At 45.7% G+C, this 67,147-nt stretch overlaps 3 protein-coding genes across 7 annotated transcripts; all 3 read right to left on the bottom strand.

Moving 5' to 3' along the window:
- Nucleotides 1–9,288: 9,288 nt before the first annotated feature.
- On the bottom strand, nucleotides 9,289–16,591 carry LOC148130629 (vasotocin-neurophysin VT-like). The gene is made up of 3 exons (XM_087962657.1): nucleotides 16,052–16,591; nucleotides 12,245–12,446; nucleotides 9,289–9,576 (listed from the first exon to the last, which is right to left on the bottom strand). The coding sequence occupies exons 1-3, from the start codon at nucleotides 16,169–16,171 to the stop codon at nucleotides 9,413–9,415; spliced, it is 486 nt and encodes a 161-aa protein (XP_087818783.1). The 5' UTR covers nucleotides 16,172–16,591; the 3' UTR covers nucleotides 9,289–9,412.
- Nucleotides 16,592–30,634: 14,043 nt separating this feature from the next.
- UBOX5 (U-box domain containing 5) lies at nucleotides 30,635–54,855 on the bottom strand. Of its 3 annotated transcripts, none has more exons than XM_087962671.1 (6): nucleotides 54,764–54,855; nucleotides 40,870–40,955; nucleotides 36,659–36,759; nucleotides 33,726–34,902; nucleotides 32,592–32,762; nucleotides 30,635–31,131 (listed from the first exon to the last, which is right to left on the bottom strand). In XM_087962671.1, exons 3-6 carry the CDS (start codon nucleotides 36,710–36,712, stop codon nucleotides 30,923–30,925), a joined length of 1,611 nt encoding a protein of 536 aa, XP_087818797.1. In that variant the 5' UTR covers nucleotides 36,713–36,759; nucleotides 40,870–40,955; nucleotides 54,764–54,855; the 3' UTR covers nucleotides 30,635–30,922. The 3 variants fall into 3 exon arrangements, with proteins under 3 accessions (XP_087818797.1, XP_087818798.1, XP_087818799.1); XM_087962672.1 differs by having other exon boundaries at nucleotides 32,592–32,759; XM_087962673.1 differs by lacking the exon at nucleotides 32,592–32,762.
- Nucleotides 46,064–54,855, bottom strand: FASTKD5 (FASTK mitochondrial RNA regulator 5). Of its 3 annotated transcripts, XM_087962663.1 has the most exons (3): nucleotides 54,764–54,855; nucleotides 51,679–52,306; nucleotides 46,064–48,765 (listed from the first exon to the last, which is right to left on the bottom strand). In XM_087962663.1, the coding sequence occupies exon 3, from the start codon at nucleotides 48,740–48,742 to the stop codon at nucleotides 46,334–46,336; it is 2,409 nt and encodes an 802-aa protein (XP_087818789.1). In that variant the 5' UTR covers nucleotides 48,743–48,765; nucleotides 51,679–52,306; nucleotides 54,764–54,855; the 3' UTR covers nucleotides 46,064–46,333. The 3 variants fall into 3 exon arrangements, with proteins under 3 accessions (XP_087818789.1, XP_026547578.2, XP_087818790.1); XM_026691793.2 differs by lacking the exon at nucleotides 51,679–52,306; XM_087962664.1 differs by lacking the exons at nucleotides 51,679–52,306; nucleotides 54,764–54,855 and adding an exon at nucleotides 49,857–50,261.
- Nucleotides 54,856–67,147: the final 12,292 nt, after the last annotated feature.

Raw genomic sequence — 67,147 nt, 5'->3', positions numbered from 1 at the left:
TGTGATGGAAGATAGAGAAAGGAAAGTGAGGGAGGATGAAGAAAGGATTGTGAGGAAAGATAGAGAAAAGGAGTGAGTGATGGTGAAGAAAGGAGTGTGAGAGGAAGTGGAGAAAGGAGTGTGAGGGAAGGTGGAGAAATGAGTGTGAGAGAAAGTGGAGAAAGGAGTGTGAGAGAAGGTGAAGAAATGAGTGTGAGAGAAAGTGGAGAAAGGAGTGTGATGGAAGGTAGAGAAAAGGAGTGTGAGGGAAGGTGGAGAAATGAGTGTGAGAGAAAGTGGAGAAAGGAGTGTGAGAGAAGGTGAAGAAAGGAGCGTGAGAGAGAAAGGAGTGTGAGAGAAGGTAGAGAAAGGAGTGTGAGGGAAGGTGGAGAAATGAGTGTGGGAGAAGGTGGAGAAATGAGTGTGAGGGAAGGTGGAGAAATGAGTGTGGGAGAAGGTGGAGAAAGGAGTGTGAGAGAAAGTGGAGAAAGGAGTGTGATGGAAGGTAGAGAAAGGAGTGTGAGGAAGGTGGAGAAAGGAAGGTGAGAGAGGATGGAGAAAGGAGTGTGAGGAAAGATAGAGAAAAGGAGTGTGAGTGATGGTGAAGAAAGGAGTGTGAGAGAAAGTGGAGAAAGGAGTGTGAGGGAAGGTGGAGAAATGAGTGTGAGAGAAGGTGGAGAAAGGAGTGTGAGAGAAGGTGGAGAAAGGAGTGTGAGAGAAAGTGGAGAAAGGAGTGTGAGAGAAGGTGAAGAAAGGAGTGTGAGAGAAGGTGGAAAAAGTGTGATGGAAGGTAGAGAAAATGAGTGTGAGAGAAAGTGGAGAAAGGAGTGTGAGAGAAAGTGGAGAAAGGAGTGTGATGGAAGGTAGAGAAAAGGAGTGTGAGGGAAGGTGGAGAAATGAGTGTGGGAGAAGGTAGAGAAATGAGTGTGAGAGAAAGTGGAGAAAAAGTGTGAGGGAAGATAGAGAAAGGAAGGTGAGGGAGGATGAAGAAAGGATTGTGAGGAAAGATAGAGAAAAGGAGTGTGAGTGATGGTGAAGAAAGGAGTGTGAGAGAAAGTGGAGAAAGGAGTGTGAGGGAAGGTAGAGAAAGGAGTGTAAGTGATGGAGAAAGGAGTGTGAGAGAAAGTGGAGAAAGGAGTGTGAGGGAAGGTAGAGAAAGGAGTGTGAGAGATGGTGGAGAAAGGAGTGTGAGAGAAAGTGGAGAAAGGAGTGTGAGGGAAGGTAGAGAAAAGGAGTGTGAGTGATGGTGAAGAAAGGAGTGTGAGAGAAAGTGGAGAAAGGAGTGTGAGGGAAGGTAGAGAAAAGGAGTGTGAGTGATGGTGGAGAAAGGGTGTGAGAGAAAGTGGAGCAAAGGAGTGTACTTAAATCTTTGATGAGTTAAACTACAAATGATTGTAACTTTTGAGTTTCATCTTCGTTGAATTGTTAACTACGGCATACAAAACCTTTGCCAGACCAATTCTTGAATATAGCTCATCCGCCTGGAACCCGTCATGAGAGTCCAGGCGAGGAGATGCGTGCCTCGATGTGAGTGATATTGAGTTGGCCACACTCAGCCAATAACATGACCACCAAGCCACGTCCACCACCTAAGCCATGCCCATAGAACCGGTTGTTAAAAAATTGAATCCCACCCCTGGTCGTAATATGTTTTCATCTCCAGGCCTTTAATCGTCTTAGCTGCCTTCTTTGCACTTTTCCCCCAAAGTCTCGTCTTTTTTACGTTATGGCAAAGAAAACTGGATGCAGTACTCCAGGTGTGGCCTTACTAAGGTTGTATAAAGCAGTACTAATACTTCACATGATTTTAAGTCGATGACTCTTATTTATACAACCAAGGGTTGTATTAGCTATTTTTTGGTTGCTGCTGCACACTTCTGGCTCATATTTAAATGATGGATCCTCCATCACTGGAGGTTTTTAAAGAAGAGTTTGGACATTGGTCTAGAATCGTATAAGATCTTCTGCTACACAGGGGGTTGGACTAGAAGACCTCCCAAGTCCCTTCCAATTGTATTATCCTCTCTATAGTCTATGGTTCCCTCCAATGGGACAATTCTGGATGTAGCAGGCAGAAGAAAAAGCAAGCAGTGAAAATAAACAGAAGGTCAACATGAAGTACGACATCTTGGCACCACCATTGGTTGCCTTGTTTATAGAATTGCCCACAAAAACCTTCTCTGGATTTCTTCTTGGCAGCTACCAGCGTTTATACTGCAGAGAGCAGTGTTGTGGCCCCGATTCCCGAGCCTATGCTGTCAGAGGAAGAGGACCTGGAAGATGAGGAGGAGGAACTGGGAATGCCTTCCTCCCCAGGACCTTCCTCCCTGGTAATGCCTCAGGTTCCATCAGACAACCGAGAGGAACAGCCTGAGATTAATTAGGAGGAGGAAGGCATATCAGAGCAGCCCCTGACAAAGAGTAAAGAGGAAGAGTGTTGGCTCGATCCTAAGCAGCATCGTAGGGATAAACGTGAGCAGCAACGTAGGAGGCGTGGGAGGGTCAGAGAGTGAGCTGAGTCATTGAGCCACAGCCCACAGGGGATAAAAGTGGGTGTGTTGTCGGCTGGAACTTTGTATGGGACAAAGTTTTACCTTACTTCAGATTTTCTTCGCGAATGACTATTTTTGTGATTTTCTGTGAGTAAAACTTTATCAGTTCGGACTTGGCAGGCAGGACATGTGGGAATGCCAAGAATATTATCAGTTCCAAGGAATTAACTCTGTGAAGTCCGAGCCAGCTTGCCTGCCTGTGTTGGTGTGAGTTTGTACTCTTTCATCTTTTGGGAAAGAGGAAAGGCGAGACAGAACAGAGCAGTACAGGGAGGGCAGCAGCCACGTTGTCCGTGCCTCTTAAAAAGCACAAGAGATTGCTGTCCATGCCGGAGGTCTCCTCTAATATGCTGAGGTCTCAGGCATGAGGTCAGTCAAATATGGACAATTTGTGGTTGTGCGTTTTCCCTCCAAAGAGAGAAAAGGCCGAGACCCCATTAGTCATGGACGTCATTGGAGGACGACAAGCAACTGGATATTTTTCTTCGTAACTTTCAAGAGTCCTCGATGAAGGAAACCAGTTGCTGGTAATCCTCGACTTACTACTACAATTGAGCCCCAAATTTCTGTGGCTAAGCTAAACGGCTGTTAAGTGAGTTTGGTTCCGTGTTACGGCCTTTCTTGTCACCGTCGTTAAATGAATGATTGCAGTTGTCAGGTTAGTCACATGGTTGTTAAGTGAATCTGACTGGACTTCTCAGAAGGTCGTGAAAGGGGATCATGTGACCTTGGGATACTGCAACCGTCGTAAATACGAGTCGGTGGCCAAGCCTCTGAATTTTGATCAAGTGACTACAAGATGCTGCGATGGTCGTAAGTGCGAAAAATGGTCACGTTCCATTTTTCATTGTTTTCTCATTTGCCATTGTTACTTTGAATGGACAGTAGAATTACAATTAGAAATAGAATTATATATTATCTGATCTGATCTGATATATGATATTATATGATATTATATATTATCTGATCTGATCTGATCTGATATTTATGATCTGATCTGATTTGATATATTTATGATCTGATCTGATATATGGTATGATATAATATATAATATATTATATATATTATATTATATATTGGTTTTCTGAGATTTTATATTATATATATATGTGTATATATAAAACTTAAGAATCATATATATATATATATGTGTGTGTGTGTGTGTTTTCTGTTTCCAACAATTTTCCAGCATGTTTATAGGCATGAAATGAAATTAGCCCTCCCAAATTAAGGCCTATATTAAAACATGTGGGGAATGGTGGGGCTTGCGTTAGAATACTTTGTTGCACACGGATATGGTGCTGCCTGCATTGACCCGATGAGTGCACAACCGAGTCAACATCCGCTGTCGCGCCGCCTCCCGAGATGCAAGGGGGTAATTAAGTCCCCAAAAGACCAGCCATTTTGCTCAAAAATAAGACCAGGCCTTATTATATGAGAACACGATGATGGCATTCAGTTTGGATTCACGTCATATAGTTGTGCTTTTAAAGTTGTAGACGTTTGCAGAATCTCATCTGCCATCATCAGGCTTCTGTATTGATATACAGAATACAGAATACAGAATCAATACAGAAGCCTGATGATGGAAGATGAGATTCTGCCGAAACGTTGCTACAACTTTAACAGCACAACTATAATGACGTGGAAAGCTGAATACCTGAATATTATAGCTATATTATATTATAATATATAATATAATATTATATATATATATATACAATATTATATTATATATATTATATTATATATATTATATTTATGATATGATATATTCTATTCTATTCTATTCTATTCTATTCTATTCTATTCTATTGGACCGCAGAGAGAACTCTGTTCTACAATAAGGTAAAGGTTCCCCTCGCACATACGTGCTAGTTGTTTCCGGCTCTAGGGGTTGGTGCTCATCTCCGTCACAAAGCCAAAGAAAAGCCAGCGATGTCCAAAGATGTCTCCGTGGTCATGTGGCCGGCAGGACAAAATGCCTTCAAAGGCGCATGAAACACCGTTTCCTTCCCACCAAAGGGGTCCCCATTTTTCTACTTGCATTTTTTTTACAAGTTTTCTAACTACTAGATTGACAGAAGCTGGGACAAGGAACGGGAGCTCACTCTGTGACGCGGCGCTAGGGATTCGAACCGCCGAACCGCCGACCTTTCGGATCGACAAGCTCGACGTCTTAGTCCCTGAGCCACCGCGTCCCTTTTGTTCTACAGTAGACCTGTGCAAACAGAATAAGAAAGTTCCTGTTTACAACTTCGTTGCAAACAGGAGTTTCAACCGTTCCAAGAAGGCTCCACCTCCCTTTGCACTATTCAGGTGACTGTGAGGGCACAGCTAAACCTCCAAGTGGCCTCAACGGCTTTCTAAAAGGATGCAAATAACCAGCTGTCTTCAAGGAATATAAATCCTTTCCTTCCTCCACCTTTTAGTCAGAACTGAAGAAGCTTCTTGGATGAGAAGCAAAACCCCTTCAAGGCAAACCAAAGAAAGTCCAATTGCCTCTTGAAAAATCACAAGCGAGAGATCGGCTCTGTGAACAAGAAGAGATCAGCTCTGGGCTTGCTGTGAGGAAGAATGCACAATAGCTGCTCGTGTTCGAATGCTTGCAATTTGCCTGTCGGCATCTTGTATGTGCTGGGTTGGAACAGAGCATCTCCAAGCTCCACCCACCCCTTGGCCCCGCCTTTCCCTTGGCCCCGCCTCCTCTCTTAGAATGCATATAAGTTGCTCGGTCCAACCTGCTTCCCTTCTTCAGCCAAAGAGCATCATTTAACCAAGCAGGTAGGTGAGCCAGCCAGCCCCTTTTCTCCTGGTTCATAATTCCGTCTTTTTTCTTTTAATTTTGTCAAGTCTTGTTGTATTTTCTAAAGGGCAAAAGAGCTTATTTATCTGGGCTTGTTGGGCGAGGGGGTTTATTCAGCATTTATGTTTTCTATTTTTTTCTTCTATTTTGAAATAGCAGAGTTTGGTTTTCGAACGGATTTCTCCAGGTTTGGTGTCCTGGAGTTGAGGTTTTTTTTTAAAAAAATTATTTTTATAACAAAAACAACAAAACCATCTTTCAATTATACAGTGTGTTGGCTGGGTACATATATCTTGTGCATATAATAATATTTGTATACGTTTCTTGTTGAATTTACATTCATATTATATTCTAATCAACATTATACATCATATTATTTCATTATTACAATGTCATCAGGTTTTTTTATTTCAGTTTCCGGCTATCCTTGAAAGCAAATCCCAACTCTTACTAGATTATATTCATGTTATAACTTATTCAGAATGATCTATTGCAGTATATCATTATTACAGTATCCTTTAATTTTTTACTCTACTTTCTAACCATCCATAAAATAAATCCCAAATGTTATAATACTCCGTTTCTTCTTGCTATCTAATTGCTAATGTGAACCTACTCATTTCTGCACATTCCATTATTTTCTTAATCACCTTGCAGTTGAGTTTTGAAGGTGCTCAGAAGAAACGGAAGTTGCTGCAAATGCGGGCCAAATGGAAGATTTTTCTCATCAGCTTTGCAAACATGAAAGGGTGCGTTTTTGTTTACAGAACACATAAGAAAGATATAATTTCTGAAGGTAAAAACTGCCATTTTTTGTGGTCTTTATGGGTTGTGTAAGTTGCTTTTGGGTGTAGTCAAAATGAGGGATGGATAACAAATTTTCACTTTAACCTGGTTTAAAGAAATGTTAAATCTTGTGTTTCTCAACCTTGTCGACTTTTAGCTTATGAAGCTATTTCAGGGATCTGCAAACTTGACCAACTTTGAAACTTGTGGACTTCAACTCCCAGAATTCCCTAGCCATCATGGCTGGCTGAGGGATTGTGGGAGTTGAAGTCCACAAGCCTTAAAGTGGCCAAGTTTGGAGACCCTCTGAGCTATTTTGTAATTTTGCAAATGTACAAAATAAGCATGGATGTTGTTATTTTGGCCCATCTTTGTAGGTGGGGGTTCCAGAATGGAGCAGTGGTGACCTAGAGGTGGAGCTGCCGCCTCACAATCAGGAGGCTGTGAGTTCAATCCTGGGCAGAGGCAGATATTTCTCTCTCCGGGCACAATGAGAATATTATCTGCCGAAGAAAACTTCGTCCTGGCAACAGGAAGAGCATCCGGCCAGTAAATACTCTGCTAGCTCCGTTCCGTTGCCCAGACTCCACCCCAATGCAAGAGATTATGGGGTTCTTAAAAGAAGATGATTTTTCCATCAGTAATAGTTATCCAAGTCTGCTTCAATAACACCCATCAAGGCTTTCCAAGGTAGGGCCAGTTTTCTGACCCATTAGGGTTTTTTTTTAGCAGTTGACAGTGTGACAGTTTTCCCTATGGGTAATCTGGATGCCCATGTGATGACTCAAAGGGGCGTGGCACAAAAGCAACAAAGTCACAAAAGTAGATAAAGTCCCTTTAATTCCTCCAACTTGGCCCCCAACGTCCAGTTATCATCGGCTGGAGAAAAAACTCTCCCAAGAACAGTCTTTAAAGGTAAGAAATTCAGTCTGAACCCAAACTACATCTAAATTATAAATAAAAACCAACACAAACCACAAGCTGCAGCAATTAACAAGACAGGGCAGGATAAGGAATTGCAGACTTCAAAAGATAATGAAACATACACAGTTGGGAGGATGCCAGAACCCAGATAAGACAAACAAAGATAATGCACGCTTTGCTTCCAGCAAGGTGCTGTGCGCAAACGCCCTTTTTAAATCCTGTTTTCCCAGGTGCAGCTAATGAAGGGAATCGGGACCCTTTCCTCCCCTGTAAGCCAGCAACCCCCATCACTCCCTTCTCCATTCCTCCCTGCATGCCCTAAGATGAAGAGGGCGTGGCCCTGGGTCTTCCTCCAAATTCCATCTCCCTTGTTCTACCTCTTCCTTGATCTGCCCAGCCAGACTGTGCCCTTCCCCAGCCAAGATACTCTTAATCTTACATGGGAAAAGACCCAAACTCACCTGCCATCTTCAGGCTTTTGTACATAGTGTTCGTCTATACAAAAGCCTGAAGATGGCAGATGAGATTCTGCTAAATGTTGCTACAACTTTAAAAGCACACACATCACATGGGAAAATACAACAAAGCTGAATGCCATACACACACACACACACACACACATATGTATGTATGTATGTATGTATATGTATATGTATATGTATATGTATATGTATATGTATATGTATATGTATATGTATATGTATATGTATATGTATATGTATGTTTTCTTAAGTTTTCTGGTTTTTTTGGGTACTTACATGTATGGTATTCAGCTTTGTTGGTATTTTCCCACGTCATTATAGTTGTGCTTTTAAAGTTGTAGCAACATTTCAGCAGAATCTCATCTGCCATCATCAGGCTTCTGTATTGTGTATTGTGACTCACAGATGATGACAATACAGATGATGATGGCATATATATATATATATATATATATATATATATATATATATATATATATATATATATATATATATATATATATATATATATATATATATATGGCATAGAATCACGTGAAGTGTTAGTACTGCTTTATAAAACCTTAGTAAGGCCACACCTGGAGTACTGCACCCAGTTTTGGTCAGCACATTACCAAAAAAGATGATGAGACTTTGGAAAAAGTGCAGAGAGGAGCAACTAAGATGATTCAAGGCCTGGAGACAAAAACCCACGAGGAACGGTTGCAGAATTTGGGTTTGGCCAGTCTAGAGAAAAAAAGGACTTTTAGGGGAAGACATGATATTAGTATCCCAGTATTGGAGGGGCTGCCCCAAAGAAGAAAGGGTCGATTTATTTTCCAAAGCACCTGAAGGCAGCACAAGAAGCAGCAGATGGAAACTCATCAAAGAGAGAAACAACCTGGAATTTCAGGAGAAACTTCCTGACAGGACAATTAATCAGTGGAACAGCTTGCCACTAGAGGTTGTGGTTGCTCCATTACTGGAGGTTTTTAAAAAGAGCCTGGGCAATCACTTGTCTGGAATGATATAGGGTCTCCCGCTTGAGCAGCAAGGGGCTGGACTAGAAGACCTCCAAGGTTCCTGATCTCATAAATTGTGGTCACATGACTACAGGAACGTCCAAAATGTGTGTCAGGATTCCGGCAGTGACCCCCCCCCCAATTAAATCATGAGTCTTGAGCCAAACTTCCAAAGGATTTATTGAGAGTTAAACATGTCAGCACTGCCTGGGTGTAGCCAACTCTGAGACACATCATTCATGGCCCTGGTTTCCCCCCCCCTACCCCCAGGGTGTATCCTGATTCATATTCTCCAATGGGACACCTCCATAGCCCAGAGTCATCAATCAGGCTCTCCAGTTAGATCTTTGCACGGCAGAAACTTCAGTCACCTAGTTACTATCTTTGAAAACTATTTATGGAATGCGCTTTCGGTTTTGCAAGCTGCCCCACTGCTCCCCCTTCTCTTTCTGTTGGCAACTCTAAAAAAAACCAGAGAAATATTTTATGAGTTTGACAATGTGATCATGTCATGTCAATGTGATTGGAACAGGGTCGTCAGTGCTGAGCGATCCGTTGTAACTTCCCATGGTCACTTAGTCACTGCTTGTAAATCGAGGACCAGCCGTATATTTATACAAGAACTTCCTTTCCCTACTTTACAGAAAGGTTAGGAGTTTGAGGCCTTCAAGGGTTTTGTGATAATGCTTCCCATCGCAAGGGCTTCACTTCTCTTTTCATAAACCACGCTTAAACAAATTTGTCACACAATGCAAGGAGACTTTTATTCATTCACAATTGTGGGTAGAGTATTTACATTTTATTCTTAAACGGTTACAGGCTTGGGATCAGTCGGGGCGGCTCCTTCAGGTTCTAAGCCCGTGACGCCCACGAAATGACACCTTAATAAAATTGGGGTTTTCCTTGTTGTTGCTTATTGGCCAGGTGCATCAGGCGGAGGAGAAGATCTCCAGTTGAGCCATCCAGCCCGGTCAAATTCCTTTCTGGAGACGTCCGTCCTCTCTCGCCGTTCTCATTTCCGCAGGCAGCATCGGAGATGCAGCTCTCTGTAAAAGGATAGGATTTATTTAAAAAAAAAAGAATATTACCTGGTTCTGTGGGCGTGGCTTGGTGAGCGTGGTGTGGCTTGGTGGGCCTGGCAGGGGGGGGGATACTGCAAAATCCTCCTTCCCTCCCCACCCCACTAGCCTGCTTTCCAGCTCTGTTCTCCTATGCAGGGCAACCAAAGGAAACCCAGCCGATCAGCTGGGACTCAATGGGAGGCAGAGAAGGGATGGGGTTGGCGGGGCCAGTCAGGGGTGGGATTGGTTGGTTCTCCAAACTACTCAAAATTTCCGCTACCGGTTCTCTAGAACCGGTCCAAACCAGCTGAATACCACCTTTGGTTGGGTCAGTCTCAGACAGGTAAGAAAGTTGGCCAAAGCTTTTCCTAGCTCTTGTTTGTGGGGTTTTAGCAGCAACTCACTCTGGGTGGGGTTAGGATGGTCCCCAGCACATGGAGTTGCCACAAAGAGGAGGGGGTCAAATTATTCTCCAAAGCAGCTGAACACAAGAAGCAATGGGTGAAAACTGATCAAGGAGAGAAGCAACTTGGAATTAAGGAGAAACTTCCTAACTGTGAGGACAATTAACCAGTGGAACCGCTTGCCACCAGAAGTTGTGGGTGCTTCATCACCGGAGGCTTTTAAGAAGAGATTAGACAACTGTTTGTCTGAAATGGTATGGGATCTCCTGCTTGAGCAGGGGGCTGGACTAGAACAGGGGTCCCCAACCGCCGGTCTGCGGACCGGTACCGGGCCGCGGAACAAGCCTTACCGGGTCGCTGGTTGCTGGGCGCCGCCATCTTTTTTGGTAAAAAGCGCTTCTGGTGAGCTTTTCCGGTAGAAAGCTCACCGGGCGCTGTTTCGTCATAAAAGATGGCGGCGCCAGCGCTCCAGTGAGCTTTTCGGGTAGAAAGCCATTTCTACCCGAAAAGCTCACCAGAAAGCTGGCGCCGCCATCTTTTATGACGAACAGCGCCCGTGACGCCACCGGAAGCGCCTTTTCGTCATAAAAGATGGCGGCGCCCAGTTGACGCCGCACCGCGCAGCGCCCAGCTGATGTCGGAACCGGGCGGCGGCGAAAAGGTTGGGGATCCCTGGACTAGAAGACCTCTAAGGTCCCTTCCAAGTCTATTCTGATTGACTGGAAAATATTCCCCTCTGGATTTCTGTAAATTAAAAACCTGGGAATAGGTCAGTATCTCTCAACCTTGACCACTTTAAGATGTTGAGGGACTTCAACATCCCCAGCCAGGAATTCTGGGAGTTGAAGTCCATACATCTTAAAGTGACCATATTTGGGGACTTCTGTTCTAAGACATCCTTAGTTCCAAGTTGCTTCTCTCCTTGGTTAGTTTCCAGCCGTTGCTTCTTGTCCTGCCTTCTGGGGCTTTGGATAAATAGTTGACACCCCCCCACACACACACACACTTATTTGGGGCACCCCTTTAGATATTGGAAGACTGCCAATCATGTCACTCCTAGTCCTCTTCTTTGTAAGTCTAGACATATCTAGTTCCCTTAACTGGACATTGTACATTTTAGCTTCCAAGACCCCTAATCCTCTTTGTTGCTCTTCTCTGCACACTTTCCAAGGCTGCTGACAGCTTTAAGACTTGTGGACTTCAACTCCCAGAATTCTTCCTCCAATCATATTAGCTCCAGGAATTCTGGGAGTTGAAGTCCACAAGTCTTAAACTTGCCAAGTTTGAAGACCCTTGTGATAGATGATGGATGGATGGATGGATAGAGATGGATGGATGGATGAGGAGATGATAGATAGACAGGCAGACAGACAGATAGATAGATGATAGATCAGGGGCCTTCAAACTTGACAGCTTTAAGCCTTGTGGACTTCAACTCCCAGAATTCCTCCTCCAGTTATGTTAGCTCAGGAATTCTGGCAGATGAAGTCCACAAGTCTTCAACTGGCCAAGTTTGGGGACCCTGGTGATAGATGATGGATGGATGGATGGATGGATGGATGGGGAGATGATAGACAGACAGATAGATGATAGATCAGGGGCCTTCAAACTTGACAGTTTTAAGACTTGTGGACTTCAACTCCCAGAATTCCTCCTCCAGTTATGTTAGTTCAGGAATTCTGGGAGTTGAAGTCCACAAGTCTTAGCTGTCAAGTTTGGGGACCCCTGCAAGATCTCTTATCAGAGCGCCCAACCTTGGCAACTTTGCAACTTGTGGTTTGACTCCAGAATTCCTCCTCCAGTCATGTTAGTTCAGGAATTCTGAGTTGAAGTTCACAAGTCTGAAACTTGGAGTTTGAAGACCCTTGTGATAGATGATGGATGGATGGAGATGGATGGATGAGAGATGATAGATAGACAGGCAGACAGACAGACAGATAGATAGATGATAGATCAGGGGCCTTCAAACTTGACAGCTTTAAGACTTGTGGACTTCAACTCCCAGAATTCCTCCTCCAGTCATGTTAGCTCAGGAATTCTGGGAGTTGAAGTCCACAAGTCTTAAAGCTGTCAAGTTGGGGGATCCCTGCTTTAGGGCTTCAGGAAAAAAAAATCCACATCACTGCTCAACATAACATTTGGTTGAGGATGAATGCAATTACACGTTTTAACTTCTCGTCTGATCTTTCTTTTTCTCTCCACTTTTTCCCTTCCCCACCACTGGTCCCCACCCCTCCTCCGGTAAATACCATCGTTGCAGCAAATGCCGGGGGCTGCGCATCGCCCGTCTGCCCCGCACAGCTTCCCCCCAGCCTCGCAGGGCGAAGGCAGAAAGTTCTCCTCGAGGCAACGCACGGTCTCCGGAGTCCCCAAATAGCAGCCCATCTCTTCTCCGCAACAAATGTTGGGCCCGAAGCAGCTCCCTCTGTTGCCGGGGCCGCAGCGGATACACTAAAGCCAAAGAAAGGAAAAGAAGATGGTCAACATCTGGAGGTATCACAGCAGGGTGGAAAAACCGTCTCCCTCCTGGGTACAGCTGACAAAGCAAGGAAACCCCTTTAGGTAAGCAGCCCCATTCGAATACAGTTAGCTGATGAGAGCTAAATAGCTTGAAATAGATCTATAGAATAGGAATAGGAATAGAATAGAACTAGGAATAGAATAGAAAATAGAATAGAATAGAGAATAGAATAGAATAGAATAGAATAGAATAGAATAGAATAGAATAGAATAGAATAGAATAGAATAGAATAGAATAGAATAGAATAGAATAGAATAGAATAGAATAGAATAGAATAGAATAGAATAGAAAATAGAAAATAGAAAATAGAAAATAGAAAATAGAAATAGAAAATAGAAAATAGAATAGGAATAGAATAGGAATAGGAATAAAATAGAACTAGGAATAGAATAGAAAATAGAATAGAATAGAATAGAGAATAGAATAGAATAGAATAGAATAGAATAGAATAGAATAGAATAGAATAGAATAGAATAGAATAGAATAGAATAGAATAGAATAGAATGAAAATAGAAAATAGAAAATAGAAAATAGAAAATAGAAAATAGAAAATAGAAAATAGAATAGAATAGGAAGAAAATAGAATAGGAATGGAAAATGGAATAGGAATAGAGAATAGAATAGAATAGAATAGAATAGAATGAATAGAATAGAATAGAATAGAATAGAATAGAATAGAATAGAATAATAGAATTCTTTATTGGTCAAGTGTGATTGGACACACAAGGAATTTGTCTTGGTGCAAATGCTCTCAGTGTACATAAAAGAAAAGATACATTCGTCAAGAGTCAAGAATCATCAGATGCAACACTTAATAATAGGCATAGGGTACAAATAAGCCATCAAATCATACTAGGAAACAGTGAATAGAATAGAGTAGAGTAGAGTAGAGTAGAGTAGAAATAGTAGAATAGAATAGAGTAGAGTAGAGTAGAATAGAGTAGAATAGAATAGAATAGAAATAGGAATAGAATGGAATAGAATAGAATAGAATGGAATGGAATGGAATGGAATGGAATGGAATGGAATAACAGAGTTGGAAGGGACCTTGAAGGTCTTCTAGTCCAACCCCCTGCCTAGGTAGAAAACCCTACACCACTTCAGACAAAATGGTTATCCAACATCTTCTTAAAAACTTCCAGTGTTGAAGCACTCACAATTTCTGGAGGCAAGTTGTTCCACTGATTAATTGTTCTGACTCTCAGGAAATGTCTCTTTATTTCTAAGTTGCTTCTCTCCTGGATTAGTTTCCATCCGTTGCTTCTTGTCCTGCCCTCAGGGGCTTTGGAGAATAGTTTGATTCCCTCTTCTTTGAGGCAGCCCCTCAAATTCTGGCATACTGCTATCATGTCTCCCCTGGTCCTTCTTTTCATTAGACTAGACCTACCCAGTTCCTGCAACCGTTCTTCCTGTGTTTTAGCCTCCTGTCCCCTAATCCTCTTTGTGGCTCTTCTCTGCACTGGAGTCTCAACCTCTAGCTCAACCGCCTTGACTTATTTGAAAAAGAGGGGATACAAATAAAATAAATCTTGAAAGTTATGCAGGTCCCAGGAAAATCACGTTGGCAGAGGTTGGATCTCATTTCTCTTAACTTGATGCTGAGAATGTTCTTCCCTAGTGACATCCAAAAGCCAAATACATATAAAGACATATAAATACAGAAATAAAAACATTTCAGGCAGATTCTGCCTGTAGATCTTGTGTTTGTGGATGATGGCCAGAAGTCAGGAGAAGCCCGGTGGTAACTTTTCTGACTAACCAATTTTATGAAAAGTTTTATAAAACTTTCTGCCTGGAAACAGCTGTAAGTCTAGCCTGCTATTTGGGTCATGGTAGCTAACCTGGGATGTTAGCTTAGCATTGCTCATCTAGGTTATCATTCATTAGGCTCAATAGCAGGAACTGGGAGAGGGATCTTGGAGTCTTAGAGGACAACCAGCTAAATAGGATCCAGCCGTGTGCAGCAGCTGCCAAAAAAGCCAACGCAATCCTAAGTTGCATCAACAGAGGGATACAATCGAGATCAAGGGAGGTACTAATACCACTCTATAAAGCCTTAGTAAGGCCACACCTAGAGTCCTGCATCCAGTTTTGGGCACCACATTATAAAAAAGAGTTTGAGACTCTAGAAAAAGTGCAGAGAAGAGCAACCAGGAGGATTTTAGGGGACTGGAGGCTAAAACATACAAAGAATGGTTACAGGAACTGGGCCTGGCTAATCTAGTGAAGAGAAGGACTTGGGGAGACAGGATAGCGGTCTTCCAATATTTGAGGGGCTGCCCCAGAGAGGAGGAAAGAGTCAAGCTATTCTCCAAGGCACCTGAAGGCCAGACAAGGAACAATGGATGGAAGCTGAACAAGGAGAGATTCAGCCTGGAAATAAGGAGAAACTTTCTGACAGTGAAAACAATCAACCCATGGAACAGAAGTTACATTCAGAAGTTGTGGGAGCTTCAATGCTGGAAGCTTTCAAGAAGAGACTGGACTGCCACCTGTCAGGAATGGGCAGGGGGTTGGACTAGATGACCTACAAGGTCCCTTCCAACTCTGTTAATCTGTAAACCCCCCCCCCCCCAATTCTTCTCTTTGATAGGCTAGATTTACCAAGTTCCCTCAACTGATCATCATATGATGTAGCCTCCAGATCCTTCCTCATATTTACAAATATAAGCGTCTATGGAGGCTCTCAATTATCCAGGTCATGGTTGTCCCAAAAGTGCTTTTCAAAGGGTACCTGGACTTTCTTATTATTATTATTTTTTTTGAAAACACTTTTTGTCTTGGACAACCCTTTGTCTGATACGATATAAGGTTTCCCGCTTGAACAGAGGGTTAGACTAGAAGACCTTGGAGCTCCCTTCCAGTCCTGTGAGATTCTACACCTTCTGCTTTTCCCTTCCCTAAACTCTCTTATTCTCAACCATGAAGCTTCTCCAGCTCCGTTCTTCCTTGCTAAACCGAAGAAAGTCAATTGCAGAACTGAAGAAGAAGCTTCCTGAATGAGAAGCCAAACGTTTTTCTAAGAAAAACAACAAGAAGGAAGTCCATTTTCCCTTTTGGAAAAAAAAACATCTTTGGGATGAAATGATACAACTTAGGTCAAGGGTCCCCAAACTTGGCCACTTTAAGACTTGTGGACTTCAACTCCCAGAATTCATAGCTGGCTGGAGAATTCTGGGAGCTGAAGTCCACAAGTTTTAAAGTGGCCAAGTTTGGAGACCTCTGACTATGGATAATGAAAGCATGCATCGTTGGACAGCCATTTGTCCAGATTTGTACAGGGTCCTCTTTTTGAGCAGAGGGGTGGACTAGAAGACCTCCGAGGTCCCTTCCATCTCTGTTATTGCTCTACCACCTTTGTATGGGGGGGAATTACCTTTCACCTGTGTGCCTCATTGACAGAGCTACCCCCCTGCTGGGAATTAAAGGTTTGATAACCTACAGACAAGGAAAGGACAAGGAGAAAGAAGAGAAGACCATGGAATTCTTCCTCAAGGAAAGATAAACGCAAACACCTGAGATATTTCTGCCTTACCTGTCGGATTTCTGCATCAGGCAGGGATCTCTTTCCTCCTCGGGGGCAGTTCTGGATGTAGCAGGCTGAAGACAAGGTGAGGAAACAGAAGAGAAACGCCGAAAGGATCCCAGCAGACATCTTGAGAAGGTTGGCAAAACAATTGCTCCAGCTGCCCTGCCTTCTCTCTTGTTTGTATCTGATTCCTGGGCTGCATCCCCGGCCTATTTATATTGTTTGCATCCATTGTTTGGAAGCCCTGTAACGCTGTGCCCCCAACATGGTTACAAGTGTGAGGGGGGGCCTCTGCCCCCTCCCTCCATAGACCTCCCACCCAAAAAGCCAACCTCCGACCAACAGCCGTAATTGAGCCATTCAGTGCCGAGAGCTGTTCTTTTCTCCCCAAGCTGCCGCTTTTATTGCCGGCCAATTATTTTTAATCAGGGCATCATCAAAACGGTGAGTCGGTTTGGCCCGCAGGGACGATGTCGGCTGGAAAGCAGCGAGCATAAAATCAGGATGTTTTTGCCTCTGTCCAAAATCTTTTTTTTTCTTTCTTTTGCTTTTCTGTGTTTTAGGGTGGAAACCTTCGTAAACATGGCCAGGATAGCTGCAAAAGGCATCAAAAACCCTGTGCCACTTTTAAGAGCCTCTGCCACCCTTTGAACGGAACAGCTGGCATGGACCTTTCTCTCGACACTAAAAGTCCTGGCATAAGTTGGATGTTCTGAAAAGCTCCTTTGACTTAAAGCTAACTCCATCTAACTCCCACCTTGTTTGTTTGTTTGTTTGTTTGTCATCCCATTTCTGAAATATAAAGGCACACCTCCCTTTAGATGTTCCTTTCTCATCTATCCTTATGCAACGTCTCAATGGTTCTAAGATTCTAATAGGGTTGGGGTCTCTTCTCTTCCCCTCTTCCCTTCCCCATTCCATTCCATTTGTGTTTTCTATTCTATTTTCTCTTCTTTTCTATTTTCTCTTCTCTTCTTGTCTTCTCTTCTCCCCTTCTTTTCCTTTCCCTTCCCTTCTCTCTTCCTTTTATTTTTTCTTCCTCCTTTAATCTTTCCTTTTAGTTATTTTCCTTTCATTCCCTTCCCTTCTTCAGACATGACTTCCCTTCCCCCTTTCCCTTCCTCTTTCCTTTCCCCTCCTCTCCTCCATTCCATTCTTGTTTTCCATTCTCTTCTCTTCTCTTCTCTTCTCTTCTCTTCTCTTCTCTTCTCTTCTCTTCTCTTCTCTCCTCTCCCTCTCCTCTCCTCTCCTCCTCTCCTCTTCTTCTCCTCAGCTCTCCTCTTCTCTCCTTCCCTTCCATTTCATTCCATCCCATTCCATTCTTGTTTTCCATCTCTCTCCTCTCCTCTCCTCAGCTCTTCTTCTCTCCTCTCTTCTCTTCTTCTCTTCTCTTCTCTTCTCTTCTCTTCTCTTCTCTCTCCTCTCCTCTCCTCTCTTCAGCTCTTCGTCTCTCCTCTCCTCTCCTCCCTTCCCTTCCATTCCATCCCATCCCATCCCATTTTGTTTTCCATTCTCTCCTCTCCTCTCCTCAGCTCTTCTTCTCTCCTCTCTCCTCTTCTCTTCTGTTCTTCTCTTCTCTTCTCTCCTCTCCTCCTCTCCTCTCTTCTCTCCTCTTCTGTTCTTCTCTTCTCTCCTCTCCTCTTCTGTTCTTCTCTTCTCTTCTCTTCTCTCTTCTCTCTTCTCTTCTCTCCTCTTCTCTCCTCTCCTCTCCTCAGCTCTTCTTCTCTCCTCTCCTCCCTTCCCTTCCATTCCATTCCATCCCATCCCATCCCATTCTTGTTTTCATTCTCTCTTCTCCTCTCCTCTCTCCCTCCTCTCCTCTCCCTCTCCTCTCTCTCCTCCCTCCCTCTCCTCCCCTCCCTTCCCTTCCAACCCATCCCATCCATTCTTGTTTTCCATTCTCTCCTCTCCTCTCTTCCATTCCATTCCATTCCATTCCTCTTTTATATTCTTTTTTCTATTTTTCCTCTCCTTTCCCCTCCCCTCCCCTCCCCTCCCACTTGTGACTCTAGGAGTGTAACCTTGTTGCTTGTATCCTTAAGATTTATATTAACTGTTTCCTAGTATCATTTGATTGCTTATTGTACCCTGTGACTATCATTAAGTGTTGGACCTTATGATTCTTGACTCTTGACTGATGTATCTCTTCTTTTATGTACACTGAGAGCATTTACACCAAGACAGATTCCTTGTGTGTCCAACCACACTTGGCCAATAAAGAATTCTGTTCTGTACTATTCTATTCTATTCTATTCTATTCTATTCTATTCTATTCTATTCTATTCTGTTCTGTTCTGTTCTGTTCCTATTCTTCATTCCAATATTCTATTCTATTCTATTCTATTCTATTCTATTCTATTCTATTCTATTCTATTCTATTCTATTCTATTCTATTCTATTCTATTATCTCTTCTCTTCTCTTCTCTTCTCTTCTCTTCTCTTCTCTTCTATCCCTTTTTCCATAGCTGCCCAGGACAAACAAGTGATTCCCTTGAACCTTTCTGGTGAACTCCTGATTCAACAGTCTTGTGCAAACCCAAATAGGTCAACCTGAGCTATTGTGTGAACCCAATCGGTGACACCTGCAACCCCCTCTTTTGTGGCCAGGCCAAAAAGATGGGGAGGAGGCCTGTGGGTGGGTGGGTGGGTGGGAGTTCCTGGCAATATTTCAAACCTTCGTCCTCCACACTTGACTTCAGCCAAATAGCTGCTGAGATCTTCTGCCAGGGCCACAGATGGAAATTCCTCTGATTCAGCATCACAAGGACCGTGGGACGCTTTGGCCGCAGCCAAAAAATAATCCCACTGCGCCCATTTCCCATCTGTGTAGGACAAGGGACTTCCAGAAGGGGCTTTGGAGGAAGAATTTAACCCCCCCTTTTTCCCCCCTCCTATTTTGGTTCTGGAAAAACACAGTGATCCAGAAGAGTCCAGCTTCCCTACTTCCCGGCTTTTAAAAATGTAAAACGGCTTCTGTGCAAAAAGCCCTGTTGGGTTTCACCTTGCCAGATAAAAGGGATCAGCTGAAAGAAACGGAGATCCAGGAATGGTGGTGGGAAGCAGAGGCTTGCTTTGGGTTCAACGAGGAAGGTATCTCCTCCAAGGAAGATACTCAGAAATGCAATCTCTTCACCCCTGCTCCCTTCCAACACTGACGATGTTACCTAGTTGGGTAGTGAAATGTCTGCAAGAAAACAACCAAGCTGAGAGAGCACCAAGGACCCCACAGTTCTTCTCTTCCTCCTTCTCCCCGTCCTCCTCCCCCTCCTCCTCCTTTCCACAAACCCCACTCCCATCTAGCACTGATGATGTTCCCTAGTTGGGTCATGAAAGATCTGCAAGAAAACAACCAATCTCAGGGAACACAGAGGACCCCATAGTCTTTCCTCCTCCTCCTCCTCCTCCCCTCCTCCTCCTCCTCCTCCTCCTCCTCCTCCTCCTCCTCCTCCTCCTCCTCCTCCCTCCTCCCTCCTCCTCCTCCTCCTCCTCCTCCTCCTCCTCCTCTCCTCCTTCTAGCACTGATGGTGTTCCCTAGTTGGGTCATGAAATGTCTGCAAGGAAACCACCCAGCTCAGAGAGTACCAAGGATCCCAGAGTTGTTCTCCTCCTCCTCCTCCTCCACCTCCACCTCCACCTCCACCTCTTCCTCCTTTCTGCAAACCCCACTCCCATCTAGCACTGATGATGTTCCCTAGTTGGGTCATGAAAGATCTGCAAGAAAACAACCAATCTCAGGGAACACCAAGGAGACCACATAAGCCCATGAGTTCTGCTAGATTTCTTCTAATGCAAATGCACAGCCACAAAAACAAAAACAAAAACAGAATAACAGAGTTGGAAGGGACCTAAAAGATCTTCTAGTCTAGTCCAACCACCTACTCAGGCAGGAATCCCTATATCATTTCATATAAACTGCTTTCCAATCTCTTCTTAAAAACATCCAGTGTTGGAGTGTCCACAACTTCTGGAGGCGAGCAGTTCCACTGGTTAATTATTCTCACTATTGGGAAATTTCTCCTTCATTCTAGGTTGCTTCTCTCCCTGATTATTTTACATCCACTGTTTCTTGTTGTAGCCTTCTGGTGCTTTGGAAAATAAATTGACCCCCCCCCCACTTCTTTGGGGAAACCCCGAAATATTGGAACAATGCTGTCACATCTCCCCTAGTCCTAATTTTCCCTGGACTGAACATATCCAATTTTTGTAACCATGGTTACGAGGGTCGGGTACCATTTATCAGAGATGCTTTGGAGATGGACTCCATTGCAGATCCGCTGTCTTTTTTTTTTTAAACAAATTTTATTAATTTTTTTAAAGACAAACAAAACATAAGACATAAAAGCATAAAACCTCCTTTCTAAAAGTTACTTATAGGTTTTAACAAGGCAAATAAAACATTATTTTGTACAGCATAGTTCCAAATTATCACATTTCCATTTAAACACATATATATCTTTTCCGAATTTCTCATTGTTTCTCCCTTCACTTTTATTCAATTATATTTCTTTCTATCAAGGTTTTATTAATTCTCAATCAAACATAAACACACAAAATACAAAACATAAAACAAAACATAGAAACATAAAGCCTCCTTTCTGAAGGCCACTTGTAGATTTTGACAAAACAAATAAGACATTCTTTTATACGACATAATTCCAAATTATCATTTGTACATATCTTTTCCAAATTTCTCATTGTTTCTCCCTTTAGTTTTATTCCTCCAAGGTTTTATTAATTCTCAATCAAACATAGCTAACCAAAACACAAAACATAAAACATAAAACTTCTTTTTGGAAAGTGGCTTAACCCCAGGTTACATCTTTTTTTACAGACCTAAATCAAATTCATGCTCACCTTATATACCATTCTTATCTTATTAACCATTCTATATTTTCTATATAGCTTCTCCCTTCTTTTCACTCTCTTAATTATATTTTGTTTCTTTCATCTTATTTTAAAATCATTATACTTGTATCTTTTGTCCGTTCTTTTCCAATGATCTATTTATCTCTTCTCTTCCCCTGTATACTGATCCGCAGTCTTGATGGCCGGGAAACTTTTCCTAACTTTAGTTTCTGGGGAAAATAACAGAGTTGGCTTAGGGTTGCTTTCAAGTCGATTCTCTTCTTGTATTTACCCCTCCCGCCTACACCCCCTCCTCACTCATCACTCCACCCCGGTTCTCTGCCACGGAACTAAACCCTCCCTGCAGTGCAGGTCCCTAAGGAATGACACGGCCGGATGGATGGCAGCAAGGAACCCGCCGAGAATGTGCCCTGAATATGCAAAAAGGAATCTGGTAAAGGACAAACACGTCAGCAAGCTCGACCCCAGAGGGCTGGCAGCCGCCCAGGATGGCCCACGACGCCACAGGCGTTCTTTCTTTTAGGAGAAGCAATTATCCAAGGGGGGAGGGGGCCCTGTGGTGGTGGTGGTTGGAATTAATTCACGGAAAAATAGCAAATGAGAAACGGAGAGGAGCAAATCGGAAGGGGACAATTTAGCACAGTGGTTGCCAGTTAGGGGCCAGGGGCCACTGGGGGTCCAAGAGAAAATTTGGGTGGTCCGCAGAGAAATGTCGTCCCCCAAAGCAATGAATCCAGGCTGCGCAGGAACACAAGGTTGCGCTGCCCATAGGGCCCGCGGGAAGACAAGGCTTGCATCACTTGCATTGTAAACAACACGAGGTAAGGAGGGGAGGGGGGAAAGGGCGGAGGGGGGGAACTTGCCCCACTCGCGCCACGCACCTGGCCTGGCCACCGGGCTGCTTCTTTCCGCTTTTTTCTGCTTCTGCTTTTGGCTGCACGCAAGGAAAGCAGCAGAAGTCTTTCTTTCTCTCCCCCAAACTCTGCCCAAAATGAGTCTTTGGGACCCTGCAAGGCCTCCTGCTCCAAGAGGCTGTGCCGGCACGACAAGCCTCACAAAGACTCGTTTCTGGCGGAGTTTGGGGGAGAGAAAGAAAGACTTCTGCTGCTTCTGCTGTTTTCCTTGCAGGAAGCCAAAAGTCTCTCTCTCTCTCTCCCCTGAGAACGGAGCTGAAAAGCAGGTTAGGAATGTGCCTTGGAGGGGGTAGGGGTGTATGAGGGACCTGTGTGCATATGTGTGTGTGTGTGTGTGTGTGTGTGTGCAGAGAGAGAGAGAGAGAGAGAGAGAGAGAGAGAGAACATCACCGCCAGCCCTCCGAGGTTAGATCGGGTTGCTCTCCCTCCCTCCCTCCCTCCCTCTCTCTCTCCCACACCAACGCCAGCAAACCACTGTCAGTCAAAATTCATATTAGTGGTCCGCAGGATTTAAAATTATGAGTTTGGTAGTCTCCGAGGTGCAAAAGTTTGGCGACCCCTGATTTAGCAGATGGGACCCAACTGGTGCAGACAGGGGTGAGATGCTGCCACTATAACAACCAGTTTGGTGATTTAACGTGCCTGATGAGTGCTGTGCGCATGTGAACACCAAGGCAAAAATTCTTACCTGCTATGTTACTTCGGGGGAGTAACAGAGCTGAGGAATGGCAATCCACTCTTGGTGCTGATCAGCTGGGATAATAAAGGTCAGGTTCGCTCCCAGCTGATCTTTGGAGCTAGGGGTTTGCCCGAACTGGTCCGAACCGGCAGAATCCCACCCCTGGGTACAGCCGTTATCACACAGAATTCCCCAACCAGCACGGCTGAGATTAAGTGTCAACTCATAAAATATTTCTATGGCCTTTTAGAGTTGCCAACAGAAAGGGAGGGTGAAAATGGGTTTGCTTGGACATCAAAAGCACATTCCATAAACAGTTTTTCCAAGATAGTAACTAGGTGACTGAAGTTTCTGCCACGCAAATCTCTAACTGGAGAGCGTGATTGATGACTCTGGGCTATGGAGGGGTCCCATTGGAGAATATGAATTAGGATACACCCAGGAGGTATGGGGGGGAAAACCAGGGTCAAGGGTGACCATGAATGATGTGCCTCAGAGTCGGCTACACCCAGGCAGCGCTGGCATGTTAATTCCCAATAAATTCTTTTTGCAGTTTTGGAAGTTTAGCTGGAGACTCATGATTTAATTGGGGATAACTTCCAGAATCCTAAGACTAAGATTTTTGGAAGCTGGTTCAAAGCATTACAGATTTTATTGAAATATAAGCTGCTGCTGCTTCTTCCATATCCATCGTTGGATGTTGGTGGTCATGTTGGCGATCCTAATTTTATCCACCGCCACCGATGCTTGTGTGTTTTTAGGAGGCGGGGAATTTTGGTGGGTGAGGAGGTGTTTGGGGATTGTCGTGTGTGTTTGCGTGTTGGGTCTGGTCTCCAGGTGTTATGTGAATTTTGTTGTATGATTAAGAAAATAATGGAATGTGCAGAAAAGAGCAGATTAATATTAGCAATTAGAGAGCAAGAAGAAAAAGAGTATTATAAGATATGGGATTTATTCTACCAATGGTTAAATAAAAAAGTAGGAAATTGAAGTATAACATAACAGCAATGATATGTTATAATTGAGTAGCTCGGAATAAATTATAATACAAATAAAATTAGTAAGAATTGAGATTTGCTCGAAAGGATAATATGGAACTGAAATTAAAGTCTAATAATGGTGTAATAATAATACAATTTTATACAACGGTACAAATGGTTGAATAAAAAGGAAGTAAAGATGTCTACTGAAAATGATTAAAGAAATGCCAAGGAAAAATAGGAATAAGGATAAATGTATGTATAGCTATGTATATATGTAAAGTAATATAAATAAGTAAATCTTGTATTATAATGTAATAATAACATAAATAAGTAAGGATTTAGGAATTAAGTTACAGATGTATTTGTAGCAAATGACCTTAATTGACACTATTATGAAAATGCTGCAAAATGTGAGAACATGTTTCTCTTTTTTAAAATATTTTTTTGAAATTTTGAATAAACAAAATAAAATAATCATCATCATAATGCAATTTGATTCAGAAATTCAATTAATGCAATATGAATGTAAACTTAAGAGAGAAAGATAAAATAGATACTGTGCACAAGACATATGTACCAACCGACACACTGTATAACTGAACTGTTTTATTTGTTGTTTTATGTTTTATGTCTTATGTTTATGTTTGTTGTCAAAAAATAAAAAACTTTTTTATTTTTAAAAAAAGAATTTCATTGTATGTATACTGTGTATATATGTGCAATGACAATAAAGAGTTCAAATTCTAGCCTATCCGATCTCTCGGTTAGATCAGGTTAAAAAAAAATTAATTGAACCGGAGGCTGCGATGATCTTCATCTAAAATATTCCAAACCGCCCCCCTCTTGGGCTTCTCAGCGGTTTGTCAGACTGACTCAAAATTATGAGTTGTAAAATTATGACACGGAAAGAGAGAAGTTGATTATTTTTCTCAAGTGTCATTTCTAGACGGAATGGACACATTAGGAAATCAGGCCAGACTCCAGATTACTTTATCGTCAAATGAAATGATATTAGCGGCAATTATCTGGCCTTGGATGAAACGGTGCCTTGAATGATAATGCAGCCCTAAAAAATTAAACATTTAAGCAATGACATTTATTTTTTTAAAAAAAAAGTCGACAAAGGTTAATGGAAATGTTTTTCAAGGGAAGGAAAATTTGCATGCAACCTCCACACCACACACACACACACACACACACACACACACATTCACACACACAACACCGCAACAATCTAAAAGCAAGTGCTAAAATCAAGTCGACGCAGCAAACTCAGGGGTGTCGTGTTGGAGTTTGACTCCAAGGGAGAGGAGGAACAGCCGACAGGGAGTGGGAGTGTGGCTTCAGAGGTTGTGGAGGAAACTGGGGAAGGGCACAGGCCGGCTGGGCATTCAGAGGAAGACCCAGGCCCACACCATCCGAGGGCATGCAGGGAGGAGAGGATAAGGGAGAAACATGAATGGCGTGTCTATGGGGGAGGAAGGGGCCTTGATCCCCTTCATGGGCTGCAGCTGTGAGAACTGTTTAAAAGGATGGGCATGCGTATGGGCCAGTGCTGGAAGCAAAGCATGGAAATTTCTTTAGTCTGTCCATTCCTATCTGAGTTTGGCGTCCTTCCCAGTGTGTGTTCCGATATCTGTGGACGTCTTCAAGCCCTTATCTTGCCGGGTTCCCTGAATTGCTTCAGTGTGGTTTGTGTTGTTTTTGCTCTTTATAATTTATAGGCATTTTTAGTTTAAATGGCGTTTCCTCCTTTTCGTAACTGCTTGTGGGGGAGTTTTTTGTTTCCAGTCAAGGATATTTGGAGCTTTGAATCAAAGTGAAGGAAAAAAAGGGGCTTCACCTGTTTTTGTGACTGTGCTTATTTTATATCTCACCCTGGGTCATCATAGGGGTGCAGGAGGCAAAATGAATTTAGCATAAGAAAAAAAAAGGTGAGAGGGCTAACGTCTTTAAAGGGTGTGACGAGAGGTACAGCATAGTTTTGAAGTAGCCACACATAGGCCCAGGTTATAAGTATGATTTGGCAATGTACAAATATAATAAATAAGTAAAAATATCAGATATGGCTTATGCAGAAAATACTCCCACCTGTGAGCTCCTTGGTGCTCTATGAGCTTGGTTGGGTTTTTATTTTATTTTTTTGGCAGGTGTTTCATGACCCAACTAGGTAACATCATCAGTGCTAGAATGGAATGAGATGTTTGAGGAGGAAGAGGAGGAGGAGGACTCTTGGCGCGCTCTGAGCTTGACTCTTTTCTGCAGGTGTTTCATTAGCCAACTAAGTAACATCAGAGGGGGAGGGGAGGAGGAGGAGGAGGAGGAGGAGGAGGAGGAGGAGGAGGAGAAGAAGAAGAAGAAGAAGAAGAAGAAGAAGAAGAAGAAGAAGAAGAAGAAGAAGAAGAAGAAGAAGAAGAAGAAGAAGAAGAAGAAGAAGAAGAGGAGGAGGAGGAGGAGGAGGAGGAGGAGGAGGAGGAGGAGGAGGAGGAGGAGGAGGAGGAGGAGGAGGAGGAGGAGGAGGAGAGAGGAGGAGGAGGAGGAGGAGAAAGAAGAAGAGGAGGAGGAGGAAGAGGAGGAGGAGGAGGAGGAGGAGGAGGGAGGAGGAGGAGGAGGAGGAGGAGGAGGAGAAAGAAAGAAAGAAAGAAAAAGAAGAAGAGGAAGAGGAAGAAAAAGAAGAAGAGGAGGAGGAGGAGGAGAAAGAAGAAGAGGAGGAGGAGAAGAGGGGAGAGGAGAAAGAGAGAAAGAAAAAGAAGAAGAGGAAGAGGAAGAAGAAGAAAAAGAAAGAAGAGGAGGAGGAGGAGGAGGAGGAGGAGGAGGAGGAGGAGGAGGAGGAGGAGGAGAAAGAAGAAGAAGAGGAGGAAGAGGAGGAGGAGGAGGAGAAAGAAAGAAAGAAAAAGAAGAAGAGGAAGAGGAAGAAGAAGAAAAAGAAAAAGAAGAAGAGGAGGAGGAGGAAGAGGAAGAGGAGGAGGAGGAGGAGAACAGTCGGGTCCTCGGTGCCTCTCTGAGCTTGGCTGTTTTCTTGCAGACATTTATTGACCCAATTAGGTAACGTCATCTGTGCTAGAAGGGAGTGAGGTTTGCAGGGGGAGGAGGAGGAGGTGGTGATGGTGGTGGAGGAGGAGGAGGAAGAAGAAACAGATTATGGAATCCTTGACGTTCCCTGAGCTTAGAGAAGCTGCGTGGCTCAAGACTTGCCCTTTTGACAGGTCTTTTAGTCCTTGACCTATAACCCAGAGGTGGTATATTCAGCAGGTTCTGACCAGTTCTGGAGAACCGGTAGCGTAACTTTTGAGTCGTTTGGAGGACCATCAAATCCCGCCTCTGACTGGAGATTTTACAGTATCCTTCCCCTGCCACGCCCACCAAGCCGCGCCCACAGAACCGGCGGTAAAAAAATATTTGAATCCCACCACTGTTACAACCGTAATTGAACCCACAATTTCAGACCCAAGTCGTGCTGGTCATAAAGTGGATATCGCCACATAACTGTGCCCAATTTCAGGCCTTTTTGTGATGGTTGGTAATCGAATGCTGTGAGTTGTTACCATGGTTGCTAAATGGTTGCTAAATACCCAAACTGCACTTGTGTGACTCTGTGTGTGTGCGTGTGTCACATGCAAGCTGGGGGATTCTGGGAGTTGGAAGTCCACACGTCTTAAAGTTGCCAAGGTTGGGAAGTCCTCGTTTACTCTAGGCCCCGTTTTCCAATTTAGGGATTTTAAAGTTGTGGTGACTTCCAACTGTTGTGGTTCGCCAGCAGCAGGTGCAAATGGCTGAGGTCTCGGAGAGTGAGGACTCGGATGAGGGGCCTGCGTGCGATTCAGGGATGGGGCCAGGACCATCAGGGAGTGGAGCGCTGCCTTCGGAGATGGTGGAGGCTGGCAGCAGTGAGGAAGAGGCCCCCGAGGAGCCTGTGCCCAGCACGCGTGCATGCAGGGCTGCTTGAAGGAAAGAGCAGCTGCAGCAGCACGGGCGACTCGGGAGTAAGGCTGCAAGGCGATGGCCCCTCCCGTAAGAGATAAAAGCCAGCTGAGAAACCGGAGTTCTGTGCGGGAAGCAAAGAAGCTTTTGCACTCAAGCCTTGTGGACGTTCGGAATATCTTGGTTTGTGTTTGGAGACTCTTTGGGTTTGAAATACTTCTTGGCAACTTTATCTCGTGTTCTTGGCAGCCTCGCACCACCTTGGCAAGGCTGGTTCTTATCAGAGACCATTAGTTTGAAACAGCCTTTTAACCGGGAAGGAACAGGAATTTGTAAAGAATCATGACAAGGTTTTGCTTTTATCTCTGTTTGGTGTTTGTTTCCTTGGAACAAAGTTTGGGTCAGAACACCATCTTAACATTTTTTTAATGTTGTGCCAGCTTTCACCAGCGACAGAGCAATACAACGGCTGTTTAAATCCCCTGTGATTTCAGACCATATTTTTTTTATTAAGGCTTAAAATGTCAGCTGTTAAGATGCCTTGACCACCGCACCCCTAGCTGCACAACAGACACCAAACAGGTGTGTATAAAACACACTTTTTGGGGGGGGGTTTCTCCTGTTAACAGATTGCACGATGAATTAAAATAGTTGCAACACTGTTCAAACTGCTCCGGTTTTCTGTTTTCTGCAAGGCTTCAAAACAGCCACTCTTTGTTTCTTTAGGTGTTCAGGGTTCGAATGTTACCATATATATTTTTGCGGGGGGGGGAAACATGGTGTGACTGCATTCTTGTTAAGATCTTGGCAAAGAGGTCTATTTTATTTTATTTTATTGCACATCTAGCGAAACAAACAGAAAACCCAGAGAGGGACCATGTAGATCAGAGGTCTCCAAACTTGTCAACTTTAAGATTTGTGGACTTCAACTCCCAGAATTCTGGGAGTTGAAGTCCACAAGACTTAAAGTTGCCAAGTTTGGGGACCCCTGATGTAGATTGTGGATGATTCAAGCCAATATGTCTTCCTGATTTAAATTCTTTTTTCCCTTTGAGTAAAAAAAAACCAACCACCTCACTTTGAACAGCATCAAAAACAGCCCCTGTGAGGGGGACCTTGGAGTCTGAGTGGACGATCCCATAAACATGAGCCAGAGGTGTGCAGCAGCCGCCAAAAAAGCCAATACGATCCTTGGTTGTATAAACAAGAGGCATCAAATCAAAATCACGTGAAGGATTAATACCACTTTATAAAGCCTTAGTAAGGCCACACCTAGAGTCCTGCATCCACTTTTGGTCACCACACTATAAAAAAAGATGTTGAGACTTTGGAAAAAGTGCAGAAAAGAGCAACTAGGATGATCAAAGACTCGGAGACTAAAACATACGAAGAACAGTTGCAGGTTTTGGATTTTGGCCAGTCTGGAGAAGTCTTGTGGTCCACCGGCGGAGAGGGCAGCAGAGTCGGACAGTAGGAAGGACCATGGGCCAGTCCGGGAGTCTGGGGAGGGCTCGGATGAGGGTCCTGCGTCTGATAAAGAGGTGGGGCCAGGGCCATCTGGGAGTTATGTGCCGACTCCGGAGCCTCCAGAATCTGATATCAGTGAGGTAGAGGAATAGCGGGAGCCTGTTCCCAGTGCGCACTTGTGCAGAACTGCCAGAAGGCAAGAACAGCTAAGACAAAAGGGGCGCCTTGGCAGTAAGGCTTGGAGATGATTGGCCCCTTCCATAAGACATAAAGGAGGAGCAAAGGGACAGGAGCCTTTGCAGGAAGCAACTTTGTTCGTTCTGGTCAGTTTAAACTCTGAAGCTCTGTGTGGACTTTGTGCTCCGTTTGGCCTTGTACAGCCAATTGGCAATTTAGTCGTTGGCAGCATTTCAAGGGAGATAAAGGTGGGTGCTTATCAGACTTATCCCGAAGGACTGTGGCAGACATCCGTGGGACTATTTACAAACTGTTTGGAGACTCATTATGGGTTGTGAATGCATATAATTCACAGCCATTGAAATAAAATCAAAGGTTTTAGGGAACTTATTGTCTCAGGAAGCCTTGATCAGGACAAAAAGGAGGATTAAGGGTGACATGATAGCAGTCTTCGATATTTGAGGGGCTGCCACAGAGAAGAGGAGGGGGTCAACTTTTTCTCCAAAGCCCCTGAAGGCAGGACGAGAATCAATGGATGGAAACTAACCAAGGAGAGAAGCAACCTGGAATTAAGGAGGCATTTCCTAACAGTGAGGATAGTCAAGCAGTAGAACAATTTGTCTTTAGAAGTTGTGGGTGCTTCATTACTGGAGGTTTTCAAGAAGAGACTGGACAACCATTTGTCTCAAATGCTATAAGGTCTCCTGCTTGAGCAAGGGGTTGGACTAGAAGACCTCCAAGGTCCCTCCCAGCTCTATTCTGAATTGAAAAGTGAAAAGTGTACTGCCAATTCCTCCCTTTTGTGAACAGGAAGCCACCTAACACAGGCAGTTTGAAACATGGCCAATGTCATGCCCAACAGAGTCTGAATCCGAACAGCTAACAGGGAGCGGGAGTGTGGCTCCGTTGGCTGTGGAGGAAACAGGAAGGGCAAAGTCCAGCTGGGCAGAGCAGGGGAGAGGTAGAACAAGGGGAGAGGGAGTTCAGAGGAAGACCCAGGCCCACCCCCTCTTCATCCTAGGGCACGCAGGGAGGAACAGAGAAGGGAGCAACGTGGGTTGCATGGCTTACGGGGGAGGAAAGGGCCCTGATTCCCTTCATTAGCCACAGCTGGGAAGAGAGTTTAAAAGAGATACATGCTGAGAGCGGCAGCTGCTGGGAACAAACGTGAGTTTATCTTGTGTTGACTTTGGTTATCTGCGTTCTTGGCGTCTTCCCAACCGGGTTGAATTACTGCCGTTCCTTCACGTCTGGAATTCCTTCTCCTGCCCTGCCGGACTAATTACCTCATTTTGCCTTGATTGGACTTATAGTTACAGTTTTTGTTGACCATGTTTTGGACTTGATTCACTGCATCCAAAGGCTGTTCCTGGGAGGGTTTTTCTCCAGCCCAGAAGGTAACCAGGACACCGGGGGCAAAGGTAGATCTAATAAAGGGACTCCTACTGGTTATCTGACTGTGTTGCCTTTGTGCCACACCCCTTTGGGTCATCACAGCCAAAGACCAGAACTTAAGTTACACACGCTTTATGTAGAAATGAACTGTTTTCGGAGAGAGAGAGAGAGAGAAAGAAAAAGAAAATTAGATAAGCATATGGCTTTATTATCCTTTTGATTCCTCCAGCTTTAAAATGCTACTGTCCTTCTATACTGTCTGTACACAACCTCCCCAGTTCCTTTGTCTTTTAGTTCAGCACGTGTAGGATTGTTGTCATTGTGCGACTCGGTGGTGGCCGTGGCGGAAGGGAAGGGGGGTTGGGTAGTGGGAACAGTCCTGCCTCTTGGCTACCACTATGAGGCCTGCCACAGGGCCACCTCTCCCCCTCCGAAGAGCGCGTTGTCCTCCCCTGTCCCCCCCCCATTCTCCCTCTCAAAAGTGGACCCTCGAAACGTCGTGGGTGGCAAACAGCCTCTTGCAATTCATGCACAGGACAGAGGGAGATTTGGGTTGGTCAGCCAAACAAGCGCGACACACCAGATGCCGGCACGGGAGCTGGTAGACGGCCTCGGTCTTGAAGTAGGGAGAAAAGGCGCGGGAACAGGAAGAGCATCCCTGAGGGCCAGGGTTCCCGTCGTGCTCTGAGGGAAAAGAAAAGAACATGTGTTGACCCAGGGCGTGACACAAAAAGAACCAAGTCACAAAAATAGAATAAATTCCCTTTAATGCCTCCAACTTGGCCCCCAATGTCCAATTATCCTCGGCTGGAGATCAAACTCTTAAAGAAAACAGTTTACAGAGAGAGTAAATGCCGTCCGAACCTAAAGTAAAGTTAATTAGAAATATAAAAAAAACCCAACACAAACCACACTGAAGGAATTCATACGGCAGGCCAGGATGATAAATTGCAGACTTCCACCAGATAACGGAGCAACCACAGTTGGGAGGAAGCCATAACCCAGATAAGCCTCGACCAAGATAATGCACACTTTGCTTCCAGCAACTTTGCCATGCGCAGTTTGTCCTTATAAACAGTCCTCACAGCTGCAGCCCGTGAAGGGGATCAGGGCCCTTTCCTCCCCTGTAGACCATGCCACTCACGTTTCTCCCTGATCCGCTCCTCCTTGCGTGCCCTAGGATGAAGAGGGGATGGGCCTGGGTCTTCCTCTGAATGCCCAGCTGGCCTGCGCCCTTCCCCAGTTTCCTCCACAACCACCGGAGCCCCACTCCCATTCCCTGTCATCTGTTCCACCTCTCCCTCGGAATCAGATTCCAACAGAGGCGTGACAGAACGACATGCAAAAAGTGAAAAGGGGGACTGTGGAGGCACGACCACAATTGACGCGAGGGTCGTCTTTTGGGTGTGGGGGTGTGGGCTGGAGTGGAGACAGCTATGCTCAACTAGGCAATAGGTCAATGTGTCTAATCAGATCCCTGTTTATTTTATTTGTATTGCCCCAGGGGTGGGATTCTTCCAGTTCGGACGAACCAGATGTTAAAGATACAGCTGGTTCTATTTCAACTGACCGGCTGGCCCCGCCCACCTCGCCCCTCCCCCTCCCAGCAGTCTCCACATAGCCCATTTTCCATGCAGGTAAGTGCAAGGTTCGTGCAGAGGTTCTGGGAGGGGGGGGAAAAAGGCCTGTTTCCGGCTTCTTGTGGACCTCCAGAGCCCGGGGGGGGGGAGGCTGTTTTCACCCTCACAGATGTCCTGGGGGAGGCCACTGGACCCTTTCATGCCTAAGGCAGGACTAGAACTCACAGTGTTCTGGTTGACTGGCCCAAAGGCACCCCCCCTGGCTTTGATGCCTAAAGTGGGACTAGAACTCACAGTCTCCTTTTATAGGCCATTTTCAAGTTTTCGTATTTTATTTGGACACTATCCCGAGTCTCTCTTTGTGAGAGACAGAGGGGCGGTCTCCAAATGTGATAAAATACATAAATAAAAATTCAACCAAGTATAGAGAAGCTAGCTATTCCGTTTGCCCTTTCTTTCTCGTGGGCGAGAGACTCAAATTCCCAAGGAGTCCGACAGGCAGCAAATCGGTCCCCGCAAAGAAGGGCAAAGAGGATGAGTTGGCCAACTTTTTCCTGGCTTTACCGTAAGCCCCGCCAGCCCCACAGACATCGCTGGAGCTGCTGCTGCTGCTGCTGCTGCTGTGCCCGTGTTGCCCGCCTTTAGCCAAACTCGCGGTGAACGGCATCGTGCTAAGTGCGGAGTTCAAGGCGCTGTCCAAACTTTCGGACAGCCTCTGTTCATGCGTCACCGCTTCTGTGAAGAGAGGGAAAAAAGATCTAGAGAGAGGCATCATGGAAGAGTCGAAGAGAGCATCCTCCCTGGCGAATCAAGCTACAGATATGTGTTTATTTGTCTATCCAATATAGAGAGAGATGCCTAGTGGCACACAACAATCAGGTGGGAAATAGCAAATAAACAAAATGGACTCTGGGCCAATCACCAGGAGACGGTGAGTTCTAGTCCCACCTTAGGCACAAAAGTCAGCTGGGTGACTTTGGGCCAATCACCAAGAGATGGTGAGTTCTAGTCCCGCCTTTGACATGAAAGTCAGCTGGGTCACTTTGGGCCAATCACCAAGAGATGGTGAGTTCTAGTCCCGCCTTAAGCATGAAAACCAACTGGGTCACTTTGGGCCAATCACCAAGAGATGGTGAGTTCTAGTCCCGCCTTAGACATGAAAGTCAGCTGGGTGACTTGGGGCCAATCACCAGGAGATGTTGAGTTCTAGTCCCGCCTTAGACATGAAAGTCAGCTGGGTCACCAGGAGACAGTGAGTTCTAGTCCCACCCTAGGCATGAAAGCCAGCTGGGTGACTTTGGGCCAATCACCAGGTGACAGCGAGTTCTAGTCCTGCCTTAGGCATGAAAACCGGCTGGGTGACTTTGGGCCAATCACCAGGAGACGGTGAGTTCTAGTCCCGCCTTAGTCATGAAAGCTGGCTGGGTGACTTTGGGCCAATCACCAGGAGACGGTGAGTTCTAGTCCCACCTTAGCCATGAAAGCTGGCTGGGTGACTTTGGGCCAATCACCAGGAGACGGTGAGTTCTAGTCCCACCTTAGGGACTAGACTTACAAAAGACTCACAAGCTTCTGAAACCAACAGCTGAAGCGATTTCAGAATATTAAACCAATACTCAGATAAACATTTCTCCCCCACAGGATGGTTTCCACCAGCACCACCCCCTGCAAGTTTACAAACCGGAAGGCTCAGGATACCTGTGGAGCAATCCATCTGGGACGAGTTCAAATCCCATTCCATTTTCACCCTCTTTGCGTGGAACCCCAAACTGGACGCCACGGCGAAGTCCACCGCTGCACAGTGGCTGCCCTCCGGGACTCCCTCCTGGTTCTGGTCCACCAGATCGATTTTCCGTTTGAGCGATGACATGGCGAGGGACGACGCCACCACCGTCCCTGAGGCCCGGCTCCGGCCCAGCAGGTTGACGCCGGGGATGTCATGCTGGAGGAGGAAGTGGTCGATCCTCGCCTTGAGCGACGGGTGGGGAAGGGGCTGCGTGTGCGGGCCGAATGCCACCCCTGTGAAAGGATCGCTGGGCACACGCCCCCAAGTCGCCTCGCTCCGGTTGCACTTCTCCAGAGTTCCTCGGTCGATCACTTTCCCGGAGGGCAGCAGCATGGGCAGGGTCATGATCTCCAGCGTGATGGGGTCCAGGAACTCTTCCGGGATGTCCTGGAGAACCTCCACCAGCTTCTGTTCCCGGGAGTCGGGCCCCGTGTCACTCTCCATTGGCAGAGGAAGGGCGGGGAGTTGACTGTCCGAGGCATCCAACGAGGACTTGGTGGCGACCCGGAGGACATCGTCCACCACGTCGTGAGAGCACGACTTGGACGGTTGGCCCCAGACCTCGACTCTCTTGATGGAAGGCAGCCCGCTACCCGCCACGTAAGCAATGCAGATTTTCAGCCAGGTGACACTGCTTAAGGAAGCCGGGCCTTTATTCCATAAGTCCAAAGAGGCGGAGCCGGGAAAGGAGAGGAGAGGGTCGGCTTGGTGATGGAAAGGAGGCCTGGGCCGGAAGCCACGATGGCCGAAGGTCACTTTGCTTTGATTCTTTAAGACGGCTTTGCCCACCAGGGTGAAGGTCTCTTTGTCCGACGCCGGAGGCTGGCCGGACGGAGCAGAGAAAAGGGGCTCCGGGCTATTCCAACAGGCCTTGTTGGAGGAGGTAGCAGTATAAATATCCAAGCCGGTGATGTTGTGGCACGAGCCGGACGAAGTATCGATGTTAATCCGGCAGATTTCCACATTGAAGGGGAAAGAAATCGTCACCTGCACCGGCGGCTTGATGAAGTATTCGCAGCGGAAGCCACGGTGTCGCTTGACGGGGTCTTCGGAGATGAGGTTTTCTACTTCATAGCCGTCGGCGGAAATCTACAATGCGGGATAAAAGTCAGGGACGGGGGAACCCAGGCGGTCCTTGAATTACAGCTGAAAGTGGAAGAGGGCATTGCCAGGTATGTTTATAACCGTGATGGCGAACCTGTGGCACACTTGTCATAGGTGACATGCAGAACCATTTGTAGGGGCACACGAGCTACAGCCAAAGTTACCTGCACCGCGCATGCGTGCGCCTCCCAGCTGATTTTCGGCCCGTTTGAGGCGTTTTGTCCTCCCGGAGGCTCGAGGGAAGCCTCTGGAGGCTGAAAATTGGGCCTTCCGGAAGTACCGGAAGTGCCGAAACAGGCCCGTTTTCAGCCTCCAGTCGCTCCAGAGGCTTCCCTTGAGACTCCGGGAGGGTGAAAATGGTCTCATGCGGGCCAAAAATCAGCTGGGAGGTGCACGCATGCCCAGTGCAGGTAAGGCGGCGGGGCGGGGGTGTTGCACACGCATACACAGGGGAGCGGGGCGCAAAGCGCGTGCTTTCGCACCACCACAACAAACAGGTTTCTCATCACTGGCTTATAATATCATTGGCATTAAAATGGAACATTTGAAATATCCAATAACTACTCTTAAAAAAAGCACGTTGATTCATATTAGGATTATATAAGTTTGATTAATTAATAGAACTATTATGATTATCGTTATTGATGTTTGCATCAAAATGAATTATACCCAGAGGCCACGCTGTTCGTGTACTGATATGAATCTCTCTCTATAAAAGCAAAATAGCCCTCACGCATCATCACAAAATCTCCAGAACCATAAAACCTACAAAGGACATGTTATTTGTCTTTACGTTTGAGATGTTTCCCACCCCCCCATGAGGTGCCACCTTGACGTGGCAGGGGGGCTTCACTGCTCCAATGAAGCCGAGAAGCCGTGCTGGCGGTAGTGCAAACTACCAGCAAGTCCAACCATGCCAGAAAGGTCTCAGCTGAGGAGCAATGAATCTTGGTGAAACACAACCGAACGAAGCCTACACCAGCTCGGTTGTCGCCCGGGGTTAACAAGGGTCACATCGGGTGTTAGGGAACCTGGGCATCCGTCGACAAGTGGGCTACGGGCCACGGGTCCCATAGCTGAGCAACTGGGACATAGGCCTGCAGGACTACTGGAAGCTGAACCACCTCAGAAGCGGCAGAAATACACAGTGTCAGGGAACCGCACTGTAATGAAATGCTACTACAAAGCGGAACCAGAAAAATGAGGCTACCCAAAAAGGATGTAGAAATAATAATAATAATAATAATAATAATAATAATAATAATAATAATAATAATAATAATAATAATATAGGTTTTGATCAAATTTTGTTCATGAGGTTCGCTTGTGTCCCTTTCCTGGTGCTTCGAGATTTCACAAACGAATAAATAATAATAATAATAATAATAATAATAATAATAATAATAATAATAATAATAATAATAATAACAATAATAATAATAATAATAATAAATAATTATAATAACAATAATAACAATAATAACAATAATAACAATAATAACAACAACAACAATAATAACAACAACAACAACAACAACAACAACAACAACAACAACAACAACAACAACAACAACAACAACAACAACAACAACATTAATGAGATTCATAGCCTTTGGGGCTGGTTGGTAGCTCAAAAGCTCAAGTCCTAACCAAGGACCTAGGAACTGTTCAGGTAGCGTCGGAGGACATATTATTATTATTATTATTATTATCATTATCATCATCATCATCATTCAAATACCTTGTTGCAGTGAATTCTTGGCTTGAACTGTGGAAGGCAGAGGTTGATCACCATATTTAGGGATGTGGACGGAAATCGGCTTCCTGAATTTTAATCTGGCTCTACGATTAAAAAAACACGTGTTTTTTTTAAATCCCAGCAGGCTGGCAAATGGCGGATGATTTAAAATATATATATATATATGAGACTTGCGATGGGTCACACAGAAGGCCTGGCTAGGCCAGGACTGTTTGCGTAACCACCAGGTGCCCAATTGTGGGGGGTGTCCCAAAAGGAGGCTGGGGGCACCAGTTCTTCCTTTCCCTTTTCCTGCTGCTAAGAGACCTGCCCCCTTTCTACACAATCACAATGAGTTGTCGACATGAATTCTTCTGCTCATCGGTCCTTGCAGCAACAAATTCTAGGGTTTCAATTCAAGATGGCTCCTTTATGACTTGTGAACTTCAACTCCCAGAATTCTGAATCCTTCCAGAATTCTCCCATGCTGGCTGAGTTGGATGTCTAAGGCCCATGCCCTCTCTGCCTCAGGATTCTGGGAGTTGTCCAGTCATAAAGGCCCATGTCCCCTGCCTCAGGGATTCTGGGGTTGAGTCCACAGGTCATAAGGCCCATCGTTCCCTCATGCTGCCTCAGGATTCTGGGAGTTGAAGTCCACAGGTCATAAAAGGCCCATCGTTCCCTCATGCTGCCTCAGGGATTCTGGGAGTTGAAGTCCACAGGTCATAAAAGGCCCATCGTTCCCTCATGCTGCCTCAGGGATTCTGGGAGTTGAAGTCCATAGGTCATAAAGGCCCATCGTTCCCACATGCTGCCTCAGGGATTCTGGGAGTTGAAGTCCAGAAATCATAAAAGGCCCATCGTTCCCCATGCTGGCTGAGGATTCTGGGAGTTGAAGTCCACAGGTCATAAAAGGCCCATCGTTCCCTCATGCTGCCTCAGGGATTCTGGGAGTTGAAGTCCAGAAATCATAAAAGGGCCATAGTTCCCCACCTTTGGTTTAACTGGATGTTGTGTGGGAAATGTTGCTTTTCTCAGGGGATCCTAGCCGGCTGGGGAATTGTGGGAATTGTGAGTCCACAGGTCTTAAAAGTGACCAAAGCTGGGCATCCCTGGCCTAAAAGTTGGAAAACTACGAGGCCACTTCTATATATTGCATCATGTATAATCCATTCACTTTAGTGTAGATCAGGGGTGTCAAACTCAAATTCATCGGGGGCCGCATCAGCAGTTTGGTCCCCATCAAAGGGCCGGTTGTATCTGTAGGTCTATGTTGTGCCCCCTTTTAAAGTGCCCAGCCATCTGCCCCTTTTATAGTGCCCAGCCATCTGCCCCTTTTATAGTGCCCAGCCATCTGCCCCTCCATTTACTTTACTTACCTTTTACTTCTTTCTTTCTTTTACTTCTTTCTTCTTGCTCCTCTCCATGGCGTCCGTGCGCTCCTCTGATCCCTGGAGATGTCGGGCGGACGTCACGTGATAACGTCACGTCCGACACCCAGGGAGCAGTGCGGGGCAGGAAGAAGTCGGGCCAGGTCCCGGAAGGTAAGTAATTTTTTTTTTTTAACTTGAGCCATTTTTAAAATGAATTTACTCCGTGCAGGCACGGAGTAAATTCATTGAAAAAAAAGGGAGGCTGCAAGGCTGGCGGCGGCACCTGCGGGCCATCAGGCGAGGTCTGGCGGGCGGTTGCCCGCGGGCCTTGTGTTTGACACCCTGGTGTAGATTAATAAATCCCTCTGACAACATCTGTCAAATGATGTTTTGGATATGGTAGTAGACAGTAGAACGATGTTTCTCAACCTTGGCAGTTTGAAGACATGTGGACTTCAACTCCCAGAATTCCCCAGCCAGCCTAGCAGAAGTCTCCAAAGTGCCAACTTTAAGACTTGTGGACTATAACTCCCACAATTCCCCAGCCAGCCTAGCAGAATAGCTATTCTGGCTGGGGAATTCTGGGAGTTGAAGTCCACACATCTTCAACCTGGCCAAGGCTGTAACACCGAAGGAGAAATGCTGAGAAAGCCTTTAAAACGATTCACACTGAAGATCTAGGAAAGATACCGTATATACTCGAGTATAAGCCGAGTTTTTCAGCCCATTTTTTGTGTTGAAAAAACCCCCCTCGGCTTATACTCGAGTCAGATTCCCCTCTGAAAAAAAAAATGGTGTGGAGCTCCGGAGCTGGGCAGGCGCTTCCCTGCTTCCGTGTTTCCTTTGCAACTTTTAAGCATGGGGGTAATCGGAAGCAGAAAAGTTCTTGCATGAGGATATATTTTTTCTTTTTTTAACTGTTTTTAGGGGGGAAAAGACCCACCGTCATGTGAGAATGCTCAGACACGAAATCTATCCTCCCGAAAATAAGTGTGTGTGTGTGTGTGTGGGGAATTTTAACAGAGGGAAGATGTAGGGAGAAGGCAAAAGCGACGGAAGATCCTTCAGGGGAAACTGAGGGGGAGACTCACCCTTGGTCCAGATGAGGCCCCTTCCCCGCCCCTAAGGAAGCAGAGGCAGCCAGCAAGGGCAGGCAAGCCCCACTTCACAGACTCTGTCCGTCCTCGCTCCCACCCAAAGCCATGAAGTCCCCAATCGCGCAGCCCAGAATCGCCCTCCCCTCAGGGGCAGCAACGACACCCGGTTTTTCCCGAGACAAGAAGCTCCGCCGTGCAATGAAAGCGCCCTGGCTCTAGGCTCGCGGGCTCAGAAAACAACGCAAGCCGAGGTGGCTTCGGCTCCGCTCGGCTTCTCCAACATCCGGCACCGCCCTGTTCTATGTACCTTTCCCTTCCCGAGGCGACGCGGGACTGGGGCCGCACCGGCGGCAGCAACTCCCGACAGCCCCAGCTGGACACCTGAGCGGAGCCTGTTGCCGCCGTGGGCGCCGTTGTGGGCGCCCGGCTGCCCAAGTAAAGAACAGGGCCACGCCAGACCATCGGAGAAGCGGAGCAAAGCCGGACACCAGCAGCCGCCTCCTCGGCGCAGAAAGCCTCCCCAACCAGCCGGCCGGTCTCCTCCTCCTCGGTCACACAGAACAAACAGGCAGAGAAGGAGGAGAGCAGCTGGCCAGCCGGGAGGCCTCCGTGCTGCGAAAGAGGCAGCCAATGATCTCCGGCGCCGCCCTGTTCCACACGCTGCTGCTGACTCATAGACTTGCCGGGCCCGGCACATAGAACACTCTCCGGCGTCTGTTCACGCGCTGGCTGGGCGGTGCCGGATGTTGGAGAAGCCGAGCGGAGCCGAAGCCACCTCGGCTCGCGTTGTTTTCTGAGCCCGCGAGCCTAGAGCCAGGGTGCTTTCATTGCACGGCGGAGCTTCTTGTCTCGGGAAAAACCGGGCGTCGTTGCTGCCCCTGAGGGGAGGGCAATTCTGGGCTGCGCGATTGGGGGACTTCGTGGCTTTGGGTGGGTGGGTGGGTGGGTGGGTGGGAGTGAGGACGGATGGAGTCTGTGAAGCGGGGCTTGCCTGCCCTTGCTGGCTGCCTCTGCTTCCTTAGGGGCGGGGAAGGGGGCTCATCTGGACCAAGGGTGAGTCTCCCCCTCAGTTTCCCCTGAAGGATCTTCCGTCGCTTTTGCCTTCTCCCTACATCTCCGCTCAGGTGTCCGGCTGGGGCTGTCGGGAGTTGCTGCCGCCAGTGCGGCTCCCGGCTCCAGTCCCATGTTGCCTTGGGAAGGGTGGGGCAAAACCAGGAGCCGCTGAGCCTGAGCCTCCGGTGCCGCTGCTGCTGTTGCAAGCGCTGCCGCGGCTCTTCCTTTTTGCCTTTCCCTTCCCGAGGCGACGCGGGACTGGGGCCGCGCCGGCGGTAGTGACTCCTGACTCAGGGGGCCTCCGAGGGAGGGGAAGAGAGTGACTCCTGCCTCCCGCTGTCATCATCATCTTCTTCTTTTGGGTTAGTGAATCAATTAAACCTTTCATGATAGTGAGATCGTTTCCCAAATTAATTATTTTTATTTTTGAAATTTACCAGTAGCTGCTGCATTTCCCACCCTCGGCTTATACTCGAGTCAATAAGTTTTCCCAGGTTTTTTTGTGTAAAATTAGGTGCCTCGGCTTATATTCGGGTCGACTTATACTCGAGTATATACGGTAGGTTTCGATCAACTTTTGTTCATGAGGTTCGCTTGTGTCCCTTTCCTGGTGCTTCGAGATTTCACAAACGAAATGAGTTTCACAACTTAAAAGTTATAATGGGTGTGTGTGTGTGTGTGTCAAAGGTACCTGGTTCCTTTCAATCTTCAATTTGATCTTCAATTCATTGCATTCTTCTGCTAGGACAATCGACGATATTAAAGTTCTGGTGGCACCTGGCAACGAATACAAATTGTTTTGAGATCCATCCTGGCTAATCTGGAAAAGAAACCTGCATTGTCGTGACAGAAGCTTGCTGAAGTGGCCCAGAAATATGGTTTATATTCTGGTTTAACTGGAAAAAAGTTGTAATTTGCCGTCAATTTGTAGCCCGGTACTGGTAGTCCTCAACTTACAACAGTCGAGCCCGACATGTTGCTAAGCGAGACGGTTGTTGAATTTTGCCCCATTTTACTTTCTTCCTACTGTTAAGCGAATCCCTGCAGTTGTTAAGTGAGGAACACGGTCGTTAAGTAAATCTGGCTTCCCGGTTGACTTTGCCGGTCACAAGGTCGCAAAAGGGGATCGCAAGACCCGGGACACTGCCACCGTCATAAATATGAGTCAGTGGCCAAGGGTCTGAATTCTGATCACAATCATCACGATTATGGGGATATTGCAATGGTTGTAAGTGTGGAAAAACATTCATAAGTCATTTTTTTTAGTGCCGTCATAACTTTGAAGAGTCACAAAATGAACTGTTGTAAGTGGAGGAGTACCTGTGTTACAATTTACAGAATACAGGTATCTGTTGACATCATTCTCAAAATACAATAGGATTATGTGGAGCTGTAGTGGCGCAGGGGTTAGACTGCAGTATTGCAAGCTACGTCTGCCCATTGCCAGCAGTTCGATCCTGACTGGCTCACGGTTGACTCAGCCTTCCATCCTTCCGAGGTGGGTAAAACGAGGACCCAGATTGTTGAGGGCAAGAGGATGACTCTGTAAACCGCTCAGAGAGGGATGGGAAGCACTGTGAAGTGGCATGTAAATGCTATTGCTATTCCTTCCTTCCCTTCCCTTCCCTTCCCTTCCCTCCTCCCTCCCTCCCTCTTATTTCTCTTTCTCATTCTCCTTCCTGACTGGCTCACGGTTGACTCAGCCATCCATCCTTCCGAGGTGGGCAAAATGAGGACCCAGATTGGGGGGGCCAGAGGCTGACTGTGTAAACCACTTAGAGAGGGATGGGAAGCCCTGGGAAGGGGCATGTCAATGCTATTGCTATTGCTATTGCCTTCCTTCTATTCCCTCCCTCCTTCCTTCCCCATCTCTCCTTTCCTTCCTTCCTTCCTTCCTTCCTTCCTCCCCTTCCTTTTCCTTCCTTCCTTCCTTCCTTCCTCCTTCCTTCCTTCCTTCCTTCCTTCCTTCCTTCCTTCCTTCCCTCCCTCCCTCTTACTTCTCTTTCTCATTCTCCTTCCTGACTGGCTCACGGTTGACTCAGCCTTCCGAGGTGGGTCAAACGAGGACCCAGATTGTTAAGGGCAAGAGGCTGACTCTGTAAACCGCTTAGAGAGGGATGGGAAGCACTGTGAAGTGGCATGTCAATGCTATTGCTATTCCTTCCTTCCTTCCTCCCTCCCTCCCTTCCCTCCTTCCTTCCCCATCTCTCCTTCCCTTTCCTTCCTTCCTTCCTTCCTTCCTTCCTTCCTTCCTTCCTTCCTTCCTTCCATCCTTTCCTTCCTTCCTTCCTTCCCTCCCTCCCTCCCTTCCCCTTCCTCCCTCCTTCCCTCCCTCTCTTATTTCTCTTTCTCATTCTCCTTCCTGACCGGCTCAAGGTTGACTCGTCCTTCCGAGGTAGATAAAATGAGGACCCAGATTGTTGGACGCAAGATGCTGACTCTGTAAACCACTTAGAGCGTGGTCTGTAAAGCACTATGAAGTGGTATACAAATCTAAGTGCAATTGCCTTCAGTCTAACAAAGCTAATTTGGATTCTACCCAGCGATGGGATTCAGCCAGTTCGCACCAGTTTGGGAGAACTGGTTGTTAACTTCCTGAGCAGTTTGGTGAACTGGTTGTTGGAAGAAATCATTAGGGCAAAGAACCGGTTGTTAAATTATTTGAATCCCACCACTGATTCCACCCATAAATGTGGGAGAGAAATAAACAATCAATTTAAGATATGCAAAGATTAATCAACAAAGATGAACGGAGGTTAAAACACATAAAGAACGGTTGCAGGAACTGGGCCTGGCTAGTCTAGGGAAGAGAAGGACCAGGGGAGACAGGAGATCAGGGTTCAAATATTTTGAGGGGCTGCCCCAAAAGAAGAGGGAGTCCAGCTATTCTCCAAAACACCAAAAGGCAGGACAAGAAGCAACGGGTGGAAACTCATCAAGGAGAGAAGCAACTTAGAACTAAGGAGGAATTTCCTGACAGTCAGAACAATTAATCAGTGGAACAACTTGCCACCAGAAGCTGTGAATGCTTCAACACTGAAGTTTTTTAAAAGATGTGGACTTCATCTCTCACAATTCCCCAGCCAGCTAGGATAACCCTTTGTCTGAAGTGGTGTGTAAGGTTTCCTGCCTGGGCAGGGGGTTGGACTAGAAGACCTCCAGGGTCCCTTCCAACTCGGTTATTCTGTTAACTTTCTTCTTCAATTATTCACCATCATTCGAAGCAATGATTTGCAACAACCCCAAAAGGACAGGATTAGTCTACAGACTGTGAAAGTGGTGAATGGATGGCATAGGGTGGTTATAAAATAATTGTAATGAATATTATAGTTAGCAGGGGGTGAAAATTAGCAACCCTGTAGAAGAGCTAAACGACTACCTAAACCAGGCTCATCATTACTTGGCAGCTTCTAAGCCTTGTGGACTGTCAACCTCCCAGAATTCCTCCTCCAGTCATGTTAGATCCAGGAATTCTGGGGTTGAGCAGGCTAAAGCCTTGAATACTAGCATAGATAGATGATAGATGATAGGTAGATAGGTAGATATAGATACAGACTAGATGAATGCCAGATAGATAGATAGATATAGATAGATATAGATATAGATAGATGAATATAGGCAGACAGACAGACACAGGGCTAGATATGAGATATGAAGATAGATACTGTAGATCAGGGGCCTTCAAACTTGACAGCTTTAAGCCTTGTGGATTTCAACTCCCAGAATTCCTCCTCCAGTCATGTTAGTTCCAGGAATTCTGGGAGTTGAAGTCCACAAGGCTTAAATTTGCCACGTTTGAAGGCCTTTGCCTAAAACAATGCATATGAATCTCAGACCAACAACTATAATCCCATCATACGATGAACCACAGATAGCCCTGAAGTTACGATCCCAATTGAACCCCAAATTTGTGCTGAGACCTCTGTCACGCGAATTTTGCCCCATTGTACAACCTTTCTTGCCACCGTTAAGCCAATCACCACACTTGGTCAGTTAGTAACCTGGTCGTTAAGTGAAACCTGGCTTCACCCGTTGACTTTGCTCGTCGGGAGGTCGCCAAAGGGGATTCAGGGGACGCTGCCACGGTCGTAAGTATGAGTCAGTTGCTAAGGATCTGAATTTTGATCACACAACCATGGGGAAGATGCAAACGTTGTAGCTCTGAAAAACGGCCGTATGTCATTTTTCCCAGCGCCGTCACTAAATGAACTGTCGTAAGTCAAGGACTATCTGGATTTCCAATCTACCTTCTAACTCAGTGTTTTTCAACCGTGGGATCTTGAAGATAGGTGGACTTCAACTCCCAGGATCTGTGCTGGGGGATTCTGGGAGTTGAAGTCCACCTATCTTCAAGATCCCACGGTTGAAAAACACTGTTCCAACTGAATCTATTTGGTTTTCCTCTCCTGTTTCTAACCGTTTTGAGGAAGAAACTGCCACGAGCTTCATCCAGGCAACACTATGCAGAAGAAATAAAAATACACAAAAGCCAATTAAAGTACATTTTAATGGTTGCAGTGTTTTGTCCTCACTTGAGCATCCAGCTTTCCCTTTGGCATTGGCAGTGGTTTTTAGCCAAGAATAAAAGTGGGATGTGACAATATCACACAACTGTTTTTGCATTAGCCAAACTGCTTTTTAAAGTTGTAGCAACGTTTTGGCAGAATCTCATCTGCCATCATCAGGCTTCTGTATTGGGTTCCTCTGTGAGTCAGACTTTCACAGCCGTTTCAGTTTTAAATTTGGGGCTAGCAGTTAAAAGGAAGAAGCAGCTGCAAGCTCACATCACTCTGAGAAGCACAGAGCTGAAGACACAAGCCTGAAGATGATGAATGAGACTTCATCGAAATGTCGCCTAGATACTTCCAATCTTACATGGGACAAAACCCGAATAACCAAAGATCCACATACAAATACCCGCGAGAACCTCAGAAAACATATACATACATACATACATATATATACACATACATACATATACATACACACACATATATATATAGTCCTCGACTTACAACGCTTCATTCAAAATGACAACGGCACTGAACAAAAGTGACTTAGGATCGTTTTTCGCACTTACGACCCACTGCAGCATCATTGTGGTCAGATGATCAAAATTCAGAGGCTTGACAACTGGCATGTACTTATGACAGTTGCAGTGTTCCTGAGAGTCACGTGATTCCCCTTTTGCAACCTTCTGACAAGCAAAGTCAATGGGGAAGCCAGATTCGCTTAACAAACGGGTTACTAGCTTAATAAATGCAGTGATTCACTTAACAATGGTGGCAAGAAAGGGGCGTAAACCAGGGCAAAACTCACTTAGCCATCTCCAAAATAGATAGACAGATTAGATTAGATAGATTTATTTATTTGGTGTGCAATACAGAAGTGATTTCCCAATGCCTTCCTGAGATATTTCCTGTCTTCCCAGTCTAACCCACACTCCAAGGACTTCTTAGTGGTCTCCCATTCAAATAATTACAATCCTACTTAGCTTCCAAGATCAATCAGCGTGGGACAGACACTGCCATCCACTCCTATTCATCTATGCACATATCCAACTCTCTTTCTCACTTATGCGTATATATACACCCGCAAAGCATTTTACAATTCTTCTCACATCTCTCCCAATTCAGGCAACTTTTAATTCCCATTTCTCAGACTGTCAAGTATGTGAGAAATTGAATGTGAGATGTGGCAATTCTCTCTCTCTCTCTCTCTCTCTCTCTCTCTCTCTCTCTCTCTCTCTCTGTGTGTGTGTGTGTGTGTGTGTGTGTAAATAAATAAAATGATTATTCACAAAGTTTTGCTTTCCTTGAGTTTTTTTCCAAGTTATAATGGCTGCTCCTTTGGGGGCGAAGTTATGAAGCATAAGTGAAATCAAATTGCATTAGAAGTTACATTTTATTTTCTTAAGGATGACAGTGAAGTCCTTTCGCCCTCAAAAGAGGCACATGACGAAAGCTAGCATTACCCCTCTTCAAATATTAACTACAACCCTTGCAAGAGGGAAAGGGGAATCAGAAATTAAGCAGCTTGGAAAATACAAGTGTGGTTCACAAGAGGGGCGGCTTCCATCCTACGTCACCTCAAAAGCTCAAAACTCAAGCCATTGCCACGAGGATTTTGAACCTGGTTCTAACGGAATGTTTTGGCTACCTTTCAAACACTTTCTGGTACAAATACTTCCGCTGTTCCTCCCGGTTACATTTGAGTAACGGAAACCACTCCCAAAAAGGCAGTTCTACTGGTATGTATCCCATTCGGCGGAGCTGTCTCCTTTTCATAGCGTGCAGTCCCAGCAGCTCTCTTGAGTGATACCGGTATTGGTTTCGATTGGTGACCTGAAGGGCTAACTTCACACATTCCTGCTGCTCCTGGTTTATCGGAGACGGTCGTCCTTCCACTTTCCCATCAGTCGAAGTCTCCAAACCAGGTTCGGCATCGGGAAATTCAATTTTTTTCCAAACAGGCAGTCCGCGCAACTCTGCCCTTTCCTGAACATACTGATCTTTCTCGCTTTGGCCGGGCGGGCTGAGTGATTTTCCTTTCAGAAGCCGCTGAATGATGTTATCGGTGAGGAGGGTGCCGTTTTTTTTCAGTTCCAAGCGCCCTCCGGCTGCGCCTTCCGGATTAAACGGCAACGGCTTCCGGTCGGCGTCCAAACGGATTTCTAAATCCACAGACCTGACGTGAGGCAAGACGGCATGGAGCTTGACAAACTGAGGGCCGCCCAGCATCTTCTCCAGGAGGGACCAAGCCGCATCAAATTCCTGCTTCAAGAAATAATTCTGCATTTTCCCCGCCATCTCTTGCTTGCTTTGGCTGCTCAGACGGCTGCCGGTGTAGCCCGGACACTCGATTCCCACCGTGCCGTCGAGGGTGAAAAAATCTTTCCAGAGGTCATGTTTACAGCTGCTGCTTAACTCAATAAACTCGGGACTCAAAGTGTAGTCCAGCAAATCGTAGGGGAAACGCTCCACAAAGGCCAACCCGATTAAGGAAGTGATCAGATGCTCAGGGAATTTATTGTATTCGAACAGCCTCGATTCCAGCTGTTCCAACAAGCTGGTGTAAAACTCTTCTCCGTTGGGAGGCTGGTAGTTCAAGGTTCCAAAGGACCACAGCAATTTCGCGATGTCTTTGGTACGGCACACGGCTGCCTTGGAGGGGACTGTGGCCGCAATCGCGTCCAGGATGTCTTCGTCGCAATAATGCAACGAGGAGCAGGCGAACGCGATGTGCATGACCCCTGGCATGCTGAGAGTGGCAATTCTGGGAGGAATGACCTGCCCCAGCTCCTTTAGGAAGTCCAAGTGGTCCAGGTGAACCCCGCGGAACATCTTGAGCACATTCACGATGGCAAAGCTGCTCATGTCGCCCAAGGAGCCGCAAATTTTGTCTCCGATTTTTCTCAAGAGGAGTTCGGACATATTGCTTTGGGACTTGAAGAAGCCTAAGCAGATGATCCCAACTTCCTCCAGATTGAGGGCCTGCAAATGTTTCAAAGCCGAGGCCTCCAATTTCTTTGCTAACTCTTCTGGGACCGTTCGGCCTTCGCCGATGATGTAGGCCAGCTGGACCAACTGAGTCAAAGACAGATCCTTCCAATTCACGTTGACATCGTTCAACATGGCACCCAGATATTGGGGGACCCTGCAATTCAGGCAACGCCAGAGATCGGCTACCAGCAGTTGCTGATCCAAACTCAGGTCCTCCACCCGTCGGACAAATTCGGCTTCTAGGACCTTCAACATATAATGGACGGGCGGGATGCCCAAGGCAACAAAGGCCTTCAAAAGCATGATTAGCTCCACGTTGCCAAACAGGCGGGCATTCTTGGCGACACCCTGACACAGCACCGCGAATCTGGAGCCGGATTTGAACTCCCGGTGTTTTTCTGCGGGCAAATGGCTCAGCCGGGAGAAAGATTTCACGATGTCCTTGGGCTTCATGTATTCTTTCAACACGGAAACGTTCTGGAGGATGAAATGACACTCCTCGGCTGAAAGGGGCTGACGGCGTTCATCGGGGTTGTAACACAGAGATTTGTACCCGGGCCTTTGCTTCTGGAATTGTCTAGCCACTTCCTTACTGCCTTGAGGCCTGGAATGGGCCTCATCCTTGTCATTCCTTACGGAGGACCGCAGCCACGAGTCCCTCGGGGATGCCTGAGTGCAGAAAGCGTAGCCGTTATCCAAATCTGGAAACATGCTCTTTGTTCTCGAAAGTCCTGGGCGACAGAAAACACTGGGTGCATTCTGGATGCATCTAACGCTAGTTCGGGAGCGAACATACTCAAGGGCTCCTTCTCCCAAACCTTGGAGGGCATCCTTGTGAAGGAGAGACTTGGATTTCCAGAAAATGGAGGGATAAGGATGTAATTGGTAGCCTGGTGGCTTCCAAGCCTTGAGCACAACGGCAAGTTTAGGGTCTCTGCCCCTTCTTTGGATCCTCTGGCTCTCTTCTTCGTGGGGGAAGCTCTTCGCGGTCTCCGTCTCGAGAAATGCCGGCGCCTTACAAGATCGCCCTGAAAATCTTCGGCATATTATCCTCGCAGACATGGTCACAGTTACCGGGCCGGGTACTGAAAAAAGGGCAGATGAAGAATAAGTGGCTTCCACTTTCTTCTGTCGTTAATCAAGAGATATTCTGAAAGACTACAGAACTTCAAAGAATCCAACGCGCTCTTATGCCCAAAGAAAACTAACAAGAGTAGCTAGAAACAATTCTACTTAAGCAATTCTCCGGGCTCTTCTTTTACATACGTTGAGTAGTTAAAAGTCACCAGGCTAGAAAGCAGGTAACGGTGAGTTTTAGCATCCATCAATTCTATGCAATGCACCCTCCCCCCACGCATGCCTGTGCCACACCCCCGCCCCGCCCCCTTACGTGCACTGGGCATGTTGCCTCCCAGCTGATTTTTGGCCCGTTTGAGGCTGCTTTCGCCCTTCTGGAAGCTTGAGGGAAGCCTTTGCAGCCCCGGCAGGCCGAAAAATGGGCCTTCCGGAAATACCGGAAGGGCCCGTTTTCAGCCTCGGAAGGGCCTCTGGAGCCTGGGGGAGGCCGTTTTCGCCCTCCCGGGGGCTCGAGGGAGGCCTCAGGAGGCTGAAAATGGGCCCGTTTCGGCACTTTCAGTCTTTCTGGAAGACCTGTTTTTTTGGCCTCCTGAGGCTGCAGAGGCTTCCCTCAAGCCTCAGGAGGGAAAAATGGCCTTAAACGGGCTGGAAATCAGCTGGGAGGGGCGCGCATGCACAGTGCAGGTAAGTTTGGCTGGGGCTCGCGTGCCCACACAAATGGCTCTGAGGCACGTGTGCCATAGGTTCACCATCATGGATATAGGCACAGAAGAAGCAAAGCCAATTCTAAAGGTTCCCACAGAAAGCAGCATGAATAAATCCCCTCTTTAGGCCACCCACTGTCCATTGTCCACAAATCCCAACACATTCTTTGTGTTTTGGGAGACAGTCTGTGCCGTTGGAAAAGTTCCCATAACATGACCTTGAAGTGCTGGAACTTTCTCAGGCTTGGCCTCTCCCGACACTCCCAATAATTCCACCTTCCCTTCCCCTTCTGTTAAGATAGAATTTGGGCCAGCCTTGACGTCTAGTCCCACCTTAGGAAGGAAAAGCCAGCTAGGTGACTTTGGCTCAGTCCCTCTCTCTCAGCCCAACCTACCTCACAGGGTTGTATATTGGAGGTGGTGACCCTTCTGAGAACTGTATGCCACGAAATTTCATTTTAATATATGCCGATTAGTGTAGATTCAAAGTGACAATAACGCTATTCCAAGTTGTTATGGGGGAAAAAGAGGAAGGGGTGTTGGATATATTCACCGCCTTGAGGTATTCGTAAAAATAAGAAAAGGTGAGGAATGAATGAATGAACCAACCTAGAAATGGAGTCAATTATTTCAGGATTAGAAAATTTTCCACCCTCAACTTTGTTTCTTACTACTGACCCATATACCATTTTTCTATTTATAAAAATACAGAAGAATGCAATCCATTGATAAGTCTATCTTCCTCCCTCAAACAAGTATGCAAGAACACACATGGATATTAATCGTTGAACACACCTTCCTTCCTTCCCATCCATCCACCCACCCATCCATCCATCCATCCATCCATCCACCCACCCATCTTTTCAGTCTCTTCGCCAAAAACTTCCCTCTCGTGTTATCCCATCATGGTTTCTCTTTCAATCAATTCTGTGCCCTTTCCTAGATATGCTGGACGGATATCATGATTTTGGTGCAACAAAGCTCTCACGCTAAGGCATGGCATGACACCTAAGAGTCTATCTCCCTACAATAAGAATACTGAATAAAGCAGAACCCTTTCTTGGCCGGTACAACTAAAAGGGGAAACATTCCATTTTCTACACTCTTAAAAGGTTAGGAAGCACAGGTGCCTCCGACCTGAGGGTCGAAGTCCACACAACTGAAAAAGTTGCTGAGCTTGTGGAACAGTAAAATAGTGGCTACAGTGCTGGGCTAGAAATCAGACTATTTATTGTGAATTCTAGTCCCACTTTAGACATAAAAGCCAGCTAGGTGACTTTGGGCCAATCACCAGGAGACAGGGAGTTCTAGTCCCGCCTTAGGCATGAAAGATGGCTGGGTGACTTTGGGCCAATCACCAGGAGATGGTGAGTTCTAGTCCCGCCTTAGACATGAAAGCCAGCTGGGTGACTTTGAGCCAATCACCAGGAGACAGGGAGTTCTAGTCCCGCCTTAGGCATGAAAGCCAGCTGGGAGACTTTGGGCCAATCACCAGGAGACGGGGAGTTCTAGTCCCGCCTTAGGCATGAAAGGCAACTGGGTGACTTTGGGCCAATCACCAGGAGACAGGGAGTTCTAGTCCCGCCTTAGGCATGAAAGCCAGCTGGGAGACTTTGGGCCAATCACCAGGAGACGGGGAGTTCTAGTCCCGCCTTAGGCATGAAAGGCAACTGGGTGACTTTGGGCCAATCACCAGGAGACAGGGAGTTCTAGTCCCGCCTTAGGCATGAAAGCCAGCTGGGAGACTTTGGGCCAATCACCAGGAGACGGGGAGTTCTAGTCCCGCCGTAGGCATGAAAGCCAGCTGGGAGACTTTGGGCCAATCACCAGGAGACGGGAGTTCTAGTCCCGCCGTAGGCATGAAAGCCAGCTGGGTGACTTTGGGCCAATCACCGGAAGATGGGGAGTTCTAGTCCCATCTTAGGGATGAAAGTGGCTTGGGTGACTTTGGACCAATCACCACAAGATGGGGAGTTCTAGTCCCGTCTTAGGCATGATAACCACCTGGCTGACTTTGGGCCAATCACTAGGAGTCAGGGAGTTCTAGTCCCACCTTAGGCATGAAAGTGGCTTGGGTGACTTTGGGCCAATCACTGGGAGACAGAGACTTCTAGTCCCGCCTTAGGCATGAAAGCCAGCTGGGTGACTTTGGGCTAGTCCCATTCTCTCTCTCTCTACAGCCCACCTCACAGGGTTGTTGTAGTGGGAAAAACCAACCTTTGGTCTACAAAAGGCATATGAGTTGTATCATTCAGAAGAACACAGCTGAGAGAGAGAGACCTTGGAGGTCTTTCATCCATTACTTCTTTGTCCTGCCTTTGGGTGTTATGGAGAATAAATTGTCCTCTCTTTCCTGTACAGCCTTTTAAGTATTATTAGGTACTATCAGATCTTAGGGAAGCCTGGGTCTTAACAAAATAACAGAGGCGGAAGGGGACTTAGAGGTCTTCTAGTCCAACCCGCTGCTCAAGCAGGAGACCTTCTACTATTTCAGACCAATGGTTGTCCAATCTCTTCTTAGAAACCTCCAATGTTAGAGCAACTGTAACCTCTGGAGGCAGGTCCTTCCACTGACTAATTGTCCTGACAGTCAGGAAAGTTCTCCTTAGTTCTAATTCTTTCATTTCATTTCATTTTCATTCTATGTCCCATCCACACATTCAAACGATGCATAATATAAAGGTAGGACTTGTTTACAGCTGGTGGTAAGATTTTGGAGCGGACATTTTGCTTTTAGTCTTCAGGGAGGAAACGAGGCCACTGGGGTCTGTAAAATGGTGTAAAATGGATAGAGGCTCCTTCATCCTTCTCCTTTCCATCTGCTCCTAATCCCTGAAATCAATCCCTTGCAGGGGGAAAAAAAGAACAAATAGAAACAGAAAAGCCACAAAACGGGCAAAAAGATGCGTGAGACTGCGCAAGGCGCACAGCGGGTGCCCTCGCTTTGGATTAAAGGGAGGGAAACTACGATCCGTTACTGCCACCTAGTGCTGAGAACAACCAGTAGTAAAAGGATAGCAGCGCTCCTCTGAAAAACAGAGCATGAATTGGGGGGCTACAATAGGGAGGAGAAACAATGGAAGTTTTTAAAAAAGGGGTACTAAACATTCAAAAGTTACTAATCTAGGGCAGCTGCAATGCTCAACCAACAGCGGAATGTTTCAATCAGAATAGAGCTGGAAGGGAGCTTGGAGGTCTTCTAGTCCATCCCCTGCTCAAGCAGGAGATTCTATACCATTCCAGACAAGTGGCTGTCCAGTCTCCTCTTAAACCGCCAGTGAGGAAAAGCCCACAATGTCTGGAGGTTGAGTTGTTCCACTGGTTAATTGTTCCAACTGCCAAGAAATTTCTCCTTAATTCCAGGTTGCTTCTCTCCTTGATTAGTTTCCATTCATTGTTTCTTGCCTTGCCTTCAGGTGCTTTGGAAAATAAGTTGACCCCCTCCTCTTTCTGGCACGCCCTCAAATACTTGAATACTGCTATCATGTGTCCCCCCCCCCCTCCTTCTTTTCTCTAGACTGGCCAAATCCAATTCCTGTAACCATTATTCCTATGTTTTAAGTCTCCAGGCCTTGCAACCAAAGCAGAAGGAATGAAAATGGCCTTGTTGCAGCCTCCATCAACCCCACGCTGTAGACATTTTGGGCATTTCACAAAAGAGGTTGAAAGCTCACTAAGAGTGCCATTATTACAGGCCCTCCCTGACCTAGGTGAGAGGGGCTGCATCAATCCATATAGGCCGAATGTGGGGAAACTAGATCGTTTGGGTTTTCTTCCACTAAGGGAAAAAAAAAAAACAGGATTTGACAGGAGAAAAATAATAATTCCTAGGGTATTTGCTGACTTTCCTTGAACAACTGATAATTACCTAAGCATTAAAACTGCTCATTACTTGGGGAAAGAGATATCCAAACTAGAGCGAATGCAACCAGAACAGCTCTACAAATGGGTCAGATGAGATTTCTTGAGGGTTGATCACTCGTTTGCAAGAATCTAGTCCAGGGGTCTTCAAACTTGACCGCTTTAAGACTTGTGGACTTCAACTCCCAGAATTCCTCCTCCAGTCATGTTAGCTCAGGAATTCTGGGAGTTGAAGTCCACAAGTCTTAAAGTGGCCAAGTTTGAAGACCCTTCGGCTAGCTGGAGGAAAGGAAGGGAGAGGGAGAAATAGATGATTGATAGGATAGATAGATAGAGATGGATGATATAGATCATATAAAGATCTAGATCCAGAACTAGATAGACAGAGAGTATATGGCTGGCTGGATGATAGACAGACAGACAGATGGGTGACATAAATTATATAAATATCTAGCCCAGGGGGCTTCAAACTTGACAGCTTTCTTGTGGACTTCAACTCCCAGAATTCCTCCTCCAGTCTTGTTAGCTCAGGAATTCTGGGAGTTGAAGTCCACAAATCTTACACTTGCCAAATTGGAAGACTCTTGGGCTAGCCAGACTTGCAAGATATAAGCCAAGGGTCTTACAAGTGTAAGACGTGGATTTCAACTTTTTTTTTATGTCCCAGAATTCCTGCCTTCTTCTATGCAACCACTGATAGAATTTATTTCACGTTTCATAGTACTCAAGATTCCCCCTTATTTTTTTTAATTCTTCACTTAACACTTTACTTTTGCAAATTAACAGAGTTGGATGGGAACTTGTAGGTCATCTAGTCCAATCCCACCCCACCCACCACCCAAGCAGGAGACCATTACACCATTCCTGACAGATGGGCCTGCAGCAAGGAAGGGTCTCGCTTAGCAACGGAAATGCTGGGCTCAATTGTAAGTCGTAAGTCGAGGACTACCTGTGGTTGGCTCCCTAGGTGGGCAGAGGGGAAAGATCTCCAGGGCATAAAGTCTTGGCTGGATACCAAATCCCCGCCCCTTGCCCCGCCCCCCAAAGAGGCTCCACCCATCGCTTTCTTATCAGGCTCCAGCAATCTGAGATGACAGCAGGCGCCCCTGATAATGGGGGAGGGGAGACAGGAGACCCCCCACTCGATCCTACCGGCCGATTGCGCAATTCCTGGGGAATGACGTCACCGCCACGCAGAGCCGCCTCCCCAACCACCCAGCGGTCCTGCCCGGGGCGTGGCCACGCAGGCCGGTGGGGGCTGTGACGTAAGACGCGCGAAGGGCGAGGCTTCGATTGCGCCAGCCCCTCCCCCGCGAATGCGTCAACCTTTCGCCCTCTGTGTGAGGGGCGGGGGTAAAGGCGAACCGGTCTCTTTCGTCCCCTCATTCCCCTCGGCATGAAAAGCACAGGCCGTCCCTTGTTCTCCCGGCCCTTCACTCACCGCAGTCCTTTTCCCTTTCCTTTCCTGCCACGGCCGCTCGGCGAGGCTCCTCTTTTCTCCCTCCGCAGGACCACTTCCGGTCGGGTGGCCTCACGCACTTCCGGCGAAGAGAGCCTCCCCCTTAAACGGCCGGAGTTAACCTCGCCGAAACGAGAATCTCGCGCAGGCGCCGTTGGGAAAGATTAGCAAGGGCCGGGAAGGGAAAGGAGGCGGTGCCTTTTCTGCTGCGCGCGCATACCCGGGTGTGTGGAAAAAGTATACGGCGACGGCACTGCGCAGGCGCCAGGGGGCGTTAGGGAGCTTATACTCTGCAGTCGTGGAGTCCCCAATTTTCCCCTAAGCGGCTCTTTAATATTCATAATTAGGAGGAAATTATTTTGCGGGGAGAAATAAGGCGCGTCGTATATAGGATGGGATTTGCTAGGTGCCCTGTCCCTTTGGATGGGCCTCTTGCAATAAGCCCCTTTCCCCATTGCAAAACCTGCTTGGGGGGGGTTGGACTAGATGACCTCCAAGGTCCCTCCCAACTCTTGTTGATTGTTTTGGAGCGTTCTCACTGGCAACACGGGCACGCTTCACCTTCAGGCAGTGCATCTGCTGGCGGGCAAGTGGCCAGAGGGGGGAGGAAATCAGAAGGGATGTCCTCGACTTACAACAGTTCGTTTAGTGACCCGTTCAACATTACAATAGCACTCCCAAAAAAGGGACTTGAGGACTGTTTTCCCACTTGTTAAGGGTGAAATTCCAGCAACCTGGAATTAAGGAGAAACTTCTTAACAGTGAGAACTGGGGGGGGGGGGCTGGACTAGAAGACCTCCAAGGTCCCCCTTCCAGCTCGATTCGGATTCTGAAATCGGCATCCCCACTGCCTTTGCTTGTCAGAAGGCCACAAAACATGATGACGTCTCACACACACCCGGGGCACTGCAACCGTCAAAAATATGAGTCAATTGATGAGCATCCAAATTTTGACCATGTGACTACGGGGATGCTACAACGGTTGTAAGGTGAAAAACAGCCCTAAGTGACTTTTTCCAGTGCCTTTGTAATCATGAACGGTCACTAAATAAATGGTTGTAAGAATAGAATGGAATGGAATAGAATAGAATAGAATAGAATAGAATAGAATAGAATAGAATAGAATAGAATAGAATAGAATAGAATAGAATATAGGATGGGATGGAATAGAATATGGAATAGAATGGAATGGAATGGAATGGAGTAGAGTAGAGTAGAGTAGAGTAGAATAGAAATATAGAATAGAATAGAATAGAATAGAATAGAATAGAATAGAGAATTCTTTATTGGCCAAGTGTGATTGGACACACAAGGAATTTGTCTTGGTGCAAATGCTCTCAGTGTACATAAAAGAAAAGATACATTCATCAAGAGTCAAGAATCATAAGGTCCAACAATAATAGTCACAGGGTACAATAAGCAATCAAATCATACTAGGAAACCGTCAATATAAATCGTAAGGATACAAGTGACAAAGTTACAGTCATACAGTCACAAGTGGGAGGGGATGGGTGATAAGGAGAGATGAGAAGATTAATAGTAATAGTAGTGCAGACTTTGTAAATACTTGGACAGTGTTGAGGGAATTATTTGTTTATCAGAGTGATGGCGTTCGGGGGGAAACTCCCCTTGTGTCCAGTTGTTCTGATGTGCAGGGCTCTATAGCGTCATTTTGAGGGTAGAAGTTGAAACAGTTTAGGTCTGGGATGTGAGGGGTCTGTAGATATTTTCACAGCCCTCTTTGTGACTCCTGCAGTATATACAGGTCCTCAAATGAAGGCAGGTGGGTAGTAATTGTTCTTTCTGCAGTCCTAATTATCCTCTGAAGTCTGTGTCTGTCCTGTTGGGTTGCAGAACCAAACCAGATACCATACCCAAACCCCCCCCCCCCAAAAAAAGAAAACTAACCCAAAACCAAAAAAAAAACCAACCCCCCCCCCCGACAAAAACAAAAAACAAAAAAAAAAGGAGGAAGCAACCACCCCCCCCCCCCCCCCCCCCCCCCCCCCCCCCCCCCCCCCCCCCCCCCCCCCCACCACAACAAAACCAAACCCCAAAAACAAGGGGCCCCCGCCCCCCCCCCCCCCCCCCCCCCCCCCCCCCCCCCCCCCCCCCCCCCCCCCCCCCCCCCCCCCCCCCCCCCCCCCCCCCCTAAATGAAGCCGAACACCCCCCCCCCCCAAAAAACAAGGAAGTATTAACCCCCCCCCCACCCCCCCCCCACACCACAAACCAAAACACCCCCCCCCGCCCGCAAAAAACCCCCCCCGTTTTGCCCCCCCCCGGGGGGGATTGCAAATCCCCCCCCCCCCCCAAACCTCTAAAACCCCCCTTTCCCCCCCCCCTCCCCTTACAGAGGTGCAGATGACTGACTCCATCATTCCTCTGTAGAACTGGATCAGCAGCTCCTTTTGGGCAATTTGAGCTTCCTGAGTTGGCGCAGAAAGAACCTTCTTTGTTGGGCTTTTTTGATGATGGTTTTGATGATGGGTGTCCATTTTAGGTCTTGTGATATGATAGAACCTAGACATTAGACGGTCTCTACTATTGATACTGTGTTGTTTGTTTGTTTACTTATTTATTTTGTCAAGCGATTATAAGATAACAGGTATAAATAAAAAACATAGTTATGAAGACATGAAATGGGTACATATAAGAAAAATAAAAGAAACAATAGGACAGGGACGGTATAAGTATAAACATAGTTATGAATACATGAAATGGGTACATATAAGAAAAATAAAAGAAACAATAGGACAGGGACGGTATAAGTATAAACATAGTTATGAAGACATGAAATGGGTACATATAAGAAAAATAAAAGAAACAATAGGACAGGGACGGTATAAGTATAAACATAGTTATGAAGACATGAAATGGGTACATATAAGAAAAGTAAAAAGAAACAATAGGACAGGTATGGTAGGCACATTGGTGCGCTTATGCACACCCCCTACAGGCCTCTTAGGAAAGGGGTGAGGTCAACAGTAGACAGTCTGAGGTGAAAGTTTTGGGGGTTTGGGGAAGAAACCACAGAGTCAGGTAGAGGATTCCAGGCATTGACCTAGTATTGTAAGAGGTGCTTGTATGGGAGGGTTAAGTCAAGGACTCCCCATAAAATGAGGAGGAAACAGTGCCGTTTTTTTAAAGCTTAAAATATTGGCTTGAATTCAAGTCAAAAGGAGGCTCAAGTTGTTAACGCTGCGGTTTCTCTCAGCCGAGTTTTCCTCAAAAGGTTACAAGTAGTCCTCCATTTACAACCACAATTGGGCTCAAAATTGACGTTGCTAAGTGAGCAATTTGCTTAGGTGAGTTTTTGTCCCATTTTACAACTTTTCTTGCTACCAGTTGCTAAGGGAATCCCTGCATTTGCTAAGTTAGTAACCTGGTTGTTAAGTGAATCTGGCTTCCCCATGGACTTGGCTTGTCAGAAGGTCGCAAAAGAGGGGATCACGTAACCGTCATAAATGTGAAGCAGTTGCCAAGCATAAATGTAAATCACGTGACCGTGGGGATGGCTGCAGTGGTCACAACTCCGAAAAAACGGTCATGAGTCACCTTTCTGGCATTGCAGTTGTAACTTTGAACGGGCGCTAAATGAATGCTGTAAGGCGAGGACTGCCTATATTTGATGGATCAAATCTAGGTTCCCCCACAGCTTTTGATAAATGGCCCTAAATCAACATATTTTCAAATGGGAATTCTAGCCATTCTAACACTGTGCAGCTAATTTAAGCAAGAGTTAAATCGGCTTCGAGTCTAATAATCCTAGACGTGTTTGTTCAGAAGATAGTCACGCTATACAGTCTAATCTTTTTAAAGTATTGTTAAAGTTTGTGGCTCTTCTAAGGGTAATCCTAGCCTGGAGCCCTTTGGAATGCAGTGGCATTTAACATCTGATTAAATCTGATTAAGTTTCTAATGCCGTGGTGTAGATCTAGAATCACTGGGGATCCTGTGAACATTGCCTTCACTTTCCACGTTTTAAAGCTAAATTGTGCAGGCCTGGGCTTTTAATAATCTCACTTTTCAAAGTTGCCCAAACTTCTTTTATTTAGTCTAATGAAAAGAAGGAGCAGGGGACACGTGATAGCAGTGTTCCGATGTCTCAGGGGCTGCCCCAAAGAAGAGGGAGTCCAGCTATTCTCCAAAGCCCCTGGAGGGCAGGACAAGAAGCAATGGGTGGAAAGTAAACAAGGAGAGAAGCAACCTAGAACTAAGGAGGAATTTCCTGAAAATGAGAACAATGAATCAGTGGAACAACTTGCCACCAGAAGTTGTGGGGGCTCCATCACTGGAGGTTTTCAAGAACAGATTGGACAACGATTTGTCTGAAGTGGTGTAGGGTTTCATGCCTAGGCAGGAGACTAGAAGATCACCAAGGTCCCTTCCAACTCTATTATTCTATTCTATTCTTTCTATTCTATTCATTCCATTCCTATATTCAATTCTCTTCTCTTTCTATATTATCCTATATTCTATTCTATTCCATTCTCCTGTTCCATTCCATTCCATTCCTTATTCTGTTCTATTCTATATTCTATTCCATTCCTTTCCTATATTATCTTTTCTTTTCTCTTTCTACATTCTATTCTATTCTATTCTATGTTCTATTCCATTCCATTCCTATATTATCTTGTCTTCTCTTTTCTCTTTTTACATTTTCCTCTATTCTATTCTATTCTATTCTATTCTATATTCCATTCCATTCTATATTCTATTCCATTCCATTCCTATATTATCTTCTCTTTTCTCTTTCTACATTCTATTCTATTCCATTCCATTCCATTCCCTATTCTATTCTATTCTATTCTATTCTATTCTATTCTATTCCATTCCATTCCATATTCTATTGTATTGTATTCTATTCCATTCCATTCCATTCCATTCCTTATTCTATTCTATTCTATTCTATTCTATTCTATTCTATTCTATTCTATTCTATTCTATTCTATTCTATTCTATTCTATTCTATTCTATTCTATTCTATTCTATTCTATTCTATATTCTATTCTATTCTATTCTATTCTATTCTATTCTATTCTATTCTATTCTATGTTCTATTCCATTCCATTCCTATATTATCTTCTCTTTTCTCTTTCTACATTTTCCTCTATTCTATTCTATTCTATTCTATTCTATTCTATTCTATTCTATTCTATTCCATTCTATTCCATTCTATTTCATTCCATTCCATTCCATTCCATTCCATTCTTTATTCTATTCTTGGCTTGTTTTTCCCTTCAGGATTCTCACCCATGGAATCCTTCCCAAACTCTCTCTAAATCTATTGAAATTGGCCCTCTTAAAGGCCAAAACTCTAGTCTGGCTTTGGTCTACTGCTCGTAGTTGCATAACGTTGAATTCCAATGTAGGTCAGTCCTCAACATACAACCGCAATTGAGCCCCCTCCCCCCAAAAAACCTGTTTTTTTTGTTTTTTTCATTTTTTTCTGAGGGTTTTTTCCAGGCCTTCCCATTTCTATGTTGACCCTTCATGTGTCCAAACACCTTCAAACCAGCTCAAACATTGAGATATTTTGGAACATACGACATCCGTCTCTCCGGGGCCTATTTTCTTCTTAAGTTTCATGCGGTTTTTCTCCTTTCAGGATCTTTGATTCACTCTGTTTTTGTTATTCTTCCTTAGAGTTACAAAGCAATTTGGAGAGTTACTTTACAACTGGCGTGGATTCTTCCCGTTTCTTTTTTCTTTTTTGAGTATTGCAGCATCACCTACAAGTTAAAATCCCAACCATTACCCAGTATAAACATAATTATGTGTGTTGACATATATTTCCATCAGAAACGTCTCTGCCTTTAGTATACAGGTAGTCTTTGACTTATAACTGTTCATTTAGTGACTGTCCAAAGTTACAACGGCACTGAAAAAAGTGACTTAGGACTGTTTTTCACAGTTACAACCTTTGTAGCATTCCAACGATCGCGTGATCAAAATTCAGGCGCTTGGCAACTGGCATGTACTTATGACTGTTGCTGTGTGCCAAGGTCACGCGATCTTCCGACAAGCAAAGTCAATGGGGAAAACAGATTCATTTAACTTATTGACAACTGCAGTGATTCACTTGTTGTGGTTTGCTAACAACAAGTGCAGACAGCTGAGGTCTCGGAAAGCGAGGACTCAGATGAGGGGCCTGCGTGGGATGCAGGGATGGGGCCAGGACCATCAGGGAGTGGAGTGCTGCCTTCGGAGATCGTGGAGGCTGGCAGAAGTGACGAAGAGGCCCCCGAGGAGCCTGTGCCCAGTGTGCATGCGCTCAGGGCTACTTGAAGTAAAGAGCAGCTGCAGCAGAACGGGCGACTCAGGAGTAAGGCTGCAAGGCGATGGCCCCTCCCTTAAGAGATAAAAGCCAGCTGAGAAACCGGAGTTCTGTGCAGGAAGCAAAGACGTTTTTGCACTCAAGCCTTGTGGACGTTCGGAATATCTTGGTTGGTGTTTGGAGACTTTTTGTGTTTGAAATATTTCTTTGTAACTTTATCTCGTGTTCTTGGCAGCCTTGCACCACGTTGGCAAAGTTCGTTCTTATCAGAGACCATTAGTTTGAAACAGTCTTTTAACCGGGAAGGAACGGAGTAAAGTATCATTCAAAGGTTGTGTTGTTACCTCCCTTTCCTGTTTGTTTCCTTGGGACAAGGTTTGGGTCAGAACATCAACTTAACAGCTGTGGCAAGAAAGATCGTACAACGAGGGCAAAACTCACTTCACACATGTCTCACTTAGCAACAGAAATTTTGGGCTCTGTGTGGTCATAAGTCAAGGATGAGGAGAGCATTCGCCAGGTAAAACCCACTAGATAATATAGGGGAAGCTTTTCCTGTTGAACTTCCTGCCAATGGTACATGACCTCTATTTGAACATCAAAGCACAACTTTGAAAGGGTTCCGAAATGGACTCTTTTTCAAAGTTTTCTGTTCTTATCAGCAGAGAGGCAGACCAGGAAGGCCAAGCTAATAAATAACCAGAATAAATCACTTTTTTTTTTCAATGTTCTCCAGAACAAACATTCCACATTTACAATCCAAGGTTTACATTTCGATGCCTAAATTGGCAGGACAAAATTCTTTCAGTAAATACCGCTGTCAGTTTTTTGTTTTGTTTAAAAAAACACCGAATTACAATCTAATTTAGCTGAAAGTTATCCTGGCGTCTAGGAAGTCTCACCACTGTTGACTTTTAGCTCAATAATTTACCAACGTTAAAAAAATAAAAATAAAAACCACTCCTTTAACAAATTTACAAGTCAGGTTTTCCAGCAAGATGAGTTTCCAAAAAAAAAAAAAAAAACCTCTAGTAAGAGGCATGACTAAAATAATGTGGAAATTGATGACAGGCTCATTAATTAAATCTGCTGTTTAACAAAGGCCTTAATTGGTCTGTGACAAGTTCCCAGAATAAGTGCAATGAGGAATCTATATTGCTCATCTTTTTAAATTAATGCTGCTTCCTCTCTGTGTTTGAATACGGCATATATAAATACTAGCAAAGGTGCCCATGCTTCGCTAGGAAACTTATGTGGTCTGGCTTAGTTTGGGGGGAGGAAAATAAGGTGTGGGGGGGAATTGTGCCTCTGCCTATCAGTATCCATCGGTATTCATCTGGCTAGCGTCCTGTCAATGTTTGAGAGCGTTGAGGGCTGTTTGGAAACTGAAAGAGTATTTGCTGTGTGAGCAAGAAGACAGCAAGGAGCCTGGGCATGGCTTAGCTCAACTGTTCTGTACTAAAGCTGCTTGGTGCTCTGAAACTGGAACTCCTCTCCTTTGCTTGTGTTTTGCATTTGGAAGAGATTTCTTTTCAGGTGTGGAGGGGGAGTAGAACTCCTTAGCATCACAGCGTAATAATAATGATAATAATAATAATAATAATAATAATAATAATAATAATAATAATAATAATAATAATAATATAGGAAATACTAATGCTCTGATGATCATTTTGAAAAATCCTTTCTTATTGAGCCCCTAGAAGCCAAGAGGAACATAGGTGCCCAAATTTCAAGTTTGTAGGCTTTACGGTTCTGGAGATTTTGTGATGATGCGTGAGGGGTATCTTCGCTTTTATATAGATAGATAATTTATTTATTATCTGTGAAGTCGTCACAGTAGTAACTGCGAGAGGGACGCCCGGGGTCCTTTAACTGCCCCCAAATGTACTCCATTCTCCAAATCTCACCTAAGCAGGGTTTCCCCGACCGTTTTGGACCAGCCGAGAGGGTGCGTATCTCCCCCCTCGGGCCCTGCCCAAGACTTTTCCCCCACTGCTGGAGCTTCAGGCTTCCCTCCAAGATCCAAATGGCCTCCTTGCTCCATCGAGGGCATGGCAGGATGGTGGAAGATCCGGCAGCCTCCCTTTCTAACCCTGCCCAGAGCTTTCCAGCAGGCAGGTATTCACCAGGTGAAGCTCCTCCAAGTGCTGGAGTTAACAGCGGAGGCTTCCTCCAAGCTCTCTCTCTCTTGCCTCATCGATGATCTCAGCATGGCATCCTTCCCCTCTGCCCCTGCCCAAGACTTTGTGGCAGGCGTCAGATGTTCAACAGGGAAAGCTTCCCCAATGGCTGGATTTCAGCAGAGGCTCCCTTCGAGAGCCGAAGTACTTCCTTGCCCCATGGGATGCTCCAGGTGTGGCAGGGTAATGGAAGAGGGTCTTCCCGTAGCCCTCTACCCCATTTAAGCCCTTGCCTCTAAAACAGGGGTCGCCGACCTTTTGGACCTCAGGGACCACCAAACTCATCATTTTGCAACCCACGGACCAGAGACCCTGGGAAAATCCCCCCAAAATAGTCTGCAGGAAAATTCCCCACCCCATTTTCCTACCAATTGATCATTCTTTGGGATCACAGGATACCGCCTCCAGCTCCGTTCTCAGGGGGAGAGGAAGAGAGACTTTTGGCTTCATGCAAGGAAAACAGAAGCCGCAGAAGTCTTTCTTTCTCTCCCCCAAACTCCGCCAGTAACGAGTCTTTGCCGGCGCAGCCTCTTGGAGCAGGAGGCCTTGCAGGGTCCCAAAGACTCATTTCTGGCAGAGTTTGGGGGGAGAGAAAGACTTTCGGCTGCTTTCCTTGCATGCAGCCAAAAGCAGAAGAAGAAAGAAGCGGAAAGAAGCAGCCCGGTGGCCAGACCAGGCACGTGGGGGTGAGTGGGGCAAGTTCCCCCCCTCCGCCCTTTCCCCCCTCCCCTCACTACTTCGTAGTGTTTGCAATGCAAGCGACGCAAGCCTTGATGTTCCCGCGGGCCATGTGGGCGGCACAGCTTTGTATTCCCACACAGCCTGGAGTAATTGCTTTGGGTGGGGGGGACATTTCTCTGCGGACCACCCAAATTTTCTCACGGACCACCAGTGGTCCCTGGCCCACTTGTTGGCGACCACTGGACTAGATAACCTCCTCTAAGAGCCCCTTCCGACTCTTGTTCCATTACTCCGTTCTAGTATTTTCCAGGTGTTCCAGAAGTGGTTTGCCGTTGGTTCCTTCTTCGGGCTCAGGGAGAAGGACTGGCCCAGCAGCTTCCATTGCTAAGACGGGACTGGAAGTCGCCATATCTGTATTTTGATTTTCACGAATATCAACGCTGCCACCTCTTTTATACCTTTTTAAAGGGAAGTCTTGTTCCATTTGTTTTTTTCCACCTTGATTAAAAATCTTTTCAGAGCCAGGTGGCGATTAAGACAGATCAAAACACATATAATGTATTTATGTAGAGACTGTATATATTTATATGTTACAAACGTATATACACAATACTTCTATATAGCTTTGTGTGTGTGTGTGTGTGTGTGTATACACACATATACACACACACATACATATACATATATATTTAAATTATCAATTTAAAAAACCTTGGAAGGCAATAGCTGTTTTCGTCTTTAGACGAGGGACGAAAATTGAATTGTGCCATAGGTTTAAGCAACTCTTTAAAAAGTGTTCTTTGTTATACAAAAAGACCGTGACTTTCTTTTATTAAATGCAAACGATCAGAAAGGCAAAGTCGATCAAAGAAAGTTTGAATGCAAAAACTAGATAAGAGAATTCTTTTTTTAAAAAAATTTTTTTATCGTTTTTAATTCTCTTTTATTTTTCCCTTTTGAGAAGAACGAACTCTTCTCAAAAGATAGTTCAAAAAAAAAAAATCAACAGTAGAGTATGAGGAAAAAAAAAAAAGGATAAACAGTTTTGATTCGAGACACCCATCTGAAAACTCGCAATAAGAGCAGAAAAAACAAACAAACCCGGTTGAGGCTTTCAATTAAATAAGGTTATAAAAGAACATCAAGGCCATTTTGCTTCCAAACTACAGGCAGTCCTTGATTTACAATGGTTCACTTAGTGGCCGAAGTTGCAGTACCACCAAAAAAAAGTGAACCATGACAATTTTTCACGTTTACGACCACAGCAGCATTCCATGGCGCACAATGCAATGCGTCGCGCCTCCCCTGCGCATGCACGCACAACACCCCCACCCTGCCCCTTTACTTGCACTGGGCATGCGCGCACCTCCCAGCTGATTTTTGGCCCGTTGGAGGCCGTTTTCGCCCTCCCGGAGGCTCGTGGGAAGCCTTTGTAGCCTTTGGAGGCCGAAAAACAGGCCCGTTTTGGCACTTCCGGTATTTCCAGAAGGCCCGTTTTTCAGCCTCCTGAGGCTGCAGAGGCTTCGCTCGAACCTCCAGGAGGGCGAAAACGGCCTCAAACAGGCTGAAAATCAGCTGGGAGGCGCACGCATGTGTAGTGCAGGTAAGTTTGGCTGGGGCTTGCGCGCCCACACAAATGGCTCTGCGTGCCACCTGTGGGATGCGTGCCATAGATTCGCCATCACAGGTATACGGTCTCCTGCCTGAGCAAGGGGGCTGGACTAGAAGACCTCGAAGGTCCCTTCCAGCTCCATTCTGATTCAATCTACCAAAGCCCAACAAGATTATGAACCCAGAGAGAGGAAACAACCTAAACAGAAAAGAATTTGTCTTCTTGTAATGCTGGAATAATCCAGAATGACTTTGGTACCGTATGAACCTCAAAATTTTGAGAATTTGGCAAGATGTCCTTTGATAATCCAAAACTTTGTTCTGGAGTTTTCTGCTCTTACTGCACAACGTAGTAGTTACTGCTCACAGATATATATTTTTCCCCGCCCTCTCTTTATATACTTCTTTTTGCTTTAATCATCACATAAACAGATACAAGAGAGTATTTACATCCAAGTAACTTGCTTCTGTCTAATTTCAGCAGCATTAATTAGTAAATTCTCCTCTTTGCGTTTCCATCTATATTCATTTCAGGCAACCTATCCATTGCCTTGGTCTCGGATGGTAGGTTCTGTGCTCAATTTAAAGAACGGCAGATCGTCTCTTTTAAATCTAAGACAGCATATGTATAGATTTATAATATATATGTATGTTTTCTCTCACCAGGCGAGGTACAAAAAAAAGTGCCTTTTTAAAAAATCTGATGTATGTCTTCCCACAGGCAAGACAAGTCAGTTTACGAAAAGACCTGACAGTCTTTTGAGTCGCTCAATACAAAAATAAAGGAAAGGAAAAAGAAAGGAAAGGAAAAGAGAGGAGAGGAGGAAGAGGAAAGAAAAGAGGAAGGAGAAAAGAAGAAGAGAGGAGAGAGGAAGAAGAGAGAAAGGAAGAAGAAGAAGAGGAGATGAGGGAAGAAGAGAAAGAAGAGGGAAGAGGAATAAGGGAAAGAAGAGAAACGAGAGGAAGAAGAGAGGAGAGGAAGAGGAAGGAGAGGAAATGAGGGAGAAGAAGAGGAGAAGAAGTGGAAAAGAGGAGAGGAGGAAGAGGAAAGAGGAGGGGAGAAGAGAGAAAATAGAAAAGAACAAAAAACAATAGAAAACAAAAATGGAATAGAATGGAAAAGAACAAAATAGAATAGAAAACAAAAATGGAATGGAATGGAATGAAATAAGAGAGGAGAGAAAAGAATAGAATAGAATAGAAAATACAATAGAAAATGGGAATGGAAGAGAGGAGAGAAGAGAAAATAGAATAGAAAACGGGAATGGAATAGAGGAAAGAGAAATCTTGGTTGATACAAATACACACAGAACTTAACATCTTGGGAACAAGAGATGGCAATTTTGCAGGGGGTTGTAGGTTAAAAATCATTTTTTCTTTGGGGTAAAGAGAGAAACTTCCTTCTTGCCCCTTAACACTAAAAGTCTGAGCGTAGCTTTTTTTTAAGTCCTAGCAAATCCAACCGGTTTTAGATGCAGGGAAGTGATCACAGGTACTCCTTGACTTACAACCGTCGGCTTAGTGACCATTCGAATTTGCAATCTTACTTGGAAAAACGGACTTAGGACTGGTTTTCATGCCTACGACTTGTCGTAGCATCCCTGCGGGCACA

Source organism: Notechis scutatus, chromosome 4, assembly GCF_049901735.1.
Source record: "Notechis scutatus isolate UNSWTSFEM ecotype Mainland chromosome 4, rNotScu1.2, whole genome shotgun sequence".
Lineage (NCBI taxonomy): Eukaryota > Metazoa > Chordata > Lepidosauria > Squamata > Elapidae > Notechis > Notechis scutatus.
The sequence above is the reverse complement of the archived record's forward strand: the minus strand, read 5'-3'. Positions and strand labels throughout refer to the sequence as shown.

What these genes read in the sequence shown, in the direction of transcription:
- UBOX5 (XM_087962671.1), bottom strand. Translation starts at nt 36,712, where the DNA reads ATGGTGATCAACCTCTGCCTTCCACAGTTCAAGCCAAGAATTCACTGC. An exon ending in CAAGAATTCACTGCAACAAG is followed by an intron (nt 34,903 to 36,658) that starts GTATTTGAATGA and finishes CCCGCATTGTAG; the next exon opens with ATTTCCGCCGACGGCTATGA. An exon ending in CCAGATGGATTGCTCCACAG is followed by an intron (nt 32,763 to 33,725) that starts GTATCCTGAGCC and finishes CTCTCTTCACAG; the next exon opens with AAGCGGTGACGCATGAACAG.
- LOC148130629 (XM_087962657.1), bottom strand. Translation starts at nt 16,171, where the DNA reads ATGTCTGCTGGGATCCTTTCGGCGTTTCTCTTCTGTTTCCTCACCTTG. An exon ending in CTGATGCAGAAATCCGACAG is followed by an intron (nt 12,447 to 16,051) that starts GTAAGGCAGAAA and finishes CTTTGGCTTTAG; the next exon opens with TGTATCCGCTGCGGCCCCGG. An exon ending in CGGCATTTGCTGCAACGATG is followed by an intron (nt 9,577 to 12,244) that starts GTATTTACCGGA and finishes ATCCTTTTACAG; the next exon opens with AGAGCTGCATCTCCGATGCT.
- FASTKD5 (XM_087962663.1), bottom strand. Translation starts at nt 48,742, where the DNA reads ATGTCTGCGAGGATAATATGCCGAAGATTTTCAGGGCGATCTTGTAAG.